The sequence below is a fragment of the Schistocerca gregaria genome, unplaced genomic scaffold (assembly GCF_023897955.1).
Source record: "Schistocerca gregaria isolate iqSchGreg1 unplaced genomic scaffold, iqSchGreg1.2 ptg000049l, whole genome shotgun sequence".
Classification (NCBI taxonomy): domain Eukaryota; kingdom Metazoa; phylum Arthropoda; class Insecta; order Orthoptera; family Acrididae; genus Schistocerca; species Schistocerca gregaria.
The window spans coordinates 1260357-1332445 of record NW_026061705.1 but is presented as its reverse complement, the minus strand read 5'-3'; positions in this window follow the sequence as shown (position 1 = coordinate 1332445).

The window sequence follows — 72089 nt, the reverse complement described above, 5'->3', positions numbered from 1 at the left end:
TTTCGTCATTTGTTATCGAATCGACTTAAAGCCAGATCGTCACATTGGCCGCTCTTCTCTCTGAAACGGTTGTACTTATCGTCTGCAAAGCTATGTCGCGTGCTGCGGTATGCGGAGACACTAAAAGCACCATAGTAGAACACAGATGAAGCTTCTAAGTTGATGTAACAGCCAGTAAGAAGTAGTACAATTCAAGTTGTAGGTATCGATTATTGACTTTTTTGCTGGCTTTGGTGCCTTGGACATGAGCTAGGACCTTAAGATTCTGCATGAAATGAGGACTAGCAGCCGAGTTGCACGGGAGAATGTGAAAAGTGTTCATATGTAGGAAAAACCTGAGAATTCCGTCCGTTTTCGTCATTTGTTATCGAATCGACTTAAAGCCAGATCGTCACATTGGCCCCTCTTCTGTGAAACGGTTGTACTTATCGTCTGCAAAGCTATGTCGCGTGCTGCGTTATGCGGAGACACTAAAAGCACCATAGTAGAACACAGATGAAGCTTCTAAGTTGATGTAATAACCAGTAAGAAGTAGTACAATTCAAGTTTTAATTATAGATTATTGACTTTTTAGCTGGCTTTGGTGCCTTGGACATGAGCTAGGACCTTAAGATTCTGCATGAAAGAAGGACTAGCAGCCGAGTTGCACGGGAGAATGTGACAAGTGTTCAAATGTAGTAAAAACCTGAGAAATCCGTCCGTTTTCGTCATTTGTTATCGAATCGACTTAAAGCCAGATCGTCACATTGGCCGCTCTTCTCTCTGAAACGGTTGTACTTATCGTCTGCACAGCTATGTCGCGTGCTGCGGTATGCGGAGACACTAAAAGAACCATAGTAGAACACAGATGAAGCTTCTACGTTGATGTAATAGCAAGTAAGAAGTAGTACAATTCAAGTTTTAGGTATCGATTATTGACTTTTTAGCCGGCTTTGGTGCCTTGAACATGAGCTAGGACCTTAAGATTCTGCATGAAAGGTGGACTAGCAGCCGAGTTGCACGGGAGAATGTCAAAAGTGTTCATATGTAGTAAAAACCTGAGAAATCCGTCCGTTTTCATAATTTGTTATAGAATCTACTTAAATCAGGATCATCACATTGGCTGCAGTTCTGTCTGAAACGGTTGTACTTATCGTCTGCAAAGCTATGTCGCGTGCTGCGGTATGCGGAGACACTAAAAGCACCATAGTAGAACATAGATGAAGCTTCTAAGTTGATGTAATAGCCAGTAAGAAGTAGTACAATTTACGTTTTAGGTATGGATTTTTGACTTTTTAGCTGGCTTTGGTGCCTTGGACATGAGCTAGGACCTTAAGATTCAGCATGAAAGGAGGACAAGCAGCCGAGTTTCATGGGAGAATGCGAAAAGTGTTCATATGTAATAAAAACCTGAGAAATCCGTCCGTTTTCGTCATTTGTTATCGAATCGACTTAAAGCAAGATCGTCACATTGGCCGCTCTTCTCTCTGAAACGGTTGTACTTATCGTCTGCAAAGCTATGTCGCGTGATGCGGTATGCGGAGACACTAAAAGCACCATAGTAGAACACAGATGAAGCTTCTAAGTTGATGTAATAGCCAGTAAGAAGTAGTAAAATTCAAGTTTTAGGTATCGATTACTGACTATTTTGCTGGCTTTGGTGCCTTGGACATGAGCTAGGACCTTAAGATTCTGCATGAAAGGAGAACTAGCAGCCGCGTTGCACGGGAGTATGTGAAAAGTGTTCATATGTAGTAAAAACCTGAGAAATCCGTCCATTTTCGTCATTTGTTATCGAATCGACTTAAAGCCAGATCGTCACATTGGCCCCTCTTCTCTGAAACGGTTGTACTTATCGTCTGCAAAGCTATGTCGCGTGCTGCGGTATGCGGAGACACTAAAAGCACCATAGTAGAACACAGATGAAGCTTCTAAGTTGATGTAACAGCCAGTAAGAAGTAGTACAATTCAAGTTGTACGTATCGATTATTGACTTTTTTGCTGGCTTTGGTGCCTTGGACATGAGCTAGGACCTTAAGATTCTGCATGAAATGAGGACTAGCAGCCGAGTTGCACGGGAGAATGTGAAAAGTGTTCATATGTAGGAAAAACCTGAGAATTCCGTCCGTTTTCGTCATTTGTTATCGAATCGACTTAAAGCCAGATCGTCACATTGGCCCCTCTTCTGTGAAACGGTTGTACTTATCGTCTGCAAAGCTATGTCGCGTGCTGCGTTATGCGGAGACACTAAAAGCACCATAGTAGAACACAGATGAAGCTTCTAAGTTGATGTAATAACCAGTAAGAAGTAGTACAATTCAAGTTTTAATTATAGATTATTGACTTTTTAGCTGGCTTTGGTGCCTTGGACATGAGCTAGGACCTTAAGATTCTGTATGAAAGGAGGACTAGCAGCCGAGTCGCACGGGAGAATGTGACAAGTGTTCAAATGTAGTAAAAACCTGAGAAATCCGTCCGTTTTCGTAATTTGTTATCGAATCGACTTAAAGACAGATCGTCACATTGGCCGATCTTCTCTCTGAAACGGTAGTACTTATCGTCTGCAAAGCTATGTCGCGTGCTGCGGTATGCGGAGACACTAAAAGCACCATAGTAGAACACAGATGAAGCTTCTAAGTTGATGTAATAACCAGTAAGAAGTAGTACAGTTCAAGTTTTTGGTATCGATTATTGACTATTTTGCTGGCTTTTGTGCCTTGGACATGATCTAGGAGCTTAAGATTCTGCATGAAAGGAGGACTAGCAGCCACGTTGCACGGGAGTATGTGAAAAGTGTTCATATGTAGTAAAAACCTGAGAAATCCGTCCATTTTCGTCATTTGTTATCGAATCGACTTAAAGCCAGATCGTCACATTGGCCCCTCTTCTCTGAAACGGTTGTACTTATCGTCTGCAAAGCTATGTCGCGTGCTGCGGTATACGGAGACACTAAAAGCACCATAGTAGAACACAGGTGAAGCTTCTAAGTTGATGTAATAGCGAGTGAGAAGTAGAACAATTCAAGTCTTAGGTATCGATTATTGACTTTTTAGCTGGCTTTGGTGCCTTGGACATGGGCTAGGACCTTAAGATTCTGCATGAAAGGAGAACTAGCAGCCGCGTTGCACGGCTGTATGTGAAAACTGTTCATATGTAGTAAAAACCTGAGAAATCCGTCAGTTTTCGTCATTTGTTATCGATTCGATTTAAAGCCAGATCGTCACATTGGCCGCCCTTCTCTCTGAAACGGTTGTACGTATCGCCTGCAAAGCTATGTCGCGTGCTGCGGTATGCGGAGACACTAAAAGCACCATAGTAGAACACAGATGAAGCTTGTAAGTTGATGTAATAGCAAGTAAGAAGTAGTACAATTCAAGTTTTAGGTATCGATTATTGACTTTTTAGCCGGCTTTGGTGCCTTGAACATGAGCTAGGACCTTAAGATTCTGCATGAAAGGTGGACTAGCAGCCGAGTTGCACGGGAGAATGTCAAAAGTGTTCATATGTAGTAAAAACCTGAGCAATCCGTCCGTTTTCATAATTTGTTATAGAATCTACTTAAATCAGGATCATCACATGTGCTGCAGTTCTGTCTGAAACGGTTGTACTTATCGTCTGCAAAGCTATGTCGCGTGCTGCGGTATGCGGAGACACTAAAAGCACCATAGTAGAACATAGATGAAGCTTCTAAGTTGATGTAATAGCCAGTAAGAAGTAGTACAATTTACGTTTTAGGTATCGATTTTTGACTTTTTAGCTGGCTTTGGTGCCTTGGACATGAGCTAGGACCTTAAGATTCTGCATTAAAGGAGGACTAGCAGCCGAGTTGCACGGGAGTATTGTGAAAAGTGTTCATATGTAGTAAAAACCTGCGAAATCCGTCCGTTTTCGTCATTTGTTATCGAATCAACTTGAAGCCAGATCGTCACATTGGCCGCTCTTCTCTCTGAATCGGTTGTACTTATCGTCTGCAAAGCTACGTCGCGTGATGCGGTATGCGGAGACACTAAAAGCACTATAGTAGAACACAGATGAAGCTTCTAAGTTGATGTAATAGACAGTAAGAAGTAGTAAAATTCAAGTTTTAGGTATCGATTACTGACTATTTTGCTGGCTTTGGTGCCTTGGACATGAGCTAGGACCTTAAGATTCTGCATGAAAGGAGAACTAGCAGCCGCGTTGCACGGGAGTATGTGAAAAGTTTTCATATGTAGTAAAAACCTGAGAAATCCGTCCATTTTCGTCATTTGTTATCGAATCGACATAAAGCCACATCGTCACATTGGCCCCTCTTCTCTGAAACGGTTGTACTTATCGTCTGCAAAGCTATGTCGCGTGCTGCGGTATACGGAGACACTAAAAGCACCATAGTAGAACACAGGTGAAGCTTCTAAGTTGATGTAATAGCGAGTGAGAAGTAGAACAATTCAAGTCTTAGGTATCGATTATTGACTTTTTAGCTGGCTCTGGTGCCTTGGACATGATCTAGGACCTTAAGATTCTGCATGAAAGGAGAACTAGCAGCCGCGTTGCACGGCTGTATGTGAAAAGTGTTCATATGTAGTAAAAACCTGAGAAATCCGTCCGTTTTCGTCATTTGTTGTCGAATCGACTTAAAGCAAGATCGTCACATTGGCCGCTCTTCTCTCTGAAACGGTTGTACTTATCGTCTGCAAAGCTATGTCGCGTGCTGCGGTATGCGGAGACACTAAAAGCACCATAGTAGAACACAGATGAAGCTTCTAAGTTGATGTAACAGCCAGTAAGAGGTAGTACAATTCAAGTTTTAAATATCGATTATTGACTTTTTTGCTGGCTTTGGTGCCTTGGACATGAGCTAGGACCTTAAGATTCTGCATGAAAGGAGGACTAGCAGCCGAGTTGCACGGGAGAATGTGAAAAGTGTTCATATGTAGGAAAAACCTGAGAAATCCGTCCGTTTTCGTCATTTGTTATCGAATCGACTTAAAGCCAGATCGTCACATTGGTCCCTCTTCTGTGAAACGGTTGTACTTATCGTCTGCAACGCTATGTCGCGTGCTGCGTTATGCGGAGACACTAAAAGCACCATAGTAGAACACAGATGAAGCTTCTAAGTTGATGTAATAACCAGTAAGAAGTAGTACAATTCAAGTTTTAATTATAGATTATTGACTTTTTAGCTGGCTTTGGTGCCTTGGACATGAGCTAGGACCTTAAGATTCTGCCTGAAAGAAGGACTAGCAGCCGAGTTGCACGGGAGAATTTGAAAAGTGTTCAAATGTAGTAAAAACCTGAGAAATACGTCCGTTTTCACAATTTGTTATAGAATCGACTTAAATCAGGATCGTCACATTGGCGGCAGTTCTGTCTGAAACGGTTGTACTTATCGTCTGCACAGCTATGTCGCGTGCTGCGGTATGCGGAGACACTAAAAGCACCATAGTAGAACATAGATGAAGCTTCTATGTTGATGTAATAGCCTGTAAGAAGTAGTACAATTTACGATTTAGGTATCGATTTTTGACTTTTTAGCTGGCTTTGGTGCCTTGGACATGAGCTAGGACCTTAAGATTCTGCATGAAAGGAGGACTAGCAGCCGAGTTTCATGGGAGAATGCGAAAAGTGTTCATATGTAGTAAAAACATGAGAAATCCGTCCGTTTTCGTCATTTGTTATCGATTCGACTTAAAGCAGGATCGTCACATTGGCCGCTCTTCTCTCTGAAACGGTTGTACTAATCGTCTGCAAAGCTATGTCGCGTGCTGCGGTATGCGGAGACACTAAAAGCACCATAGTAGAACACAGATGAAGCTTCTAAGTTTATGTAATAGCCAGTAAGAAGTAGTACAATTCAAGTTTTATGTATCGATTATTGACTTTTTAGCTGGCTTTGGTGCCTTGGACATGAGCTAGGACCTTAAGATTCTGCATGAAAGGAGGACTAGCAGCCGAGTTGCATGGGAGAATGTTAAAAGTGTTCATATGTAGTAAAAATATGAGAAATCCGTCCGTTTTCGTCATTTGTTATCGAATCGACTTAAAGCCAGATCTTCACATTATCCCCTCGTCTCTGAAACGGTTGTACTTATCGTCTGCAAAGCTATGTCGCGTGCTGCGTTATGCGGAGACACTAAAAGCACCATGATTGAACCCAGATGGAGCTTCTAAGTTGATGTAATAGCAAGCAAGAAGTAGTACAATTCAAGTTTTAGGTATCGATTATTGACTTTTTAGCCGGCTTTGGTGCCTTGGACATGAGCTAGGACCTTAAGATTCTGCATGAAAGGAGGATTAGCAGCCGAGTTGTACGGGAGAATGTGAAAAGTCTTCATATGTAGTAAAAACCTGAGAAATCCGTCCGTTTTCGTCATTTGTTATGGAATCGACTTAAAGCCAGATCGTCACATTGCCGCTCTTCTCTCTGAAACGAATGTACTTATCGTCTGCAAAGCTATGTCGCGTGCTGCGGTATGCGGAGACACTAAAAGCACCATAGTAGAACACAGATCAAACTTCTAAGTTAATGTAATAGCCAGTAAGAAGTAGTACAATTCAAGTTTTGGGTACTGATTATTTACTTTTTAGCTGGCTTTGGTGCCTTGGACATGAGCTAGGACCTTAAGATTCTGCATGAAAGGGGGACTAGCGGGCGAGTTGAACGGGAGAATGTGAGAAGTGTTCATATGTAGTAAAAACCTGAGAAATCCGTCCGTTTTCGTCATTTGTTATCGAATCGACTTAAAGCCAGATCGTCACATTTTCCGCTCTTTTCCCTGAAACGGTTGTACTTAACGTCTGCAAAGCTATGTCGCGTGCTGCGGTATGCGGAGACACTAAAAGCACCATAGTAGAACACAGATGAAGCTTCTAAGTTGATGTAATAGCCAGTAAGAAGTAATACAATTCACGTTTTAGGTATCGATTATTGACTTTTTAGCTGGCTTTGGTGCCTTGGACATGAGCTAGGACCTTAAGATTCTGCATGAAAGGAGGACTAGCAGCCGAATTGCACGGGAGAATGTGAAAAGTGTTCAAATGTAGTAAAAACCTGAGAAATCCGTCCGTTTTCGTCATTTGTTATCGAATCTACTTAAAGCCAGATCGTCACATTGCCGCTCTTCTCTCTGAAACGGTTGTACTTATCGTCTGCAAAGCTATGTCGCGTGCTGCGTTATGCGGAGACACTAAAATCACCACAGTGGAACACAGATGAAGCTTCTAAGTTGATGTAATAGCCAGTATAAGTAGTACAATTCAAGTTTTAGGTATCGATTATTGACTTTTTAGGTGGCTTTGATGCCTTGGACATGAGGTAGGACCTTAAGATTTAGTATGAAAGGAGGACTAGCAGCCGAGTTGCATGGGAGAATGTGAAAAGTGTTCATATGTAGTAAAAACCTGAGAAATCCGTCCGTTTTCGTCATTTGTTATGGAATCAACTTAAAGCCAGATCGTCACATTGGCCGCATTTCTCTCTGAAACGGTTGTACTTATCGTCTGCAAAGCTATGTCGCGTGCTGCGTTATGCGGAGACACTAAAATCACCACAGTGGAACACAGATGAAGCTTCTAAGTTGATGTAATAGCCAGTAAGAAGTAGTACAATTCAAGTTTTAGGTATCGATTTTTGACTTTTTAGCTGGCTTTGATGCCTTGGACATGAGCTAGGACCTTAAGATTCTGCATGAAAGGAGGACTAGCAGCCGAGTTGCACGGGAGAATGTGAAAAGTGTTCATATGTAGTAAAAACCTGAGAAATCCGTCCATTTTCGTCATTTGTTATCGAATCGATTTAAAGCCAGATCGTCACATTGGCCGCTCTCCTCTCTGAAACGGTTGTACTTATCGTCTGCAAAGCTATGTCGCGTGCTGCGGTATGCGGAGACTCTAAAAGCACCATAATTGAACACAGATGAAGCTACTAAGTTGATGTAATAGCAAGCAAGATGTAGTACAATTCAAGTTTTAGGTATCGATTATTGACTTTTTAGCCGGCTTTGGTGCCTTGGACATGAGCTAGGACCTTAAGATTCTGCATGAAAGGAGGACTAGCGGGCGAGTTGAACGGGAGAATGTGAGAAGTGTTCATATGTAGTAAAAACCTGAGAAATCCGTCCGTTTTCGTCATTTGTTATCGAATCGACTTAAAGCCAGATCGTCACATTCTTGCTCTTCTCTCTGAAACGGTTGTACTTATCGTCTGCAAAGCTATGTCGCGTGCTGCGGTATGCGGAGACACTAAAAGCACCATAGTAGAAGACAGATGAAGCTTCTAAGGCGATGTAATAGCCAGTAAGAAGTAGTACAATTCAAGTGTTAGGTATCGATTATTGACATTTTAGCTGGCTTTGGTGCCTTGGACATAAGCTAGGACCTTAAGATTTAGTATGAAAGGAGGACTAGCAGCCGAGTTGCATGGGAGAATGTGAAAAGTGTTCATATGTAGTAAAAACCTGAGAAATCCGTCCGTTTTCGTCATTTGTTATGGAATCAACTTAAAGCCAGATCGTCACATTGGCCGCATTTCTCTCTGAAACGGTTGTACTTATCGTCTGCAAAGCTATGTCGCGTGCTGCGTTATGCGGAGACACTAAAATCACCACAGTGGAACACAGATGAAGCTTCTAAGTTGATGTAATAGCCAGTAAGAAGTAGTACAATTCAAGTTTTAGGTATCGATTATTGACTTTTTAGCCGGCTTTGGTGCCTTGAACATGAGCTAGGACCTTAAGATTCTGCATGAAAGGTGGACTAGCAGCCGAGTTGCACGGGAGAATGTCAAAAGTGTTCATATGTAGTAAAAACCTGAGAAATCCGTCCGTTTTCATAATTTGTTATAGAATCTACTTAAATCAGGATCATCACATTGGCTGCAGTTCTGTCTGAAACGGTTGTACTTATCGTCTGCAAAGCTATGTCGCGTGCTGCGGTATGCGGAGACACTAAAAGCACCATAGTAGAACATAGATGAAGCTTCTAAGTTGATGTAATAGCCAGTAAGAAGTAGTACAATTTACGTTTTAGGTATGGATTTTTGACTTTTTAGCTGGCTTTGGTGCCTTGGACATGAGCTAGGACCTTAAGATTCAGCATGAAAGGAGGACAAGCAGCCGAGTTTCATGGGAGAATGCGAAAAGTGTTCATATGTAATAAAAACCTGAGAAATCCGTCCGTTTTCGTCATTTGTTATCGAATCGACTTAAAGCAAGATCATCACATTGGCCGCTCTTCTCTCTGAAACGGTTGTACTTATCGTCTGCAAAGCTATGTCGCGTGATGCGGTATGCGGAGACACTAAAAGCACCATAGTAGAACACAGATGAAGCTTCTAAGTTGATGTAATAGCCAGTAAGAAGTAGTAAAATTCAAGTTTTAGGTATCGATTACTGACTATTTTGCTGGCTTTGGTGCCTTGGACATGAGCTAGGACCTTAAGATTCTGCATGAAAGGAGAACTAGCAGCCGCGTTGCACGGGAGTATGTGAAAAGTGTTCATATGTAGTAAAAACCTGAGAAATCCGTCCATTTTCGTCATTTGTTATCGAATCGACTTAAAGCCAGATCGTCACATTGGCCCCTCTTCTCTGAAACGGTTGTACTTATCGTCTGCAAAGCTATGTCGCGTGCTGCGGTATGCGGAGACACTAAAAGCACCATAGTAGAACACAGATGAAGCTTCTAAGTTGATGTAACAGCCAGTAAGAAGTAGTACAATTCAAGTTGTACGTATCGATTATTGACTTTTTTGCTGGCTTTGGTGCCTTGGACATGAGCTAGGACCTTAAGATTCTGCATGAAATGAGGACTAGCAGCCGAGTTGCACGGGAGAATGTGAAAAGTGTTCATATGTAGGAAAAACCTGAGAATTCCGTCCGTTTTCGTCATTTGTTATCGAATCGACTTAAAGCCAGATCGTCACATTGGCCCCTCTTCTGTGAAACGGTTGTACTTATCGTCTGCAAAGCTATGTCGCGTGCTGCGTTATGCGGAGACACTAAAAGCACCATAGTAGAACACAGATGAAGCTTCTAAGTTGATGTAATAACCAGTAAGAAGTAGTACAATTCAAGTTTTAATTATAGATTATTGACTTTTTAGCTGGCTTTGGTGCCTTGGACATGAGCTAGGACCTTAAGATTCTGCATGAAAGGAGGACTAGCAGCCGAGTCGCACGGGAGAATGTGACAAGTGTTCAAATGTAGTAAAAACCTGAGAAATCCGTCCGTTTTCGTAATTTGTTATCGAATCGACTTAAAGACAGATCGTCACATTGGCCGATCTTCTCTCTGAAACGGTAGTACTTATCGTCTGCAAAGCTATGTCGCGTGCTGCGGTATGCGGAGACACTAAAAGCACCATAGTAGAACACAGATGAAGCTTCTAAGTTGATGTAATAACCAGTAAGAAGTAGTACAGTTCAAGTTTTTGGTATCGATTATTGACTATTTTGCTGGCTTTTGTGCCTTGGACATGATCTAGGAGCTTAAGATTCTGCATGAAAGGAGGACTAGCAGCCACGTTGCACGGGAGTATGTGAAAAGTGTTCATATGTAGTAAAAACCTTAGAAATCCGTCCGTTTTCGTCATTTGTTATCGAATCGACTTAAAGCCAGATCGTCACATTGGCCGCTCTTCTCTCTGAAACGGTTGTACTTATCGTCTGCACAGCTATGTCGCGTGCTGCGGTATGCGGAGACACTAAAAGAACCATAGTAGAACACAGATGAAGCTTCTACGTTGATGTAATAGCAAGTAAGAAGTAGTACAATTCAAGTTTTAGGTATCGATTATTGACTTTTTAGCCGGCTTTGGTGCCTTGAACATGAGCTAGGACCTTAAGATTCTGCATGAAAGGTGGACTAGCAGCCGAGTTGCACGGGAGAATGTCAAAAGTGTTCATATGTAGTAAAAACCTGAGAAATCCGTCCGTTTTCATAATTTGTTATAGAATCTACTTAAATCAGGATCATCACATTGGCTGCAGTTCTGTCTGAAACGGTTGTACTTATCGTCTGCAAAGCTATGTCGCGTGCTGCGGTATGCGGAGACACTAAAAGCACCATAGTAGAACATAGATGAAGCTTCTAAGTTGATGTAATAGCCAGTAAGAAGTAGTACAATTTACGTTTTAGGTATGGATTTTTGACTTTTTGCTGGCTTTGGTGCCTTGGACATGAGCTAGGACCTTAAGATTCTGCATGAAAGGAGGACTAGCAGCCGAGTTTCATGGGAGAATGCGAAAAGTGTTCATATGTAGTAAAAATCTGAGAAATCCGTCCGTTTTCGTCATTTGTTATCGAATCGACTTAAAGCAAGATCGTCACATTGGCCGCTCTTCTCTCTGAAACGGTTGTACTTATCGTCTGCAAAGCTATGTCGCGTGATGCGGTATGCGGAGACACTAAAAGCACCATAGTAGAACACAGATGAAGCTTCTAAGTTGATGTAATAGCCAGTAAGAAGTAGTAAAATTCAAGTTTTAGGTATCGATTACTGACTATTTTGCTGGCTTTGGTGCCTTGGACATGAGCTAGGACCTTAAGATTCTGCATGAAAGGAGAACTAGCAGCCGCGTTGCACGGGAGTATGTGAAAAGTGTTCATATGTAGTAAAAACCTGAGAAATCCGTCCATTTTCGTCATTTGTTATCGAATCGACTTAAAGCCAGATCGTCACATTGGCCCCTCTTCTCTGAAACGGTTGTACTTATCGTCTGCAAAGCTATGTCGCGTGCTGCGGTATACGGAGACACTAAAAGCACCATAGTAGAACACAGGTGAAGCTTCTAAGTTGATGTAATAGCGAGTGAGAAGTAGAACAATTCAAGTCTTAGGTATCGATTATTGACTTTTTAGCTGGCTTTGGTGCCTTGGACATGGGCTAGGACCTTAAGATTCTGCATGAAAGGAGAACTAGCAGCCGCGTTGCACGGCTGTATGTGAAAACTGTTCATATGTAGTAAAAACCTGAGAAATCCGTCAGTTTTCGTCATTTGTTATCGATTCGATTTAAAGCCAGATCGTCACATTGGCCGCCCATCTCTCTGAAACGGTTGTACGTATCGCCTGCAAAGCTATGTCGCGTGCTGCGGTATGCGGAGACACTAAAAGCACCATAGTAGAACACAGATGAAGCTTGTAAGTTGATGTAATAGCAAGTAAGAAGTAGTACAATTCAAGTTTTAGGTATCGATTATTGACTTTTTAGCCGGCTTTGGTGCCTTGAACATGAGCTAGGACCTTAAGATTCTGCATGAAAGGTGGACTAGCAGCCGAGTTGCACGGGAGAATGTCAAAAGTGTTCATATGTAGTAAAAACCTGAGCAATCCGTCCGTTTTCATAATTTGTTATAGAATCTACTTAAATCAGGATCATCACATGTGCTGCAGTTCTGTCTGAAACGGTTGTACTTATCGTCTGCAAAGCTATGTCGCGTGCTGCGGTATGCGGAGACACTAAAAGCACCATAGTATAACATAGATGAAGCTTCTAAGTTGATGTAATAGCCAGTAAGAAGTAGTACAATTTACGTTTTAGGTATCGATTTTTGACTTTTTAGCTGGCTTTGGTGCCTTGGACATGAGCTAGGACCTTAAGATTCTGCATTAAAGGAGGACTAGCAGCCGAGTTGCACGGGAGTATTGTGAAAAGTGTTCATATGTAGTAAAAACCTGCGAAATCCGTCCGTTTTCGTCATTTGTTATCGAATCAACTTGAAGCCAGATCGTCACATTGGCCGCTCTTCTCTCTGAATCGGTTGTACTTATCGTCTGCAAAGCTACGTCGCGTGATGCGGTATGCGGAGACACTAAAAGCACTATAGTAGAACACAGATGAAGCTTCTAAGTTGATGTAATAGACAGTAAGAAGTAGTAAAATTCAAGTTTTAGGTATCGATTACTGACTATTTTGCTGGCTTTGGTGCCTTGGACATGAGCTTGGACCTTAAGATACTGCATGAAAGGAGAACTAGCAGCCGCGTTGCACGGGAGTATGTGAAAAGTTTTCATATGTAGTAAAAACCTGAGAAATCCGTCCATTTTCGTCATTTGTTATCGAATCGACATAAAGCCAGATCGTCACATTGGCCCCTCTTCTCTGAAACGGTTGTACTTATCGTCTGCAAAGCTATGTCGCGTGCTGCGGTATACGGAGACACTAAAAGCACCATAGTAGAACACAGGTGAAGCTTCTAAGTTGATGTAATAGCGAGTGAGAAGTAGAACAATTCAAGTCTTAGGTATCGATTATTGACTTTTTAGCTGGCTCTGGTGCCTTGGACATGATCTAGGACCTTAAGATTCTGCATGAAAGGAGAACTAGCAGCCGCGTTGCACGGCTGTATGTGAAAAGTGTTCATATGTAGTAAAAACCTGAGAAATCCGTCCGTTTTCGTCATTTGTTGTCGAATCGACTTAAAGCAAGATCGTCACATTGGCCGCTCTTCTCTCTGAAACGGTTGTACTTATCGTCTGCAAAGCTATGTCGCGTGCTGCGGTATGCGGAGACACTAAAAGCACCATAGTAGAACACAGATGAAGCTTCTAAGTTGATGTAACAGCCAGTAAGAGGTAGTACAATTCAAGTTTTAAATATCGATTATTGACTTTTTTGCTGGCTTTGGTGCCTTGGACATGAGCTAGGACCTTAAGATTCTGCATGAAAGGAGGACTAGCAGCCGAGTTGCACGGGAGAATGTGAAAAGTGTTCATATGTAGGAAAAACCTGAGAAATCCGTCCGTTTTCGTCATTTGTTATCGAATCGACTTAAAGCCAGATCGTCACATTGGCCCCTCTTCTGTGAAACGGTTGTACTTATCGTCTGCAACGCTATGTCGCGTGCTGCGTTATGCGGAGACACTAAAAGCACCATAGTAGAACACAGATGAAGCTTCTAAGTTGATGTAATAACCAGTAAGAAGTAGTACAATTCAAGTTTTAATTATAGATTATTGACTTTTTAGCTGGCTTTGGTGCCTTGGACATGAGCTAGGACCTTAAGATTCTGCCTGAAAGAAGGACTAGCAGCCGAGTTGCACGGGAGAATTTGAAAAGTGTTCAAATGTAGTAAAAACCTGAGAAATACGTCCGTTTTCACAATTTGTTATAGAATCGACTTAAATCAGGATCGTCACATTGGCGGCAGTTCTGTCTGAAACGGTTGTACTTATCGTCTGCACAGCTATGTCGCGTGCTGCGGTATGCGGAGACACTAAAAGCACCATAGTAGAACATAGATGAAGCTTCTATGTTGATGTAATAGCCTGTAAGAAGTAGTACAATTTACGATTTAGGTATCGATTTTTGACTTTTTAGCTGGCTTTGGTGCCTTGGACATGAGCTAGGACCTTAAGATTCTGCATGAAAGGAGGACTAGCAGCCGAGTTTCATGGGAGAATGCGAAAAGTGTTCATATGTAGTAAAAACATGAGAAATCCGTCCGTTTTCGTCATTTGTTATCGAATCGACTTAAAGCAGGATCGTCACATTGGCCGCTCTTCTCTCTGAAACGGTTGTACTAATCGTCTGCAAAGCTATGTCGCGTGCTGCGGTATGCGGAGACACTAAAAGCACCATAGTAGAACACAGATGAAGCTTCTAAGTTTATGTAATAGCCAGTAAGAAGTAGTACAATTCAAGTTTTATGTATCGATTATTGACTTTTTAGCTGGCTTTGGTGCCTTGGACATGAGCTAGGACCTTAAGATTCTGCATGAAAGGAGGACTAGCAGCCGAGTTGCATGGGAGAATGTTAAAAGTGTTCATATGTAGTAAAAATATGAGAAATCCGTCCGTTTTCGTCATTTGTTATCGAATCGACTTAAAGCCAGATCTTCACATTATCCCCTTGTCTCTGAAACGGTTGTACTTATCGTCTGCAAAGCTATGTCGCGTGCTGCGTTATGCGGAGACACTAAAAGCACCATGATTGAACCCAGATGGAGCTTCTAAGTTGATGTAATAGCAAGCAAGAAGTAGTACAATTCAAGTTTTAGGTATCGATTATTGACTTTTTAGCCGGCTTTGGTGCCTTGGACATGAGCTAGGACCTTAAGATTCTGCATGAAAGGAGGATTAGCAGCCGAGTTGTACGGGAGAATGTGAAAAGTCTTCATATGTAGTAAAAACCTGAGAAATCCGTCCGTTTTCGTCATTTGTTATGGAATGGACTTAAAGCCAGATCGTCACATTGCCGCTCTTCTCTCTGAAACGGTTGTACTTATCGTCTGCAAAGCTATGTCGCGTGCTGCGGTATGCGGAGACACTAAAAGCACCATAGTAGAACACAGATCAAACTTCTAAGTTAATGTAATAGCCAGTAAGAAGTAGTACAATTCAAGTTTTGGGTACTGATTATTTACTTTTTAGCTGGCTTTGGTGCCTTGGACATGAGCTAGGACCTTAAGATTCTGCATGAAAGGGGGACTAGCGGGCGAGTTGAACGGGAGAATGTGAGAAGTGTTCATATGTAGTAAAAACCTGAGAAATCCGTCCGTTTTCGTCATTTGTTATCGAATCGACTTAAAGCCAGATCGTCACATTTTCCGCTCTTTTCCCTGAAACGGTTGTACTTAACGTCTGCAAAGCTATGTCGCGTGCTGCGGTATGCGGAGACACTAAAAGCACCATAGTAGAACACAGATGAAGCTTCTAAGTTGATGTAATAGCCAGTAAGAAGTAATACAATTCACGTTTTAGGTATCGATTATTGACTTTTTAGCTGGCTTTGGTGCCTTGGACATGAGCTAGGACCTTAAGATTCTGCATGAAAGGAGGACTAGCAGCCGAGTTGCACGGGAGAATGTGAAAAGTGTTCAAATGTAGTAAAAACCTGAGAAATCCGTCCGTTTTCGTCATTTGTTATCGAATCTACTTAAAGCCAGATCGTCACATTGCCGCTCTTCTCTCTGAAACGGTTGTACTTATCGTCTGCAAAGCTATGTCGCGTGCTGCGTTATGCGGAGACACTAAAATCACCACAGTGGAACACAGATGAAGCTTCTAAGTTGATGTAATAGCCAGTATAAGTAGTACAATTCAAGTTTTAGGTATCGATTATTGACTTTTTAGGTGGCTTTGATGCCTTGGACATGAGGTAGGACCTTAAGATTTAGTATGAAAGGAGGACTAGCAGCCGAGTTGCATGGGAGAATGTGAAAAGTGTTCATATGTAGTAAAAACCTGAGAAATCCGTCCGTTTTCGTCATTTGTTATGGAATCAACTTAAAGCCAGATCGTCACATTGCCGCTCTTCTCTCTGAAACGGTTGTACTTATCGTCTGCAAAGCTATGTCGCGTGCTGCGTTATGCGGAGACACTAAAATCACCACAGTGGAACACAGATGAAGCTTCTAAGTTGATGTAATAGCCAGTAAGAAGTAGTACAATTCAAGTTTTAGGTATCGATTTTTGACTTTTTAGCTGGCTTTGATGCCTTGGACATGAGCTAGGACCTTAAGATTCTGCATGAAAGGAGGACTAGCAGCCGAGTTGCACGGGAGAATGTGAAAAGTGTTCATATGTAGTAAAAACCTGAGAAATCCGTCCATTTTCGTCATTTGTTATCGAATCGATTTAAAGCCAGATCGTCACATTGGCCGCTCTCCTCTCTGAAACGGTTGTACTTATCGTCTGCAAAGCTATGTCGCGTGCTGCGGTATGCGGAGACTCTAAAAGCACCATAATTGAACACAGATGAAGCTACTAAGTTGATGTAATAGCAAGCAAGATGTAGTACAATTCAAGTTTTAGGTATCGATTATTGACTTTTTAGCCGGCTTTGGTGCCTTGGACATGAGCTAGGACCTTAAGATTCTGCATGAAAGGAGGACTAGCGGGCGAGTTGAACGGGAGAATGTGAGAAGTGTTCATATGTAGTAAAAACCTGAGAAATCCGTCCGTTTTCGTCATTTGTTATCGAATCGACTTAAAGCCAGATCGTCACATTCTTGCTCTTCTCTCTGAAACGGTTGTACTTATCGTCTGCAAAGCTATGTCGCGTGCTGCGGTATGCGGAGACACTAAAAGCACCATAGTAGAAGACAGATGAAGCTTCTAAGGCGATGTAATAGCCAGTAAGAAGTAGTACAATTCAAGTGTTAGGTATCGATTATTGACATTTTAGCTGGCTTTGGTGCCTTGGACATAAGCTAGGACCTTAAGATTCTGCATGAAAGGAGGATTAGCAGCCGAGTTGTACGGGAGAATGTGAAAAGTCTTCATATGTAGTAAAAACCTGAGAAATCCGTCCGTTTTCGTCATTTGTTATGGAATCGACTTAAAGCCAGATCGTCACATTGCCGCTCTTCTCTCTGAAACGGTTGTACTTATCGTCTGCAAAGCTATGTCGCGTGCTGCGGTTTGCGGAGACACTAAAAGCACCATAGTAGAACACAGATCAAACTTCTAAGTTAATGTAATAGCCAGTAAGAAGTAGTACAATTCAAGTTTTGGGTACTGATTATTTACTTTTAAGCTGGCTTTGGTGCCTTGGACATGAGCTAGGACCTTAAGATTCTGCATGAAAGGGGGACTAGCGGGCGAGTTGAACGGGAGAATGTGAAAAGTGTTCATATGTAGTAAAAACCTGAGAAATCCGTCCATTTTCGTCATTTGTTATGGAATCGACTTAAAGCCAGATCGTCACATTCTTGCTCTTCTCTCTGAAACGGTTGTACTTATCGTCTGCAAAGCTATGTCGCGTGCTGCGGTATGCGGAGACTCTAAAAGCACCATAATTGAACACAGATGAAGCTACTAAGTTGATGTAATAGCAAGCAAGATGTAGTACAATTCAAGTTTTAGGTATCGATTATTGACTTTTTAGCCGGCTTTGGTGCCTTGGACATGAGCTAGGACCTTAAGATTCTGCATGAAAGGAGGACTAGCGGGCGAGTTGAACGGGAGAATGTGAGAAGTGTTCATATGTAGTAAAAACCTGAGAAATCCGTCCGTTTTCGTCATTTGTTATCGAATCGACTTAAAGCCAGATCGTCACATTCTTGCTCTTCTCTCTGAAACGGTTGTACTTATCGTCTGCAAAGCTATGTCGCGTGCTGCGGTATGCGGAGACACTAAAATCACCATAGTAGAACACAGATCAAACTTCTAAGTTAATGTAATAGCCAGTAAGAAGTAGTACAATTCAAGTTTTAGGTATCGATTATTGACTTTTTAGGTGGCTTTGATGCCTTGGACATGAGGTAGGACCTTAAGATTTAGTATGAAAGGAGGACTAGCAGCCGAGTTGCATGGGAGAATGTGAAAAGTGTTCATATGTAGTAAAAACCTGAGAAATCCGTCCGTTTTCGTCATTTGTTATGGAATCAACTTAAAGCCAGATCGTCACATTGCCGCTCTTCTCTCTGAAACGGTTGTACTTATCGTCTGCAAAGCTATGTCGCGTGCTGCGTTATGCGGAGACACTAAAATCACCACAGTGGAACACAGATGAAGCTTCTAAGTTGATGTAATAGCCAGTAAGAAGTAGTACAATTCAAGTTTTAGGTATCGATTTTTGACTTTTTAGCTGGCTTTGATGCCTTGGACATGAGCTAGGACCTTAAGATTCTGCATGAAAGGAGGACTAGCAGCCGAGTTGCACGGGAGAATGTGAAAAGTGTTCATATGTAGTAAAAACCTGAGAAATCCGTCCATTTTCGTCATTTGTTATCGAATCGATTTAAAGCCAGATCGTCACATTGGCCGCTCTCCTCTCTGAAACGGTTGTACTTATCGTCTGCAAAGCTATGTCGCGTGCTGCGGTATGCGGAGACTCTAAAAGCACCATAATTGAACACAGATGAAGCTACTAAGTTGATGTAATAGCAAGCAAGATGTAGTACAATTCAAGTTTTAGGTATCGATTATTGACTTTTTAGCCGGCTTTGGTGCCTTGGACATGAGCTAGGACCTTAAGATTCTGCATGAAAGGAGGACTAGCGGGCGAGTTGAACGGGAGAATGTGAGAAGTGTTCATATGTAGTAAAAACCTGAGAAATCCGTCCGTTTTCGTCATTTGTTATCGAATCGACTTAAAGCCAGATCGTCACATTCTTGCTCTTCTCTCTGAAACGGTTGTACTTATCGTCTGCAAAGCTATGTCGCGTGCTGCGGTATGCGGAGACTCTAAAAGCACCATAATTGAACACAGATGAAGCTACTAAGTTGATGTAATAGCAAGCAAGATGTAGTACAATTCAAGTTTTAGGTATCGATTATTGACTTTTTAGCCGGCTTTGGTGCCTTGGACATGAGCTAGGACCTTAAGATTCTGCATGAAAGGAGGACTAGCGGGCGAGTTGAACGGGAGAATGTGAGAAGTGTTCATATGTAGTAAAAACCTGAGAAATCCGTCCGTTTTCGTCATTTGTTATCGAATCGACTTAAAGCCAGATCGTCACATTCTTGCTCTTCTCTCTGAAACGGTTGTACTTATCGTCTGCAAAGCTATGTCGCGTGCTGCGGTATGCGGAGACACTAAAAGCACCATAGTAGAAGACAGATGAAGCTTCTAAGGCGATGTAATAGCCAGTAAGAAGTAGTACAATTCAAGTGTTAGGTATCGATTATTGACATTTTAGCTGGCTTTGGTGCCTTGGACATAAGCTAGGACCTTAAGATTCTGCATGAAAGGAGGATTAGCAGCCGAGTTGTACGGGAGAATGTGAAAAGTCTTCATATGTAGTAAAAACCTGAGAAATCCGTCCGTTTTCGTCATTTGTTATGGAATCGACTTAAAGCCAGATCGTCACATTGCCGCTCTTCTCTCTGAAACGGTTGTACTTATCGTCTGCAAAGCTATGTCGCGTGCTGCGGTTTGCGGAGACACTAAAAGCACCATAGTAGAACACAGATCAAACTTCTAAGTTAATGTAATAGCCAGTAAGAAGTAGTACAATTCAAGTTTTGGGTACTGATTATTTACTTTTAAGCTGGCTTTGATGCCTTGGACATGAGCTAGGACCTTAAGATTCTGCATGAAAGGAGGACTAGCAGCCGAGTTGCACGGGAGAATGTGAAAAGTGTTCATATGTAGTAAAAACCTGAGAAATCCGTCCATTTTCGTCATTTGTTATCGAATCGATTTAAAGCCAGATCGTCACATTGGCCGCTCTCCTCTCTGAAACGGTTGTACTTATCGTCTGCAAAGCTATGTCGCGTGCTGCGGTATGCGGAGACTCTAAAAGCACCATAATTGAACACAGATGAAGCTACTAAGTTGATGTAATAGCAAGCAAGATGTAGTACAATTCAAGTTTTAGGTATCGATTATTGACTTTTTAGCCGGCTTTGGTGCCTTGGACATGAGCTAGGACCTTAAGATTCTGCATGAAAGGAGGACTAGCGGGCGAGTTGAACGGGAGAATGTGAGAAGTGTTCATATGTAGTAAAAACCTGAGAAATCCGTCCGTTTTCGTCATTTGTTATCGAATCGACTTAAAGCCAGATCGTCACATTCTTGCTCTTCTCTCTGAAACGGTTGTACTTATCGTCTGCAAAGCTATGTCGCGTGCTGCGGTATGCGGAGACACTAAAAGCACCATAGTAGAAGACAGATGAAGCTTCTAAGGCGATGTAATAGCCAGTAAGAAGTAGTACAATTCAAGTGTTAGGTATCGATTATTGACATTTTAGCTGGCTTTGGTGCCTTGGACATAAGCTAGGACCTTAAGATTCTGCATGAAAGGAGGATTAGCAGCCGAGTTGTACGGGAGAATGTGAAAAGTCTTCATATGTAGTAAAAACCTGAGAAATCCGTCCGTTTTCGTCATTTGTTATCGAATCGACTTAAAGCCAGATCGTCACATTTTCCGCTCTTTTCCCTGAAACGGTTGTACTTAACGTCTGCAAAGCTATGTCGCGTGCTGCGGTATGCGGAGACACTAAAAGCACCATAGTAGAACACAGATGAAGCTTCTAAGTTGATGTAATAGCCAGTAAGAAGTAATACAATTCACGTTTTAGGTATCGATTATTGACTTTTTAGCTGGCTTTGGTGCCTTGGACATGAGCTAGGACCTTAAGATTCTGCATGAAAGGAGGACTAGCAGCCGAGTTGCACGGGAGAATGTGAAAAGTGTTCAAATGTAGTAAAAACCTGAGAAATACGTCCGTTTTCGTCATTTGTTATCGAATCGACTTAAAGCCAGATCGTCACATTGGCCGCTCTTCTCTCTGAAACGGTTGTACTTATCGTCTGCAAAGCTATGTCGCGTGCTGCGTTACGCGGAGACACTAAAATCACCACAGTGGAACACAGATGAAGCTTCTAAGTTGATGTAATAGCCAGTAAGAAGTAGTACAATTCAAGTTTTAAGTTCTCATTAATAACATTTTAGCTGGCTTTGGTGCCTTGGACATGAGCTGGGACCTTAAGATTCTGCATGAAAGGAGGACTAGCAGGCGAATTGTACGGGAGAAAGTGAGAAGTGTTCATATGTAGTAAAAACCTGAGAAATCCGTCCGTTTTCGTCATTTGTTATCGAATCGACTTAAGGCCAGATAGTCACATTGGCCACTCTTCTCTCTGAAACGGTTGTACTTATCGTCTGCAAAGCTATGTCGCGTGCTGCGGTATGCGGAGACAGTAAAAGCACCATAGTAGAACACAGATGAAGCTTCTAAGTTGATGTAATAGCCAGTAAGAAGTAGTACAATTCAAGTTTTAGGTATCGATTATTGACATTTTAGCTGGCTTTGGTGCCTTGGACATGAGCTAGGACCTTAAGATTCTGCATGAAAGGATGACAAGCAGCCGAGTTGCACGAAAGAATGTGAAAGGTGTTCATATGTAGCAAAAATCTGAGAAATACGTCCGTTTTCGTCATTTGTTAATGAATCGACTTAAAGCCAGATCGTCACATTGGACGCTCTTATCTCTGAAACGGTTGTACTTATCGTCTGCAAAGCTATGTCGCGTGCTGCGTTATGCGGAGACACTAAAAGCACCATAGTAGAACACAGATGAAGCTTCTAAGTTGATGTAATAGCCAGTAAGAAGTAGTACAATTCAAGTTTTAGGTTCTGATTATGTACTTTTTAGCTGGCTTTGGTGCCTTGGACATGAGCTGGGACCTTAAGATTCTGCATGAAAGGATGACTAGCAGGCGAGTTGTACGGAAGAAAGTGAGAAGTGTTCATATGTAGTAAAAACCTGAGAAATCCGTCCGTTCTCGTCATTTGTTATCGAATCGACTTAAGGCCAGATCGTCACATTGGCCACTCTTCCCTCTGAAACGGTTGTACTTATCGTCTGCAAAGCTATGTCGCGTGCTGCGGTATGCGGAGACACTAAAAGCACCATAGTAGAACACAGATGAAGCTTCTAAGTTGATGTAATAGCCAGTAAGAAGTAGTACAATTCAAGTTTTACGTATCGATTATTGACATTTTAGCTGGCTTTGGTGCCTTGGACATGAGCTAGGACCTTAAGATTCTGCATGAAAGGATGACTAGCAGCCGAGTTGCACGAAAGAATGTGAAAGGTGTTCATATGTAGTAAAAATCTGAGAAATACGTCCGTTTTCGTCATTTGTTATCGAATCGACTTAAAGCCAGATCGTCACATTGGCCGCTCTTCTCTCTGAAACGGTTGTACTTATCGTCTGCAAAGCTATGCCGCGTGCTGCGTTATGCGGAGACACTAAAGTCACCATAGTGGAACACAGATGAAGCTTCTAAGTTGTGTAATAGCCAGTAAGAAGTTGTACAATTAAAGTTTTAGGTATCGATTATTGACTTTTTAGCTGGCTTTGGTGCCTTGGACGTGAGCTAGAACCTTAAGATTCTGCATGAAAGGAGGACTAGCAGCCGAGTTGCACGGGAGAATGTGAAAAGTGTTCATATGTAGTAAAAACCTTAGAAATTCGTCCGTTTTCGTCAATTTGTTATCGAATCGACTTAAAGCCAGATCGTCACATTGGCCGCTCTTCTCTCTGAAACGGTTGTACTTATCGTCTGCAAAGCTTAGTCGCGTGCTGCGGTATGCGGAGACAATAAAATCACCATAGTAGAACACAGATGAAGCTTCTAAGTTGATGTAATAGCCAGTAAGAATTAGTACGACTCAAGTTTTAGGTATCGATTATTGACTTTTTAGCTGGCTTTGGTGCCTTGGACATGAGCTAGGACCATAAGATTCTGTATGAAAGGAGGACCAGCAGCGGAGTTCCACGGGAGAATGTGAAAAGTGTTCATATGTAGTAAAAACCTGAGAAATCCGTTCGTTTTCGTCATTTGTTATCGAATCGACTTAAAGCCAGATCGTCACATTGGCCGCTCTTCCCTCTGAAACGGTTGTACTTATCGTCTGCAAAGCTATGTCGCGTGCTGCGGTATGTGGAGACACTAAAAGCACCATAGTAGAACACAGATGAAGCTTCTAAGTTGATGTAATAGCCAGTAAGAAGTAGTACAATTCAAGTTTTAGGTATCGATTATTGACATTTTAGCTGGCTTTGGTGCCTTGGACATGAGCTGGGACCTTAAGATTCTGCATGAAAGGATGACTAGCAGGCGAGTTGTACGGAAGAAAGTGAGAAGTGTTCATATGTAGTAAAAACCTGAGAAATCCGTTCGTTTTCGTCATTTGTTATCGAATCGACTTAAAGCCAGATCGTCACATTGGCCGCTCTTCTCTCTGAAACGGTTGTACTTATCGTCTGCAAAGCTATGCCGCGTGCTGCGTTATGCGGAGACACTAAAGTCACCATAGCGGAACACAGATGAAGCTTCTAAGTTGTGTAATAGCCAGTAAGAAGTCGTACAATTTACGTTTTAGGTATCGATTATTGACTTTTTAGCTGGCTTTGGTGCCTTGGACATGAGCTAGGACCTTAAGATTCTGCATGAAACGAGGACCAGCAGCGGAGTTCCACGGTAGAATGTGAAAAGTGTTCATATGTAGGAAAAACCTGAGAAATCCGTTCGTTTTCGACATTTGTTATCGAATCGACTTAAAGCCAGATCGTCACATTGGCCGCTCTTCTCTCTGAAACGGTTGTACTTATCGTTTGCAAAGCTATGTCGCGTGCTGCGGTATGCGGCGACACTAAAAGCACCATAGTAGAACACAGATCAAGCTTCTAAGTTGATGTAATAGCCAGTAAGAAGTAGTACAATTCAAGTTTTAGGTATCGATTATTGACATTTTAGCTGGCTTTGGCGCCTTGGACATGAGCTAGGACCTTAAGATTCTGCATGAAAGGAGGATTAGCAGCCGAGTTGCACGGGAGAATGTGAAAAGTGTTCATATGTAGTAAAAACCTGAGAAATCCGTCCGTTTTCGTCATTTGTTATGGAATCGACTTCAAGCCAGATCGTCACATTGCCGCTCTTCTCTCTGAAACGGTTGTACTTATCGTCTGCAAAGCTATGTCGCGTGTTGCGTTATGCGGAGTCATTAAAATCACCATAGAATAACACACATGAAGCTTCTAAGTTGATGTAATAGCCAGTAAGAAGTAGTACAATTCAAGTTTTAGGTATCAATTATTGCCTTTTTGCTGGCTTTGATGCCTTGGACGTGAGCTAGAACCTTAAGATTCTGCATGAAAGGAGGACTAGCAGCCGAGTTGCACGGGAGAATGTGAAAAGTGTTCATATGTAGTAAAAACCTTAGAAATTCGTCCGTTTTCGTCAATTTGTTATCGAATCGACTTAAAGCCAGATCGTCACATTGGCCGCTCTTCTCTCTGAAACGGTTGTACTTATCGCCTGCAAAACTATGTCGCGTGCTGCGTTATGCGGAGACACTAAAATCAGCACACTGGAACACAGATGAGGCTTCTAAGTTGATGTAATAGCCAGTAAGAAGTAGTAGCTTTCAAATTTTAGGTATCGATTATTGACTTTTTGCTGGCTTTCATGCCTTGGACATGAGCTAGGATCTTAAGATTCAGTATGAAAGGAAGACTAGCAGCCGAGTTGCATGGGAGAATGTGAAAAGTGTTCAAATGTAGTAAAAACCTGAGGAATCCGTCCGTTTTCGTCATTTGTTATGGAATCAACTTATAGCCAGATCGTCACATTGGCCGCTCTTCTCTCTGAAACGGTTGTACTTATCGTCTGCAAAGCTATGTCGCGTGCTGCGTTACGCGGAGACACTAAAATCACCACAGTGGAACACAGATGAAGCTTCTAAGTTGATGTAATAGCCAGTAAGAAGTAGTACAATTCAAGTTTTAGGTATCGACTATTGACTTTTTAGCTGGCTTTGATGCCTTGGACATGAGCTAGGACCTTAAGATTCAGTATGAAAGGAGGACTAGCAGCCGCGTTGCATGGGAGAATGTGAAAAGTGTTCATATGTAGTAAAAACCTGAGAAATCCGTCCGTTTTCGTCATTTGGTATGGAATCAACTTAAAGCCAGATCGTCATATTGGCCGCTCTTCTCTCTGAAACGGTTGTACTTATCGTCTGCAAACCTATGTCGCGTGCTGCGGTATGTGGAGACACTAGAAGCACCATAGTAGAACACAGATGAAGCTTCTAAGTTGATGTAATAGCCAATAAGAATTAGTACGATTCAAGTTTTAGGTATCGATTATTGACATTTTAGCTGGCTTTGGTGCCTTGGACATAAGCTAGGACCTTAAGATTCTGCATGAAAGGAGGATTAGCAGCCGAGTTGTACGGGAGAATGTGAAAAGTCTTCATATGTAGTAAAAACCTGAGAAATCCGTACGTTTTCGTCATTTGTTATGGAATCGACTTAAAGCCAGATCGTCACATTGCCGCTCTTATCTCTGAAACGGTTGTACTTATCGTCTGCAAAGATATGTCGCGTGCTGCGTTATGCGGAGACACTAAAAGCACCATAGTAGAACACAGATGAAGCTTCTAAGTTGATGTAATAGCCAGTAAGAAGTAGTACAATTCAAGTTTTAGGTTCTGATTATTTACTTTTTAGCTGGCTTTGGTGCCTTGGACATGAGCTGGGACCTTAAGATTCTGCATGAAAGGAGGACTAGCAGCCGCGTTGCACGGGAGAATGTGAAATGTGTTCATATGTAGTAGAAACCAGAGAAATCCGTCCGTTTTCGTCACTTGTTATCGAATCGACTTAAAGCCCGATCGTCACATTGGCCGCTCTTCTCTCTGAAACGGTTGTACTTATCGTCTGCAAAGCTTAGTCGCGTGCTGCGGTATGCGGAGACAATAAAATCACCATAGTAGAACACAGATGAAGCTTCTAAGTCGATGTAATAGCCAGTAAGAAGTAGTACAATTCAAGTTTTAGGTATCGATTATTGACTTCTTAGATGGATTTGGTGCCTTGACATGAGCTAGGACCTTAAGATTCTGCATGAAAGGAGGACTAGCAGCCGAGTTGCACGGGACAATATGAAAAGTGTTCATATGTAGTAAAAACCTGAGAAATCCGTCCGTTTTCGTCATTTGTTATCGAATCGCCTTAAAGCCAGATCGTCACTTGGCCGCTCTTCTCTCTGAAACAGCTGTACTTATCGTCTGCAAAGCTATGTGGCGTGCTGTGGTATGCGGAGACACTAAAAGCACCGTAGTAGAACACAGATTAAGCTTCTAAGTTGATGTAATGGAAAGTAGGAAGTAGTACAATTCAAGTTTTAGGTACTGATTATTGACTTTTTAGCTGGCTTTGGTGCCTTGGACATGAGCTAGGACCTTAAGATTCTGCATGAAAGGAGGACTAGCAGCCGAGTTGCACGGGAGAATGTGAAAAGTGTTCATATGTAGTAAAAACCTGAGAAATCCGTCCGTTTTCGTCATTTGTTATCGAATCGACTTAAGCCAGATCGTCACATTGGCCGCTCTTCTCTCTGAAACGGTTGTACTTATCGTCTGCAAAGCTATGTCGCGTGCTGCGGTATGCGGAGACACTAAAAGCACCATAATAGAACACAGATGAAGCTTCTATGATGATGTAATAGCCAGTAAGTAGTAGTACAATTAAAGTTTTAGGTATCGATTATTGACTTTTTAGCTGGCTTTGGTGCCTTGGACATGAGCTAGGACCTTAAGATTCTGCATGAAAGGAGGACTAGCAGCCGCGTTGGATGGGAGAATGTGAAAAGTGTTCATATGTAGTTAAAACCTGAGAAATCCGTCCGTTTTCGTCATTTGTTATCGAATCGACTTAAAGCCAGATCGTCACATTGGCCGCCCTTCTCTCTGAAACGGTTGTACTTATCGCCTGCAAAGCTATGTCGCGTGATGCGGTATGCGGAGACACTAAAAGCACCATAGCAGAACACAGATGAAGCTTCTAAGTTGATGTAATAGCCAGTAAGATGTAGTACAATTCAAGTTTTAGGTATCGATTATTGACTTTTTAGCTGGCTTTGGTGCCTTGGACATGAGCTAGGACCTTAAGATTCTGCATGAAAGGAGGACTAGCAGCCGAGTTGCACGGGAGAATGTGAAAAGTGTTCATATGTAGTAAAAACCTGAGAAGTCCGTCCGTTTTCGTCATTTGTTAAGGAATCGACTTAAAGCCAGATCGTCACATTGCCGCTCTTCTCTCTGAAACGGTTGTACTTATCGTCTGCAAAGCTATGTGGCGTGCTGCGTTATGCCGAGACACTAAAAGCACCATAGTAGATCACAGATGAAGCTTCTAAGTTGATGTATTAGCCGGTAAGAAGAAGCACAATTCAAGTTTTAGGTATGGATTATTGACATTTTAGCTGGCTTTGGTGCCTTGGACATGTGCTAGGACCTTAAGATTCTGCATGAAAGGATGACTAGCAGCCGATTTGCACGAAAGAATGTGAAAGGTGTTCATATGTAGCAAAAATCTGAGAAATACGTCCGTTTTCGTCATTTGTTAAGGAATCGACTTAAAGCCAGATCGTCACATTGGCCGCTCTTCTCTCTGAAATGGTTGTACTTATCGTCTGCAAAGCTATGCCGCGTGCTGCGTTATGCGGAGACACTAAAGTCACCATAGCGGAACACAGATGAAGCTTCTAAGTTGTGTAATAGCCAGTAAGAAGTTGTACAATTTACGTTTTAGGTATCGATTATTGACTTTTTAGCTGGCTTTGGTGCCTTGGACATGAGCTAGGACCTTAAGATTCTGCATGAAACGAGGACCAGCAGCGGAGTTCCACGGTAGAATGTGAAAAGTGTTCATATGTAGAAAAACCTGAGAAATCCGTTCGTTTTCGACATTTGTTATCGAATCGACTTAAAGCCAGATCGTCACATTGGCCGCTCTTCTCTCTGAAACGGTTGTACTTATCGTCTGCAAAGCTATGTCGCGTGCTGCGGTATGCGGCGACACTAAAAGCACCATAGTAGAACACAGATCAAGCTTCTAAGTTGATGTAATAGCCAGTAAGAAGTAGTACAATTCAAGTTTTAGGTATCGATTATTGACATTTTAGCTGGCTTTGGCGCCTTGGACATGAGCTAGGACCTTAAGATTCTGCATGAAAGGAGGATTAGCAGCCGAGTTGCACGGGAGAATGTGAAAAGTGTTCATATGTAGTAAAAACCTGAGAAATCCGTCCGTTTTCGACATTTGTTATGGAATCGACTTCAAGCCAGATCGTCACATTGCCGCTCTTCTCTCTGAAACGGTTGTACTTATCGTCTGCAAAGCTATGTCGCGTGTTGCGTTATGCGGAGTCACTAAAATCACCATAGTATAACACACATGAAGCTTCTAAGTTGATGTAATAGCCAGTAAGAAGTAGTACAATTCAAGTTTTAGGTATCAATTATTGCCTTTTTGCTGGCTTTGATGCCTTGGACGTGAGCTAGAACCTTAAGATTCTGCATGAAAGGAGGACTAGCAGCCGAGTTGCACGGGAGAATGTGAAAAGTGTTCATATGTAGTAAAAACCTTAGAAATTCGTCCGTTTTCGTCAATTTGTTATCGAATCGACTTAAAGCCAGATCGTCACATTGGCCGCTCTTCTCTCTGAAACGGTTGTACTTATCGCCTGCAAAACTATGTCGCGTGCTGCGTTATGCGGAGACACTAAAATCAGCACACTGGAACACAGATGAGGCTTCTAAGTTGATGTAATAGCCAGTAAGAAGTAGTAGCATTCAAATTTTAGGTATCGATTATTGACTTTTTAGCTGGCTTTCATGCCTTGGACATGAGCTAGGATCTTAAGATTCAGTATGAAAGGAGGACTAGCAGCCGAGTTGCATGGGAGAATGTTAAAAGTGTTCAAATGTAGTAAAAACCTGAGGAATCCGTCCGTTTTCGTCATTTGTTATGGAATCAACTTAAAGCCAGATCGTCACATTGGCCGCTCTTCTCTCTGAAACCGTTGTACTTATCGTCTGCAAAGCTATGTCGCGTGCTGCATTACGCGGAGACACTAATATCACCACAGTGGAACACAGATGAAGCTTCTAAGTTGATGTAATAGCCAGTAAGAAGTAGTACAATTCAAGTTTTAGGTATCGACTATTGACTTTTTAGCTGGCTTTGATGCCTTGGACATGAGCTAGGACCTTAAGATTCAGTATGAAAGCAGGACTAGCAGCCGCGTTGCATGGGAGAATGTGAAAAGTGTTCATATGTAGTAAAAACCTGAGAAATCCGTCCGTTTTCGTCATTTGGTATGGAATCAACTTAAAGCCAGATCGTCATATTGGCCGCTCTTCTCTCTGAAACGGTTGTACTTATCGTCTGCAAACCTATGTCGCGTGCTGCGGTATGTGGAGACACTAGACGCACCATAGTAGAACACAGATGAAGCTTCTAAGTTGATGTAATAGCCAATAAGAATTAGTACGATTCAAGTTTTAGGTATCGATTATTGACATTTTAGCTGGCTTTGGTGCCTTGGACATAAGCTAGGACCTTAAGATTCTGCATGAAAGGAGGATTAGCAGCCGAGTTGTACGGGAGAATGTGAAAAGTCTTCATATGTAGTAAAAACCTGAGAAATCCGTACGTTTTCGTCATTTGTTATGGAATCGACTTAAAGCCAGATCGTCACATTGCCGCTCTTCTCTCTGAAACGGTTGTACTTATCGTCTGCAAAGCTATGTCGCGTGCTGCGTTATGCGGAGACACTAAAAGCACCATAGTAGAACACAGATGAAGCTTCTAAGTTGATGTAATAGCCAGTAAGAAGTAGTACAATTCAAGTTTTAGGTTCTGATTATTTACTTTTTAGCTGGCTTTGGTGCCTTGGACATGAGCTGGGACCTTAAGATTCTGCATGAAAGGAGGACTAGCAGCCGCGTTGCACGGGAGAATGTGAAATGTGTTCATATGTAGTAGAAAGCAGAGAAATCCGTCCGTTTTCGTCATTTGTTATCGAATCGACTTAAAGCCCGATCGTCACATTGGCCGCTCTTCTCCTGAAACGGTTGTACTTATCGTCTGCAAAGCTTAGTCGCGTGCTGCGTTATGCGGAGACAATAAAATCACCATAGTAGAACACAGATGAAGCTTCTAAGTCGATGTAATAGCCAGTAAGAAGTAGTACAATTCAAGTTTTAGGTATCGATTATTGACTTCTTAGATGGATTTGGTGCCTTGACATGAGCTAGGACCTTAAGATTCTGCAGGAAAGAGGACTAGCAGCCGAGTTGCACGGGACAATATGAAAAGTGTTCATATGTAGTAAAAACCTGAGAAATCCGTCCGTTTTCGTCATTTGTTATCGAATCGCCTTAAAGCCAGATCGTCACTTGGCCGCTCTTCTCTCTGAAACGGCTGTACTTATCGTCTGCAAAGCTATGTGGCGTGCTGCGGTATGCGGAGACACTAAAAGCACCGTAGTAGAACACAGATTAAGCTTCTAAGTTGATGTAATAGAAAGTAAGAAGTAGTACAATTCAAGTTTTTGGTACTGATTATTGACTTTTTAGCTGGCTTTGGTGCCTTGGACATGAGCTAGGACCTTAAGATTCTGTATGAAAGGAGGACTAGCAGCCGAGTTGCACGGGAGAATGTGAAAAGTGTTCATATGTAGTAAAAACCTGAGAAATCCGTCCGTTTTCGTCATTTGTAATCGAATCGACTTAAGCCAGATCGTCACATTGGCCGCTCTTCTCTCTGAAACGGTTGTACTTATCGTCTGCAAAGCTATGTCGCGTGCTGCGGTATGCGGAGACACTAAAAGCACCATAGTAGAACACAGATGAAGCTTCTATTATGATGTAATAGCCAGTAAGTAGTAGTACAATTAAAGTTTTAGGTATCGATTATTGACTTTTTAGCTGGCTTTGGTGCCTTGGACATGAGCTAGGACCTTAAGATTCTGCATGAAAGGAGGACTAGCAGCCGAGTTGGATGGGAGAATGTGAAAAGTGTTCATATGTAGTTAAAACCTGAGAAATCCGTCCGTTTTCGTCATTTGTTATCGAATCGACTTAAAGTCAGATCGTCACATTGGCCGCTCTTCTCTCTGAAACGGTTGTACTTATCGCCTGCAAAGCTATGTCGCGTGATGCGGTATGCGGAGACACTAAAAGCACCATAGTAGAACACAGATGAAGCTTCTAAGTTGATGTAATAGCCAGTAAGAAGTAGTACAATTCAAGTTTTAGGTATCGATTATTGACTTTTTAGCTGGCTTTGGTGCCTTGGACATGAGCTAGGACCTTAAGATTCTGCATGAAAGGAGGACTAGTAGCCGAGTTGCACGGGAGAATGTGAAAAGTGTTCATATGTAGTAAAAACCTGAGAAATCCGTCCGTTTTCGTCATTTGTTATCGAATCGACTTAAAGCCAGATCGTAACATTGGCCGCTCTTCTCTCTGAAACGGTTGTACTTATCGTCTGCAAAGCCATGTCGTATGCTGCGGTAGGCGGAGACACTGAAACCACCACAGTGGAACACAGATGAAGCTTCTAATTTGATGTAATAGCCAGTAAGAAATTGTACAATTAAAGTTTTAGGTAACGATTATTGACTTTTTAGCTGGCTTTGACGCCTTGGACATGAGCTAGGACCTTACGAATCTGCATGAAAGGAGGACTAGCAGCCGAGTTGCAGGGAAGAATGTGAAAAGTGTTCATATGTAGTAAAAACCTGAGAAATCCGTCCGTTTTCGTCATTTGTTATGGAATCGACTTAAAGCCAGATCGTCACATTGCCGCTCTTCTCTCTGAAACGGTTGTACTTATCGTCTGCAAAGCTATGTCGCGTGCTGCGGTATGCGGAGACACAAAAACCACCAGAGTAGAACACAGATTAAACTTCTAAGTTGATGTAATAACCAGTAAGAAGTAGTACAATTCAAGTTATAGGTATCGATTATTGAATTTTTAGCTGGCTTTGGTGCCTTGGACATGAGCTAGGACCTTAAGATTCTGCATGAAAGGAGGACTAGCAGCCGAGTTGCATGTTAGAATATGAAAAGTGTTCATATGTAGTAAAAACCTGAGAAATCCGTCCGTTTTCGTCATTTGTTATCGAATCGACTTAAAGCCAGATCGTCACATTGGCCGCTCTTCTCTCTGAAACGGTTGTACTTATCGTCTGCAAACCTATGTCGCGTGCTGCGGTATGTGAAGACTCTAAAAGCACCATAGTAGAACACAGAAGAAGCTTCTAAGTTGATGTAATAGCCAGTAAGAAGTAGTACAACTCAAGTTTTAGGTATCGATTATTGACTTTTTAGCTGGCTTTGGTGCCTTTTACATGAGCTAGGACCTTAAGATTCAGCATGAAAGGAGGACTAGCACCCGAATTGCACGGGAGATTGTGAAAAGTGTTCATATGTAGTAAAAACCTGAGAAATCCGTCCGTTTTCGTCATTTGTTATGGAATCGACGTAAAGCCAGAACGTCACATCGGCCGCTCTTCTCTCTGAAACGGTTGTACATATCGTCTGCAAAGCTATGTCGCGTGCTGCGGTATGCGGAGACACTAAAAGCACCATAGTAGAACACAGATGAAGCTTCTAAATTGATGTAATAGCCAGTAAGAAGTAGTACAATTCAAGTTTTACGTATCGATTATTGACTTTTTAGCTGGCTTTGGTGCCTTGGACATGAGCTAGGACCTTAAGATTCTGCATGAAAGGAGGACTAGCAGCCGAGTTGCACGGGAGAATGTGAAAAGTGTTCATATGTAGTAAAAACCTGAGAAATCCGTTCGTTATCGTCATTTGTCTTCGAATCGACTTCAAGCCAGATCGTCACATTGGCTGCTCTTCTCTCTGAAACGGTTGTACTTATCGTCTGCAAAGCTATGTCGCGTGTTGCGATATGCGGAGACACTAAAATCACCATAGTAGAACACAGATGAAGCTTCTAAGTTGATGTAATAGCCAGTAAGAAGTAGTACAATTCAAGTTCTTGGTATCGATTATTGACTTTTAGCTGGATTTGGTGCCTTGGGCATGAGCTAGGACCTTAAGATTCTGCATTAAAGGAGGACTAGCAGCCGAATTGCATGGGATAATGTGAAAAGTGTTCATATGTAGTAAAAACCTGAGAAATCCTTCCGTTTTCGTCATTTGTTATCGAATCGACTTAAAGCCAGATCGTCACATTGGCCGCTCTTCTCTCTAAAACGGTTGTACTTATCGTCTGCAAAGCTATGTCGCGAGCTGCGGTATGTGGAGACACTAAAAATACCATAGTAGAACACAGATGAAGCTTCTAAGTTGATGTAATAGCCAGTAAGAAGTAGTACAACACAAGTTTTAGGTATCGATTATTGAATTTTTAGCTGGCTTTGTTGCCTTTTACATGAGCTAGGACCTTAAGATTCTGCATGAAAGGAGGACTAGCATCCGAATTGCACGGGAGATTGTGAAAAGTGTTCATATGTAGTAAAAACCTGAGAAATCCGTCCGTATTCGTCATTTGTTATGGAATCGACTTAAAGACAGATCGTCACATTGGCCACTCTTCTCTCTCAAACGGTTGTACTTATCGTCTGCAAAGCTATGTTGTGTGCTGCGGTATGTGGAGACACTAAAAGCACCATAGTAGAACACAGATGAAGCTTCTAAGTTGATGTAATAAATAGTAAGAAGTAGTACAATTCAAGTTTTAGGTATCGATTATTGAATTTTTACCTGGCTTAGGTGCCTTAGACATGAGCTAGGACCTTAAGATTCTGCATGAAAATAGGACTAGCAGCCGAATTGCATGGGATAATGTGAAAAGTGTTCATATGTAGTAAAAACCTGAGAAATCCGTCCGTTTTCGTCATTTGTTATCGAATCGACTTAAGCCAGATCGTCACATTGGCCGCTCTTCTCTCTGAAACGGTTGTACTTATCGTCTGCAAAGCTATGTCGCGTGCTGCGGTATGCGGAGACACTAAAAGCACCATAGTAGAACACAGATGAAGCTTCTAAATTGATGTAATAGCCAGTAAGAAGTAGTACAATTCAAGTTATAGGTATCGATTATTGACATTTTAGCTGGCTTTGGTGCCTTGGACATGAGCTAGGACCCTAACAATCTGCATGAGAGGCAGACTAGCAGAAAAGTTCCACGGGAGAATGTAAAATGTGCTCATATGTAGTATTAACCTGAGAAATCCGTCCGTTTTCGTTTTTTGTTATCGAGTCGACTAAAGGCCAGATCGTAACATTGTCCGCCCTTCTCTCTGAAACGGCTGTACTTATCGTCTGAAAGCTATGTCGCGTGCTGCGGTATGCGGAGACACTAAAAGCACCATAGTAGAACACAGATGAAGCTTCTAAGTTGATGTAATAGCCAGTAAGAAGTAGTACATTTCAAGTTTTAGGTATCGATTATTGACGTTTTAGCTGGCTTTCGTGACTTGGACATGAGCTTGGACCTTAAGATTCTGCATGAAAGGAGGACTAGCAGCTGACTTGCCTGGGAGAATTTGAAAAGTGTTCATATGTAGTAAAAACCTGAGAAATCCTTCCGTTTTCGTCATTTGCTATCGAATCGACCTAAAGCCAGATCGTGACATTGGCCGCTCTTCTCTCTGAAACGGTTGCACTTATCGTCTGCAAAGCTATGTCGCGTGTTGCAGTATGCGGAGACACTAAAAGCAGCATAGTAGAACACACATGAAGCTTCTAAGTTGATGTAATAGCTAGTAAGAAGTAGTACAATTGAAATTTTAGATATCGATTATTGACTTTTTAGCTGGCTTTGGTGCTTTGGACATGAGCTATGACCTTAAGATTCTGCATGAAAGGAGGACTAGCAGCCGAGCTGCACGTTAGGATATGAAAAGTTTTCATATGTAGTAAAAACCTGAGAAATCCGTCCATTTTCGTCATTTGTTATCGAATCGACTTAAAGCCAGATCGTCACATTGGCCACTCTTCTCTCTGAAACGGTTGTACTTCTCGTCTGCAAAGCTATGTCGCGTGCTGCGGTATGCGGAGACACCAAAATAACCATAGTAGAACACAGATGAAGCTTCTAAGTTGATGTAATAGCCAGTAAGAAGTAGTACAATTCAAGTTTTAATCATCGATTATTGACTTTTAGCTGGCTTTGGTGCCTTGGACATGAGCTAGGACCTTATGATTCGGCATGAAAGGAGGAATAGCAGCCGAGTTGCACGGGAGAATGTGAAAAGTGTTCATATGTAGTAAAAACCTGAGAAATCCGTCCGTTTTCGTCATTTGTTATCGAATCGACTTAAAGCCAGATGGTCACATTGGCCGCTCTTCTCTCTGAAACGGTTGTACTTATCGTCTGCAAAGGTATGTCGCATGCTGCGGTATGCGCAGACACTAAAGGCACCATAGTAGAACACAGATGAAGCTTCTAAGATGATGTAATAGCCAGTAAGAAGTAGTACAATTCAAGTTTTAGGTATCGATTATTCACGTTTTAGCTGGCTTTGGTGCCTTGGACATGAGCTAGGACCTTAAGATTCTGCATGAAAGGAGGACTAGCAGACGAGTTGCACGGGAGAATTTGAAAAGTGTACATATGTAGTAAAAACCTAAGAAATCCTTCCGTTTTCGTCATTTGTTAACGAATCGACTTAAAGCCAGATCGTCACATTGGCCGCTCTTCACTCTGAAACGGTTGTACTTATCGTCTGCAAAGCTATGTCGCGTGCTGCGGTATGCGGAGACACTAAAAGCACCATAGTAGAACACAGATGAAGCTTCTAATATGATGTAATAGAGAGTAAGAAGTAGTACAATTCAAGTTTTAGGTATCGATTATTGACTTTTTAGCTGGCTTTGGTGCCTTGGACATGAGCTAGGACCTTACGAATCTGCATGAAAGGAGGACTAGCAGCCGAGTTGCACGGGAGATTGTGAAAAGTGTTCATATGTAGTAAAAACATTAGAGATCCGTTCGCCATCGTCATTTGTTAACGAATCGACTTAAAGCCAGATCGTCACATTGGCCGCTCTCCTCTCTGAAACGGTTGTACTTATCGTCTGCAAAGCTATGTCGCGTGCTGCGGTATGTAGAGACACTAAATGCACCATAGTAGAACACAGATGAAGCTTCTAAGTTGATGTAATAGCCAGTAAGAAGTAGTACAATTCAAGTTTTAGGTATCGATTATTGACTTTGTAGCTGGCTTTGGTGCCTTGGACATGAGCTAGGACCTTAAGATTCTGCATGAAAGAAGGACTAGCAGCCGGGTTGTACGGGAGAATGTGAAAAGTGTTCATATGTAGTAAAAACCTGAGAAGTCCGTCCGTTTTGTCATTTGTTATCGAATCGACTTAAAGCCAGATCGTCACATTGGCCGCTCTTCTCTCCGAAACGGTTGTACTTATCGTCTGAAAGCTATGTCGCGTGCTGCGGTATGCGGAGACACTAAATGCACCATAGTAGAACACAGATGAAGCTTCTAAGTTGATGTAATAGCTAGTAAGAAGTAGTACAATTGAAATTTTAGATATCGATTATTGACTTTTTAGCTGGCTTTGGTGCCTTGGACATGAGCTAGGACCTTAAGATTCTGCATGAAAGGGGGACTAGCAGCCGAGCTGCACGTTAGGATATGAAAAGTTTTCATATGTAGTAAAAACCTGAGAAATCCGTCCATTTTCGTCATTTGTTATCGAATCAACTTAAAGCCGGATCGTCACATTGGCCACTCTTCTCTCTGAAACGGTTGTACTTATCGTCTGCAAAGCTATGTCGCGTGCTGCGGTATGCGGAGACACCAAAATAACCATAGTAGAACACAGATGAAGCTTCTAAGTTGATGTAAAAGCCAGTAAGATGTAGTACAATTCAAGTTTTAATCATCGATTATTGACTTTTAGCTGGCTTTGGTGCCTTGGACATGAGCTAGGACCTTATGATTCGGCATGAAAGGAGGACTAGCAGCCGAGTTGCACGGGAGAATGTGAAAAGTGTTCATATGTAGTAAAAACCTGAGAAATCCGTCCGTTTTCGTCATTAGTTATCGAATCGACTTAAAGCCAGATCGTCACATTGGCCGCTCTTCTCTCTGAAACGGTTGTACTTATCGTCTGCAAAGCTATGTCGCATGCTGCGGTATGCGGAGACACTAAAAGCACCATAGTAGAACACAGATGAAGCTTCTAAGATGATGTAATAGCCAGTAAGAAGAAGTAAAATTCAAGTTTTAGGTATCGATTATTCACGTTTTATCTGGCTTTGGTGCCTTGGACATGAGCTAGGACCTTAAGATTCTGCATGAAAGGAGGACTAGCAGCCGAGTTGCACGGGAGAATGTGAAAAGTGTACATATGTAGTAAAAACCTGAGAAATCCTTCCGTTGTCGTCATTTGTTAACGAATCGACTTAAAGCCAGATCGTCACATTGTCCGCCCTTCTCTCTGAAACGGTTGTACTTACCGTCTGCAAAGCTATGTCGCGTGCTGCTTCATGTGGAGACACTAAAAGCACCGTAGTAGAACACAGATGAAGCTTCCTAATTGATGTAATAGCTAGTAAGAGGTAGTACAATTCAAGTTTTAGGTATCGATTATTGACTTTTTAGCTGGCTTTGGTGCCTTGGACATGAGCTAGGACCTTAAGATTGTGCATGAAAGGAGGACTAGCAGCCGAGTTGCACGGGAGGATGTGAAAAGTTTTCATATGTAGTAAAAACCTGAGAAATCCGTCCATTTACGTAATATATAATCGAATCGACTTAAATCGGATCGTGACATTGGCCGCTCATCTCTCTGAAACGGTTGTACTTATCGTCTGCAAAGCTATGTCGCGTGCTGCGGTATGCGGAGACACTAAAATCACCATAGTAGAACACAGATGAAGCTTCTAAGTTGATGTAATAGCTAGTAAGAAGTAGTACAATTGGAATTTTAGATATCGATTATTGACTTTTCAGCTGGCTTTGGTGATTTGGACATGAGCTAGGACCTTAAGATTCTGCATGAAAGGGGGACTAGCAGCCGAGTTGCACGGGAGAATGTGAAAAGTGTTCATATGTAGTAAAAACCTGAGAAGTCCGTCCGTTTTGTCATTTGTTATCGAATCGACTTAAAGCCAGATCGTCACATTGGCCGCTCTTCTCTCCGAATCGGTTGTACTTATCGTCTGAAAGCTATGTCGCGTGCTGCGGTATGCGGAGACACTAAAAGCACCATAGTAGAACACAGATGAAGCTTCTAAGATGATGTAATAGCCAGTAAGAATTAGTACAATACCAGTTTTGGGTATCGATTATTGACTTATAGCTGGCTTTGGTGACTTGGACATGAGCTAGGACCTTAAGATTCTGCATGAAAGGAGGGTTAGCAGCCGAGTTGCACGGGAGAATGTGAAAAGTGTTCATATGTAGTAAAAACCTGAGAAATCCGTCCGTTTTCGTCATTTGTTATGGAATCGACTTAAAGCCAGATCGTCACATTGGCCGCTCTTCCCTCTCTGCAACGGTTGTACTTATCGTCTGCAAAGCTATGTCGCGTGCTGCGGTATGTGGAGACACTAAAAGCACCATAGTAGAACACAGATGAAGATTCTAAGTTGATGTAATAGCCAGTAAGAAGTAGTACAAGTCAAGTTTTAGGTATCGATTATAGACTTTTTAGCTGGCTTTGCTGCCTTGGACATGAGCTATGACCTTACGAATCTGCATGAGAGGAGGACTAGCAGAAAAGTTGCGCGGGAGAATGTGAAATGTGTTAATATGTAGTTTTAACCTGAGAAATCCGTCCGTTTTCGTCTTTTGTTATCGAATCGACTTAAAGCCAGATCGTCACATTGTCCGCCCTTCTCTCTGAAACGGTTGTACTTACCGTCTGCAAAGCTATGTCGTGTGCTACGGTATGCGGAGACACTAAAAATACCATAGTAAAACACGGATGAAGCTTCTAAGTTGATGTAATAGCCAGTAAGAAATAGTACAATTCAAGTTTTACTTATCGATTATTGACTTTCAGCTGGCTTTGGTGCCTTGGACATGAGCTAGGACCTTAAGATTCTGCATGAAAGGAGGACTAGCAGCCGAGTTGCACGGGAGATTGTGAAAAGTGTTCATATGTAGTAAAAACCTGAGAGATCCGTTCGCCATCGACATTTGTTAACGAATCGACTTAAAGCCAGATCGTCACATTGGCCGCTCTCCTCTCTGAAACGGTTGTACTTATCGTCTGCAAAGCTATGTCGCGTGCTGCGGTATGTAGAGACACTAAATGCACCATAGTAGAACACAGATGAAGCTTCTAAGTTGATGTAATAGCCAGTAAGAAGTAGTACAATTCAAGTTTTAGGTATCGATTATTGACTTTGTAGCTGGCTTTGGTGCCTTGGACATGAGCTAGGACCTTAAGACTCTGCATGAAAGAAGGACTAGCAGCCGAGTTGTACGGGAGAATGTGAAAAGTGTTCATATGTAGTAAAAAACTGAGAAATCCATACGTTTTCGTCATTGGTTATCGATTCGTCTTAAAGCCAGATCGCCACATTGGCTGCTCTTCTCTCTGAAACGGTTGTACTTATCGTCTGCAAAGCTATGTCGCGTGCTGCTTCATGTGGAGACACTAAAAGCACCATAGTAGAACACAGATGAAGCTTCTAAGTTGATGTAATAGCTAGTAAGAGGTAGTACAATTCAAGTTTTAGGTATCGATTATTGACTTTGTAGCTGGCTTTGGTGCCTTGGACATGAGCTAGGACCTTAAGATTCTGCATGAAAGGAGGAATAGCAGCCGAGTTGCACGGGAGGATGTGAAATGTTTTCATATGTAGTAAAAACCTGAGAAATCCGTCCATTTACGTAATATGTAATCGAATCGACTTAAATCGGATCGTGACATTGGCAGCTCTTCTCTCTGAAACGGTTGTACTTATCGTCTGCAAAGCTATGTTGCGTGCTGCGGTATGCGGAGACACTAAAATCACCATAGTAGAACACAGATGAAGCTTCTAAGTTGATGTAATAGCTAGTAAGAAGTAGTACAACTGGAATTTTAGATATCGATTATTGACTTTTTAGCTGGCTTTGGTGCCTTGGACATGAGCTAGGACCTTAAGATTCTGCATGAAAGGAGGACTAGCAGCCGAGTTGCACGGGAGAATGTGAAAAGTGTTCATATGTAGTAAAAACCTGAGAAGTCCGTCCGTTTTCGTCTTTTGTTATCGAATCGACTTAAAGCCAGATCGTCACATTGTCCGCCCTTCTCTCTGAAACGGTTGTACTTACCGTCTGCAAAGCTATGTCGTGTGCTACGGTATGCGGAGACACTAAAAATACCATAGTAAAACACGGATGGAGCTTCTATGTTGATGTAATAGCCAGTAAGAAATAGTACAATTCAAGTTTTACTTATCGATTATTGACTTTCAGCTGGCTTTGGTGCCTTGGACATGAGCTAGGACCTTAAGATTCTGCATGAAAGGAGGACTAGCAGCCGAGTTGCACAGGAGATTGTGAAAAGTGTTCATTTGTAGTAAAAACCTGAGAGATCCGTTCGCCATCGTCATTTGTTAACGAATCGACTTAAAGCCAGATCGTCACATTGGCCGCTCTCCTCTCTGAAACGGTTGTACTTATCGTCTGCAAAGCTATGTCGCGTGCTGCGGTATGTAGAGACACTAAATGCACCATAGTAGAACACAGATGAAGCTTCTAAGTTGATGTAATAGCCAGTAAGAAGTAGTACAATTCAAGTTTTAGGTATCGATTATTGACTTTGTAGCTGGCTTTGGTGCCTTGGACATGAGCTACGACCTTAAGATTCTGCATGAAAGAAGGACTAGCAGCCGAGTTGTACGGGAGAATGTGAAAAGTGTTCATATGTAGTAAAAACCTGAGAAATCCATACGTTTTCGTCATTGGTTATCGATTCGTCTTAAAGCCAGATCGTCACATTGGCTGCTCTTCTCTCTGAAACGGTTGTACTTATCGTCTGCAAAGCTATGTCGCGTGCTGCTTCATGTGGAGACACTAAAAGCACCATAGTAGAACACAGATGAAGCTTCTAAGTTGATGTAATAGCTAGTAAGAGGTAGTACAATTCAAGTTTTAGGTATCGATTATTGACTTTTTAGCGGGCTTTGGTGCCTTGGACATGAGCTAGGACCTTAAGATTCTGCATGAAAGGAGGACTAGCAGCCGAGTTGCACGGGAGGATGTGAAAAGTTTTCATATGTAGTAAAAACCTGAGAAATCCGTCCATTTACGTAATATGTAATCGAATCGACTTAAATCGGATCGTGACATTGGCCGCTCTTCTCTCTGAAACGGTTGTACTTATCGTCTGCAAAGCTATGTTGCGTGCTGCGGAATGCGGAGACACTAAAATCACCATAGTAGAACACAGATGAAGCTTCTAAGTTGATGTAATAGCTAGTAAGAAGTAGTACAATTGGAATTTTAGATATCGATTATTGACTTTTTAGCTGGCTTTGGTGCCTTGGACATGAGCTAGGACCTTAAGATTCTGCATGAAAGGAGGACTAGCAGCCGAGTTGCACGGGAGAATGTGAAAAGTGTTCATATGTAGTAAAAACCTGAGAAGTCCGTCCGTTTTGTCATTTGTTATCGAATCGACTTAAAGCCAGATCGTCACATTGGCCGCTCTCCTCTCTGAAACGGTTGTACTTATCGTCTGAAAGCTATGTCGCGTGCTGCGGTATGCGGAGACACTAAAAGCACCATAGTAGAACACAGATGAAGCTTCTAAGATGATGTAATAGCCAGTAAGAATTAGTACAATACCAGTTTTGGGTATCGATTATTGACTTATAGCTGGCTTTGGTGACTTGGACATGAGCTAGGACCTTAAGATTCTGCATGAAAGGAGGGTTAGCAGCCGAGTTGCACGGGAGAATGTGAAAAGTGATCATATGTAGTAAAAACCTGAGAAATCCGTCCATTTTCGTCATTTGATATCGAATCGACTTAAAGCCGGATCGTCATATTGGCCACTCTTCTCTCTGAAACTGTTGTACTTATCGTCTGCAAAGCTATGTCGCGTGCTGCGGTATGCGGAGACACCAAAATAACCATAGTAGAACACAGATGAAGCTTCTAAGTTGATGTAATAGCCAGTAAGAAGTAGTACAATTCAAGTTTTAATCATCGATTATTGACTTTTAGCTGGCTTTGGTGCCTTGGACATGAGCTAGGACCTTATGATTCGGCATGAAAGGAGGACTAGCAGCCGAGTTGCACGGGAGAATGTGAAAAGTGTTCATATGTAGTAAAAACCTGAGAAATCCGTCCGTTTTCGTCATTTGTTATCGAATCGACTTAAAGCCAGATCGACACATTGGCCGCTCTTCTCTCTGAAACGGTTGTACTTATCGTCTGCAAAGCTATGTCGCATGCTGCGGTATGCGGAGACACTAAAAGCACCATAGTAGAACACAGATGAAGCTTCTAAGATGATGTAATAGCCAGTAAGAAGTAGTACAATTCAAGTTTTAGGTATCGATTATTCACGTTTTAGCTGGCTTTGGTGCCTTGGACATGAGCTAGGACCTTAAGATTCTGCATGAAAGGAGGACTAGCAGCCGAGTTGCACGGGAGAATGTGAAAAGTGTACATATGTAGTAGAAACCTGAGAAATCCTTCCGTTTTCGTCATTTGTTAACGAATCGACTTAAAGCCAGATCGTCACATTGGCCGCTCTTCTCTCTGAAACGGTTGTACTTATCGTCTGCAAAGCTATGTCGCGTGCTGCGGTATGCGGAGACACTAAAAGCACCATAGTAGAACACAGATGAAGCTTCTAATATGATGTAATAGAGAGTAAGAAGTAGTACAATTCAAGTTTTAGGTATCGATTATTGACTTTTTAGCTGGCTTTGGTGCCTTGGACATGAGCTATGACCTTACGAATCTGCATGAGCGGAGGACTAGCAGAAAAGTTGCACGGGAGAATGTGAAATGTGTTAATATGTAGTTTTAACCTGAGAAATCCGTCCGTTTTCGTCTTTTGTTATCGAATCGACTTAAAGCCAGATCGTCACATTGTCCGCCCTTCTCTCTGAAACGGTTGTACTTACCGTCTGCAAAGCTATGTCGTGTGCTACGGTATGCGGAGACACTAAAAATACCATAGTAAAACACGGATGAAGCTTCTAAGTTGATGTAATAGCCAGTAAGAAATAGTACAATTCAAGTTTTACTTATCGATTATTGACTTTCAGCTGGCTTTGGTGCCTTGGACATGAGCTAGGACCTTAAGATTCTGCATGAAAGGAGGACTAGCAGCCGAGTTGCACGGGAGATTGTGAAAAGTGTTCATATGTAGTAAAAACCTGAGAGATCCGTTCGCCATCGTCATTTGTTAACGAATCGACTTAAAGCCAGATCGTCACATTGGACGCTCTCCTCTCTGAAACGGTTGTACTTATCGTCTGCAAAGCTATGTCGGGTGCTGCGGTATGTAGAGACACTAAATGCACCGTAGTAGAACACAGATGAAGCTTCTAAGTTGATGTAATAGCTAGTAAGAGGTAGTACAATTCAAGTTTTAGGTATCGATTATTGACTTTTTAGCGGGCTTTGGTGCCTTGGACATGAGCTAGGACCTTAAGATTCTGCATGAAAGGAGGACTAGCAGCCGAGTTGCACGGGAGGATGTGAAAAGTTTTCATATGTAGTAAAAACCTGAGAAATCCGTCCATTTACGTAATATGTAATCGAATCGACTTAAATCGGATCGTGACATTGGCTGCTCTTCTCTCTGAAACGGTTGTACTTATCGTCTGCAAAGCTATGTCGCGTGCTGCGGTATGCGGAGACACTAAAAGCACCATAGTAGAACACAGATGAAGCTTCTAAGTTGATGTAATAGCCAGTAAGGAGTAGTACAATTCAAGTGTTAGGTATAGAATATTGAATTTTTAGCTGGCTTTGGTGCCTTGGACATGAGCTAGGACCTTATGATTCTGCATGAAAGGAGGACTAGCAGCCGAGTTGCATGGGAGAATGTGAAAAGTGTTCATATGTAGTAAAAACCTGAGAAGTCCGTCCGTTTTGTCATTTGTTATCGAATCGACTTAAAGCCAGATCGTCACATTGGCCGCTCTCCTCTCTGAAACGGTTGTACTTATCGTCTGCAAAGCTATGTCGCGTGCTGCGGTATGTAGAGACACTAAATGCACCATAGTAGAACACAGATGAAGCTTCTAAGTTGATGTAATAGCCAGTAAGAAGTAGTACAATTCAAGTTTTAGGTATCGATTATTGACTTTGTAGCTGGCTTTGGTGCCTTGGACATGAGCTAGGACCTTAAGATTCTGCATGAAAGAAGGACTAGCAGCCGAGTTGTACGGGAGAATGTGAAAACTGTTCATATGTAGTAAAAACCTGAGAAATCCATACGTTTTCGTCATTGGTTATCGATTCGTCTTAAAGCCAGATCGTCACATTGGCTGCTCTTCTCTCTGAAACGGTTGTACTTATCGTCTGCAAAGCTATGTCGCGTGCTGCTTCATGTGGAGACACTAAAAGCACCATAGTAGAACACAGATGAAGCTTCTAAGTTGATGTAATAGCTAGTAAGAGGTAGTACAATTCAAGTTTTAGGTATCGATTATTGACTTTTTAGCGGGCTTTGGTGCCTTGGACATGAGCTAGGACCTTAAGATTCTGCATGAAAGGAGGACTAGCAGCCGAGTTGCACGGGAGGATGTGAAAAGTTTTCATATGTAGTAAAAACCTGAGAAATCCGTCCATTTACGTAATATGTAATCGAATCGACTTAAATCGGATCGTGACATTGGCCGCTCTTCTCTCTGAAACGGTTGTACTTATCGTCTGCAAAGCTATGTTGCGTGCTGCGGTATGCGGAGACACTAAAATCACCATAGTAGAACACAGATGAAGCTTCTAAGTTGATGTAATAGCTAGTAAGAAGTAGTACAATTGGAATTTTAGATATCGATTATTGACTTTTTAGCTGGCTTTGGTGCCTTGGACATGAGCTAGGACCTTAAGATTCTGCATGAAAGGAGGACTAGCAGCCGAGTTGCACGGGAGAATGTGAAAAGTGTTCATATGTAGTAAAAACCTGAGAAGTCCGTCCGTTTTGTCGTTTGTTATCGAATCGACTTAAAGCCAGATCGTCACATTGGCCGCTCTTCTCTCCGAAACAGTTGTACTTATCGTCTGAATGCTATGTCGCGTGCTGCGGTATGCGGAGACACTAAAAGCACCATAGTAGAACACAGATGAAGCTTCTAAGATGATGTAATAGCCAGTAAGAATTAGTACAATACCAGTTTTGGGTATCGATTATTGACTTATAGCTGGCTTTGGTGACTTTGACATGAGCTAGGACCTTAAGATTCTGCATGAAAGGAGGGTTAGCAGCCGAGTTGCACGGGAGAATGTGAAAAGTGATCATATGTAGTAAAAACCTGAGAAATCCGTCCATTTTCGTCATTTGATATCGAATCGACTTAAAGCCGGATCGTCATATTGGCCACTCTTCTCTCTGAAACTGTTGTACTTATCGTCTGCAAAGCTATGTCGCGTGCTGCGGTATGCGGAGACACCAAAATAACCATAGTAGAACACAGATGAAGCTTCTAAGTTGATGTAATAGCCAGTAAGAAGTAGTACAATTCAAGTTTTAATCATCGATTATTGACTTTTAGCTGGCTTTGGTGCCTTGGGCATGAGCTAGGACCTTATGATTCGGCATGAAAGGAGGACTAGCAGCCGAGTTGCACGGGAGAATGTGAAAAGTGTTCATATGTAGTAAAAACCTGAGAAATCCGTCCGTTTTCGTCATTTGTTATCGAATCGACTTAAAGCCAGATCGACACATTGGCCGCTCTTCTCTCTGAAACGGTTGTACTTATCGTCTGCAAAGCTATGTCGCATGCTGCGGTATGCGGAGACACTAAAAGCACCATAGTAGAACACAGATGAAGCTTCTAAGATGATGTAATAGCCAGTAAGAAGTAGTACAATTCAAGTTTTAGGTATCGATTATTGACTTTTTAGCTGGCTTTGGTGCCTTGGACATGAGCTAGGACCTTAAGATTCTGCATGAAAGGAGGACTAGCAGCCGAGTTGCACGGGAGAATGTGAAAAGTGTACATATGTAGTAGAAACCTGAGAAATCCTTCCGTTTTCGTCATTTGTTAACGAATCGACTTAAAGCCAGATCGTCACATTGGCCGCTCTTCTCTCTGAAACGGTTGTACTTATCGTCTGCAAAGCTATGTCGCGTGCTGCGGTATGCGGAGACACTAAAAGCACCATAGTAGAACACAGATGAAGCTTCTAATATGATGTAATAGAGAGTAAGAAGTAGTACAATTCAAGTTTAAGGTATCGATTATTGACTTTTTAGCTGGCTTTGGTGCCTTGGACATGAGCTATGACCTTACGAATCTGCATGAGCGGAGGACTAGCAGAAAAGTTGCACGGGAGAATGTGAAATGTGTTAATATGTAGTTTTAACCTGAGAAATCCGTCCGTTTTCGTCTTTTGTTATCGAATCGACTTAAAGCCAGATCGTCACATTGTCCGCCCTTCTCTCTGAAACGGTTGTACTTACCGTCTGCAAAGCTATGTCGTGTGCTACGGTATGCGGAGACACTAAAAATACCATAGTAAAACACGGATGAAGCTTCTAAGTTGATGTAATAGCCAGTAAGAAATAGTACAATTCAAGTTTTACTTATCGATTATTGACTTTCAGCTGGCTTTGGTGCCTTGGACATGAGCTAGGACCTTAAGATTCTGCATGAAAGGAGGACTAGCAGCCGAGTTGCACGGGAGATTGTGAAAAGTGTTCATATGTAGTAAAAACCTGAGAGATCCGTTCGCCATCGTCATTTGTTAACGAATCGACTTAAAGCCAGATCGTCACATTGGACGCTCTCCTCTCTGAAACGGTTGTACTTATCGTCTGCAAAGCTATGTCGGGTGCTGCGGTATGTAGAGACACTAAATGCACCGTAGTAGAACACAGATGAAGCTTCTAAGTTGATGTAATAGCCAGTAAGAAGTAGTACAATTCAAGTTTTAGGTATCGATTATTGACTTTGTAGCTGGCTTTGGTGCCTTGGACATGAGCTACGACCTTAAGATTCTGCATGAAAGAAGGACTAGCAGCCGAGTTGTACGGGAGAATGTGAAAAGTGTTCATATGTAGTAAAAACCTGAGAATTCCATACGTTTTCGTCATTGGTTATCGATTCGTCTTAAAGCCAGATCGTCACATTGGCTGCTCTTCTCTCTGAAACGGTTGTACTTATCGTCTGCAAAGCTATGTCGCGTGCTGCTTCATGTGGAGACACTAAAAGCACCATAGTAGAACACAGATGAAGCTTCTAAGTTGATGTAATAGCTAGTAAGAGGTAGTACAATTCAAGTTTTAGGTATCGATTATTGACTTTTTAGCTGGCTTTGGTGCCTTGGACATGAGCTAGGACCTTAAGATTCTGCATGAAAGGAGGACTAGCAGCCGAGTTGCACGGGAGGATGTGAAAAGTTTTCATATGTAGTAAAAACCTGAGAAATCCGTCCATTTACGTAATATGTAATCGAATCGACTTAAATCGGATCGTGACATTGGCCGCTCTTCTCTCTGAAACGGTTGTACTTATCGTCTGCAAAGCTATGTCGCGTGCTGCGGTATGCGGAGACACTAAAAGCACCATAGTAGAACACAGATGAAGCTTCTAAGTTGATGTAATAGCCAGTAAGGAGTAGTACAATTCAAGTGTTAGGTATCGAATATTGAATTTTTAGCTGGCTTTGGTGCCTTGGACATGAGCTAGGACCTTAAGATACTGCATGAAAGGAGGACTAGCAGCCGAGTTGCATGGGAGAATGTGAAAAGTGTTCATATGTAGTAAAAACCTGAGAAGTCCGTCCGTTTTGTCATTTGTTATCGAATCGACTTAAAGCCAGATCGTCACATTGGCCGCTCTTCTCTCCGAAACGGTTGTACTTATCGTCTGAAAGCTATGTCGCGTGCTGCGGTATGCGGAGACACTAAAAGCACCATAGTAGAACACAGATGAAGCTTCTAAGATGATGTAATAGCCAGTAAGAATTAGTACAATACCAGTTTTGGGTATCGATTATTGACTTATAGCTGGCTTTGGTGACTTGGACATGAGCTAGGACCTTAAGATTCTGCATGAAAGTAGAGTTAGCAGCCGAGTTGCACGGGAGAATGTGAAAAGTGTTCATATGTAGTAAAAACCTGAGAAATCCGTCCGTTTTCGTCATTTGTTATCGAATCGACTTAATGCCAGATCGTCACATTGGCCGCTCTTCTCTCAGAAACGGTTGTACTTATCGTCTGCAAAGCTATGTCGAGTGCTGCGGTATATGGAGATACTAAAAGCACCATAGTAGAACACAGATGAAGCTTATAAGTTGATGTAATAGCCAGTAAGAGGTAGTACAATTCAAGTTTAAGGTATCGATTATTAAATTTTTAGCTGGCTTTGGTGCCTTGGACATGAGCTAGGACCTTAAGATTCTGCATGAAAGGTGGACTAGCAGCCGAGATGCATGGGAGAATGTGAAAAGTGTTCATATGTAGTAAAAACCTGAGAAATCCGTTCGTTATCGTCATATGTTACCGAATCGACTTAAAGCCGGATCGTCACAATGGCCGGTCTTCTTTCTGAAATGGTTGTACTTATCGTCTGCAAAGCTATGTCGCGTGCTGCGGTATGTGGAGACACTAAAATCACCTTAGTAGGACACAGATGAAGCTTCTAAGTTGATGTAATAGCCAGTAAGAAGTAGTACAATTCAAGTTTTAGGTATCGATTATTGACTTTTTAGCTGGCTTTGGTGCCTTGGACATGAGCTAGGACCCTAAGAATCTGCATGAGAGGGAGACTAGCAGAAAAGTTGCACGGGAGAATGTGAAATGTGCTCATATGTAGTATTAACCTGAGAAATCCGTCCGTTTTCGTCTTTTGTTATCGAGTCGACTAAAGGCCAGATCGTAACATTGTCCGCCCTTCTCTCTGAAACGGCTGTACTTATCGTCTGAAAGCTATGTCGCGTGCTGCGGTATGTGGAGACACCAAAAGCACCATAGTAGAACACAGATGAAGCTTCTACGTTGATGTAATAGCCAGTAAGAATTAGTACAATTCCAGTTTTAGGTATCGATTATTGACTTTTTAGCTGGCTTTGGTGCCTTGGACATGAGCTAGGACCTTAAGATTCTGCATGAAAGCAGGACTAGCAGACGAGTTGCACTGGAGAATGAGAAAAGTGTTCATATGTAGTAAAAACCTGAGAAATCCGTCCGTTTTCGTCGTTTGTTATCGAATCGACTTAAAGCCTGATCGTCACATTGGGCGCTCTTCTCTCTGAAACGGTTGCACTTATCGTCTGCAAAGCTATGTCGCGTGCTGCAGTATGCGGAGACACTAAAAGCAGCATAGTAGAACACAGATGAAGCTTCTAAGTTGATGTAATAGCTAGTAAGAAGTAGTAAAATTGAAATTTTAGATATCGATTATTGACTTTTTAGCTGGCTTTGGTGCCTTGGACATGAGCTAGGACCTTAAGATTCTGCATGAAAGGAGGACTAGCAGCCGAGTTGCACGGGAGAATGTGAAAAGTGTACATATGTAGTAAAAACCTGAAAAATCCTTCCGTTTTCGTCATTTGTTAACGAATCGACTTAAAGCCAGATCGTCACATTGGCCGCTCTTCTCTCTGAAACGGTTGTACTTATCGTCTGCAAAGCTATGTCGCGTGCTGCGGTATGCGGAGACACTAAAAGCACCATAGTAGAACACAGATGAAGCTTCTAATATGATGTAATAGAGAGTAAGAAGTAGTACAATTCAAGTTTTAGGTATCGATTATTGACTTTTTAGCTGGCTTTGGTGCCTTGGACATGAGCTATGACCTTACGAATCTGCATGAGAGGAGGACTAGCAGAAAAGTTGCACGGGAGAATGTGAAATGTGTTAATATGTAGTTTTAACCTGAGAAATCCGTCTGTTTTCGTCTTTTGTTATCGAATCGACTTAAAGCCAGATCGTCACATTGTCCGCCATTCTCTCTGAAACGGTTGTACTTACCGTCTGCAAAGCTATGTCGTGTGCTACGGTATGCGGAGACACTAAAAATACCATAGTAAAACACGGATGAAGCTTCTAAGTTGATTTAATAGCCAGTAAGAAGTAGTACAATTCAAGTTTTACTTATCGATTATTGACTTTTTAGCTGGCTTTGGTGCCTTGGACATGAGCTAGGACCTTAAGATTCTGCATGAATGGAGGACTAGCAGTTGCGTTGCACTGGAGAAAGTGAAATGTGTTCATATGTAGTAAAAACCTGAGAAATCCGTACGTTTACGTCATTGGTTATCGAATCGTCTTAAAGCCAGATCGTCACATTGGCCGCTCTTCTCTCTGAAACGGTTGTACTTATCGTCTGCAAAGCTATGTCGAGTGCTGCGGTATGTGGAGACACTAAAATCACCATAGTAGAACACAGATGAAGCTTCTAAGTTGATGTAATAGCCAGTAAGAGGTAGTACAATTCAAGTTTTAGGTATCGATCATTGACGTTTTAGCTGGCTTTCGTGACTTGGACATGGGCTAGGACCTTAAGATTCTGCATGAAAGGAGGACTAGCAGCTGACTTGCCTGGGAGAATATGAAAAGTGTTCATATGTAGTAAAAACCTGAGAAATCCTTCCGTTTTCGTCATTTGTTATCGAATCGACCTAAAGCCAGATCGTGACATTGGCCGCCCTTCTCTCTGAAACGGTTGCACTTATCGTCTGCAAAGCTATGTCGCGTGCTGCAGTATGCGGAGGCACTAAAAGCAGCATAGTAGAAAACAGATGAAGCTTCTAAGTTGATGTAATAGCTAGTAAGAAGTAGTACAATTGAAATTTTAGATATCGATTATTGACTTTTAAGCTGGCTTTGGTGCCTTGGACATGAGCTAGGACCTTAAGAATCTGCATGAAAGGAGGACTAGCAGCCGAGTTGCAGGGAAGAATGTGAAAAGTGTTCATATGTAGTAAAAACCTGAGAAATCCGTCCGTTTTCGTAATTTGTTATCGAATCGACTTAAAGCCAGATCGTCACATTGGCCGCTCTTCTCTCTGAAACGGTTGTACTTATCGTCTGAAAGCTATGTCACATGCTGTGGTATGCGGAGACACTAAAATCACCATAGTAGGACACAGATGAAGCTTCTAAGTTGATGTAATAGCCAGTAAGAAGTGGTACAATTCAAGTTTTAGGTATCGATTATTGACTTTTAGCTGGCTTTGGTGCCTTGGACATGTGCTATGTCCTTACGAATCTGCATGAGAGGAGGACTAGCAGAAAAGTTGCACGGGAGAATGTGAAAAGTGTTAATATGTAGTATTAACCTGAGAAATCCGTCCGTTTTCGTCTTTTGTTTTCGAATCGACTTAAAGCCAGATCGTCACATTGGCCGCTCTTCTCTCCGAAACGGTTGTACTTATCGTCTGAAAGGTATGTCGCGTGCTGCGGTATGCAGAGACACTAAAAGGACCATAGTAGAACACAGATGAAGCTTCTAAGATGATGTAATAGCCAGTAAGAATTAGTACAATACCAGTTTTAGGTATCGATTATTGACTTTTTAGCTGGCTTTGGTGCCTTGGACATGAGCTAGGACCTTAAGATTCTGCATGAAAGGAGGACTAGCAGCCGAATTGCACGGGAGAATGTGAAAAGTGTTCATATGTAATAAAAACCTGAGAAATCCGTACGTTTTCGTCATTTGTTATCGAATCGACTTAAAGCCAGATCGTCACATTTGCCGCTATTCTCTCTGAAACGGTTGTACTTATCGTCTGCAAAGCTATGTCGCGTGCTGCGGTATGCGGAGACACTAAAAGCACCATAGTAGAACACAGATGAAGCTTCTAAGATGATGTAATAGCCAGTAAGAATTAGTACAATACCAGTTTTAGGTATCGATTATTAAGTGTTTACCTGGCTTTGGTGCCTTGCACATGAGCTAGGACCTTAAGATTCTGCATGAAAGGAGGACTAGCAGCCGAATTGCACGGGAGATTGTGAAAAGTGTTCATATGTTGTAAAAACCTGAGAAATCCGTCCGTTTTCGTCATTTTTTATGGAATCGACTTAAAGCCAGGTCGTCACATTGGCATCTCTTCTCTCTGAAACGGTTGTACATATCGTCTGCAAAGCTATGTCGCGTGCTGCGGTATGTGGAGACACTAAAAGCACCATACTAGAACACAGATGAAGCTTCTATGTTGATGTCATAGCTACTATTAAGTAGTACAATTGAAATTTTAGATATCGATTATTGACTTTTTAGCTGGCTTTGGTGCCTTGGACATGAGCTAAGACCATAAGATTCGGCATGAAAGGAGGACTAGCAGCCGAGTTGCACGGGAGAATGTGAAAAGTGTTCATATGCAGTAAAAACCTAAGAAATCCGTCCGTTTTCGTCATTTGTTATCGAATCGACTTAAAGCCAGATCGTCACATTGGCCGCTCTTCTCTCCGAAACGGTTGTACTTATCGTCTGAAAGGTATGTCGCGTGCTGCGGTATGCAGAGACACTAAAAGGACCATAGTAGAACACAGATGAAGCTTCTAAGATGATGTAATAGCCAGTAAGAATTAGTACAATACCAGTTTTAGGTATCGATTATTGACTTTTTAGCTTGCTTTGGTGCCTTGGACATGAGCTAGTACCTTAAGATTCTGCATGAAAGCAGGACTAGCAGCCGAATTGCACGGGAGAATGTGAAAAGTGTTCATATGTAGTAAAAACCTGAGAAATCCGTCCGTTTTCGTCACTTGTTATCGAATCGACTTAAAGCCAGATCGTCACATTGGCCGCTCTTCTCTCCGAAACGGTTGTACTTATCGTCTGAAAGCTATGTCGCGTGCTGCGGTATGCGGAGACACTAAACGCACCATAGTAGAACACAGATGAAGCTTCTAAGATGATGTAATAGCCAGTAAGAATTAGTACAATACCAGTTTTGGGTATCGATTATTGACTTATAGCTGGCTTTGGTGACTTGGACATGAGCTAGGACCTTAAGATTCTGCATGAAAGGAGGGTTAGCAGCCGAGTTGCACGGGAGAATGTGAAAAGTGTTCATATGTAGTAAAAACCTGAGAAATCCGTCCGTTTTCGTCATTTGTTATCGAATCGACTTAAAGCCAGATCATCACATTGGCCGCTCTTCTCTCTGAAATGGTTGTACTTATCGTCTGAAAGCTATGTCGCGTGCTGCGGTATGCGGAGACACTAAAAGCACCATAGTAGAACACAGATGAAGCTTCTAAGATGATGTAATAGCCAGTAAGAATTAGTACAATACCAGTTTTAGGTATCGATTATTGACTTTTTAGCTGGCTTTAGTGCCTTGGACATGACCTAGGACCATAAGATTCTGCATGAAAGGAGGACTAGCAGCGGAGTTGCACGGGAGAATGTGAAAAGTGTTCATATGTAGTAAAAACCTGAGAAATCCGTCCGTTTTCGTCATTTGTTATCGAATCGACTTAAAGCCAGATCGTCACATTGGCATCTCTTCTCTCTGAAACGGTTGTACATATCGTCTGCAAAGCTATGTCGCGTGCTGCGGTATGTGGAGACACTAAAAGCACCATACTAGAACACAGATGAAGCTTCTATGTTGATGTCATAGCTAGTAAGAGGTAGTACAATTGAAATTTTAGATATCGATTATTGAATTTTTAGCTGACTTTGCTGCCTTGGACATGAGCTAGGACCTTAAGATTCTGCATGAAAGGAGGACTAGCAGCCGAGTTGCATGGGAGAATGTGAAAAGTGTTCATATGTAGTAAAAACCTGTGAAATTCGTCCGTTTTCGTCATTTGTTATCGAATCGACTTAAAGCCAGATCGTCACATTTGCCGGTCTTCTCTCTGAAACGGTTGTACTTATCGTCTGCAAAGCTATGTCGCAGTGCTGCGGTATGTGGAGTCTCTAAAAGCACCATAGCAGAACACAGATGAAGCTTCTAAGTTGATGTAATAGCCAGTAAGAAGGAGTACAACTCAAGTTTTAGGTATCGATTATTGACTTTTTAGCTGGCTTTGGTGCCTTGGACATGAGCTAGGACCATAAGACTCTGCATGAAAGGAGGACTAGCTGCCGAGTTGCACGGGAGAATGTGAAAAGTGTTCATATGTAGTAAAAGCCTGAGAAATCCGTCCGTTTTCGTCATTTGTTATCGAATCGACTTAAAGCCAGATCGTCACATTGGCCGCTCTTCTCTCCGAAACGGTTGTACTTATCGTCAGAAAGGTATGTCGCGTGCTGCGGTATGCAGAGACACTAAAAGGACCATAGTAGAACACAGATGAAGCTTCTAAGATGATGTAATAGCCAGTAAGAATTAGTGCAATACCAGTTTTAGGTATCGATTATCGACTTTTTAGCTGGCTTTGGTGCCTTGGACATGAGCTAGGACCTTAAGGTTCTGCATGAAAGGAGGACTAGCAGCCGAATTGCACGGGAGATTGTGAAAAGTGTTCATATGTAGTAAAAACCTCAGAAATCCGTCCGTTTTCGTCATTTTTTATGGAATCGACTTAAAGCCAGGTCGTCACATTGGCATCTCTCCTCTCTGAAACGGTTGTACATATCGTATGCAAAGCTATGTCGCGTGCTGCGGTATGTGGAGACACTAAAAGCACCATACTAGAACACAGATGAAGCTTCTATGTTGATGTCATAGCTAGTAAGAAGTAGTACAATTGAAATTTTAGATATCGATTATTGACTTTTTAGCTGACTTTGGTGCCTTGGACATGAGCTAGGACCTTAAGATTCTGCATGAAAGGAGGACTAGCAGCCGAGTTGCACAGGAGAATGTGAAAAGTGTTCATATGTAGTAAAAACCTGTGAAATTCGTCCGTTTTCGTCATTTGTTATCGAATCGACTTAAAGCCAGATCGTCACATTAGCCGCTCTTCTCTCTGAAACGGTTGTACTTATCGTCTGCAAAGCTATGTCGCAGTGCTGCGGTATGTGGAGACTCTAAAAGCACCATAGCAGAACACAGATGAAGCTTCTAAGATGATGTAATAGCCAGTAAGAATTAGTACAACTCAAGTTTTAGGTATCGATTATTGACTTTTTAGCTGGCTTTGGTGCCTTGGACATGAGCTAGGACCTTAAGATTCTGCATCAACGGAGGACTAGCAGCCGAGTTGCACGGGAGAATGTGAAAAGTGTTCATATGTAGCAAAAACCTGAGATATCCGTCCGTTTTCGTCATTTGTTATCGAATCGACGTAAAGCGAGATCGTCACATTGGCCGCTCTTCTCTCTGAAACGGTTGTACTTATCGTCTGAAAGCTATGTCGCGTGCTGCGGTATGCGGAGACACTAAAAGCACCATAGTAGAACACAGATGAAGCTTCTAAGATGATGTAATAGCCAGTAAGAATTAGTACAATACCAGTTTTAGGTATCGATTATTGACTTTTTAGCTGGCTTTGGTGCCTTGGACATGACCTAGGACCATAAGATTCTGCATGAAAGGAGGACTAGCAGCCGAGTTGCACGGGAGAATGTGAAAAGTGTTCATATGTAGTAAAAACCTGAGAAATCCGTCCGTTTTCGTCATTTGTTATCGAATCGACTTAAAGCCAGATCATCACATTGGCCGCTCTTCTATATGAAACGGTAGTACTTATCGTCTGAAAGCTATGTCGCGTGCTGCGGTATGCGGAGACACTAAAAGCACCATAGTAGAACACAGATGAAGCTTCTAAGATGATGTAATAGCCAGTAAGACTTAGTACAACTCAAGTTTTAGGTATCGATTATTGACTTTTTAGCTAGCTTTGGTGCCTTAGACATGAGCTAGGACCTTAAGATTCTGCATGAAAGGAGGACTAGCAGCCGAGTTGCACGGGAGAATGTGAAAAGTGTTCATATGTAGTAAAAACCTGAGAAATCCGTCCGTTTTCGTCATTTGTTATTGAATCGACGTAAGGCCAGATCGTCACATTGGCCGCTCTTCTCTCTGAAACGGTTGTACTTATCGTCTGAAAGCTATGTCGCGTGCTGCGGTATGCGGAGACACTAAAAGCACCATAGTAGAACACAGGTGAAGCTTCTAAGATGATGTAATAGCCAGTAAGAATTAGTACAATACCAGTTTTAGGTATCGATTATTCACTTTTTAGCTGGCTTTGGTGCCTTGGACGTGACCTAGGACCATAAGATTCTGCATGAAAGGAGGACTAGCAGCCGAGTTGCACGGGAGAATGTGAAAAGTGTTCATATGTAGTAAAAACCTGAGAAATCCGTCCGTTTTCGTCATTTGTTATCGAATCGACTTAAAGCCAGATCATCACATTGGCCGCTCTTTTATATGAAACGGTTGTACTTATCATCTGAAAGCTATGTCGCGTGCTGCGGTATGCGGAGACACTAAGAGCACCATAGTAGAACACAGATGAAGCATCTAAGATGATGTAATAGCCAGTAAGAATTAGTACAACTCAAGTTTTAGGTATCGATTATTGACTTTTTAGCTGGCTTTGGTGCCTTAGACATGAGCTAGGACCTTAAGATTCTGCATGAAAGGAGGACTAGCAGCCGAGTTGCACGGGAGAATGTGAAAAGTGTTCATATGTAGTAAAAACCTGAGAAATCCGTCCGTTTTCGTCATTTGTTATCGAATCGACTTAATGCCAGATCGTCACATTGGCCGCTCTTCTCTCTGAAACGGTTGTACTTATCGTCTGCAAAGCTATGTCGCGTGCTGCGGTATGCGGAGACACTAAAAGCACCATAGTAGAACACAGATGAAACTTCTAAGATGATGTAATAGACAGTAAGAAGTAGTACAATTCAAATTTTAGGTATCGATTACTGACTTTTTAGCTGGCTTTGGTGCATTGGACGTGAGCTAGGACCTTAAGATTCTGCATGAAAGGAGGACTAGCAGCCGAGTTGTACGGGAGAATGTGAAAAGTGTTCATATGTAGTAAAAACCTGAGAAATCCATACGTTTTCGACATTGGTTATCGATTTGTCTTAAAGCCAGATCGTCACATTGGCCGCTCTTCTCTCTGAAACGGTTGTACTTATCGTCTGCAAAGCTATGTCGCGTGCCCCGGTATGTGGAGACACTAAAAGCACCATAGTAGAACACAGATGAAGCTTCTAAGTTGATGTAATAGCTAGTAAGAGGTAGAACAATTCAAGTTTTAGGTATGGATTATTGACTTTTTAACTGGATTTGGTGCCTTGGACATGAGCTAGGACCTTAAGATTCTGCATGAAAGGAGGACTAGCAGCCGAGTTGCACGGGAGGATGTGAAAAGTTTTCATATGTAGTAAAACCCTGAGAAATCCGTCCATTTTCGTAATTTTTAATCGAATCGACTTAAAACCGGATCGTGACATTGGCCGCTCTTCTCTCTGAAACGGTTGTACTTATCGTCTGCAAAGCTATGTCGCGTACTGCGGTATGCGGAGACACTAAAAGCACCATAGTAGAACACAGATGAAGTTTCTAAGTTGATGTAATAGCTAGTAAGAAGTAGTACAATTGGAATTTTAGATACCGATTATTGACTTGTTAGCTGGCTATGGTGCCTTGGACATGAGCTAGGACCTTAAGATTCTGCATGAAAGGAGGACTAGCAGCCGAGTTGCACGGGAGAATGTGAAAAGTGTTCATATGTAGTAAAAACCTGAGAAGTCCGTCGGTTTTGTCATTTGTTATCGAATCGACTTAAAGCCAGATCGTCACATTGGCCGCTCTTCTCTCCGAAACGGTAGTACTTATCGTCTGAAAGCTATGTCGCGTGCTGCGGTATACGTAGACACTAAAAGCACCATAGTAGAACACAGATGAAGCTTCTAAGATGATGTAATAGCCAGTAACAATTAGTACAATTCAAGTTTTACGTATCGATTATTGACTTTTTAGCTGGCTTTTGTGCCTTGGACATGAGCTAGGACCCTAAGAATCTGCATGAAAGGGAGACTAGCAGAAAATTGCACGGGAGAATGTGAAATGTGCTCATATGTAGTATTAACCTGAGAAATCCGTCCATTTTCGTCTTTTGTTATCGAGTCGACTAAAGGCCAGATCGTAACATTGTCCGCCCTTCTCTCTGAAACTGCTGTACTTATCGTCTGAAAGCTATGTCGCGTGCTGCGGTATGCGGAGACATTAAAATCACCATAGTAGAACACAGATGAAAATTCTAAGTTGACGTAATAGCCACTAAGAGGTAGTACAATTCAAGTTTTAGGTATCGATTATTGACTTTTTAGCTGACTTTGGTGCCTTGGACATGAGCTAGGACCTTAAGAATCAGCATGAAAGGAGGACTAGCAGCCGAGTTGCACGGGAGAATGTGAAAAGTGTTCATATGTAGTAAAAACCTGAGAAATCCGACCGTTTTCGTCATTTGTTATCGAATCGACTTAAAGCCATATCGTGACATTGGCCGCTCTTCTCTCTGAAACGGCTGTACTTATCGTCTGGAAGCTATGTCGCGTGCTGCGGTATGCGGAGACACTAAAAGCACCATAGTAGAACACAGATGAAGCTTCTAAGTTGATGTAATAGCTAGTAAGAAGTAGTACAATTAAAATTTTAGATATCGATTATTGAATTTTTAGCTGGCTTTGGTGCCTTGGACATGAGCTAGGACCTTAAGATTCTGCATGAAAGCAGGACTAGCAGCCGAGTTGCACGGGAGAATGTGAAAAGTGTTCATATGTAGTAAAAACCTGAGAAATCCGTCCGTTTTCGTCGTTTGTTATCAAATCGACTTAAAGCCTGATCGTCACATTGGCCGCTCTTCTCTCTGAAACGGTTGCACTTATCGTCTGCAAAGCTATGTCGCCTGCTGCAGTATGCGGAGACACTAAAAGCAGCATAGTAGAACACAGATGAAGCTTCTAAGTTGATGTAATAGCTAGTAAGAAGTAGTAGAATTGAAATTTTAGATATCGATTATTGACTTTTTAGCTGGCTTTGGTGCCTTGGACATGAGCTAGGACCTTAAGATTCTGCATGAAAGGAGGACTAGCAGCCGAGTTGCACGGGAGAATGTGAAAAGTGTTCATATGTAGTAAAAACCTGAGAAATCCGTCCGTTTTCGTCATTTGTTATTGAATCGACGTAAAGCCAGATCGTCACATTGGCCGCTCTTCTCTCTGAAACGGTTGTACTTATCGTCTGAAAGCTATGTCGCGTGCTGCGGTATGCGGAGACACTAAAAGCACCATAGTAGAACACAGGTGAAGCTTCTAAGATGATGTAATAGCCAGTAAGAATTAGTACAATACCAGTTTTAGGTATCGATTATTCACTTTTTAGCTGACTTTGGTGCCTTGGACATGAGCTAGGACCTTAAGATTCTGCATGAAAGGAGGACTAGCAGCCGAATTGCACGGGAGAATGTGAAAAGTGTTCATATGTAGTAAAAACCTGAGAAATTCGTCCGTTTTCGTCATTTGTTATCGAATCGACTTAATGCCAGATCGTCACATTGGCCGCTCTTCTCTCTGAAACGGTTGTACTTATCGTCTGCAAAGCTATGTCGCGTGCTGCGGTATGCGGAGACACTAAAAGCACCATAGTAGAACACAGATGAAACTTCTAAGATGATGTAATAGACAGTAAGAAGTAGTACAATTCAAAATTTAGGTATCGATTACTGACTTTTTAGCTGGCTTTGGTGCATTGGACGTGAGCTAGGACCTTAAGATTCTGCATGAAAGGAGGACTATCAGCCGAGTTGTACGGGAGAATGTGAAAAGTGTTCATATGTAGTAAAAACCTGAGAAATCCGTCCATTTTCGTAATTTTTAATCGAATCGACTTAAAACCGGATCGTGACATTGGCCGCTCTTCTCTCTGAAACGGTTGTACTTATCGTCTGCAAAGCTATAACTCGTGCTGCGGTACGTGGAGACACTAAAAGCACCATAGTAGAACACAGATGAAGCTTCTATGTTGATGTAATAGCCAGTAAGAAGTAGTACAACTCAAGTTTTAGGTATCGATTATTGACTTTTTAGCTGGCTTTGGTGCCTTGGACATGAGCTAGGACCTTAAGATTCTGCATGAAAGGAGGACTAGCAGCCGAGCTGCACGGGAGGATGTGAAAAGTGTTCATATGTAGTAAAAACCTGAGAAATCCGTCCGTTTTCGTCATTTGTTATCGAACCGACTTAAAGCCAGATTGTCACATTGGCCGCTCTTCTCTCTGAAACGGTTGTACTTATCGTCTGCAAAGCTATGTCTTGTGCTGCGGTATGTGGAGACATTAAAAGCACCATAGTGGAACACAGATGAAGCTTCTAAGTTGATGTAATAGCCAGTAAGAAGTAGTACAACTCAAGTTTTAGGTATCGATTATTGACTTTTTAGCTGGCTTTGGTGCCTTGGACATGAGCTAGGACCTTAAGATTCTGCATGAAAGGAGGACTAGCAGCCGAGCTGCACGGGAGGATGTGAAATGTTTTCATATGTAGTAAAAACCTGTGAAATCCGTCCATTTTCGTCATTTGTTATCGAATCGACTTAAAGCCAGATCGTCACATTGGCCGCTCTTCGCTCTGAAACGGTTGTACTTATTGTCTGCAAAGCTATGTCGCGTGCTGCTGTATGCGGAGACACTAAAATAACCATAGTAGAACACAGATGAAGCTTCTAAGTTGATGTAATGGCCAGTAAGAATTAGTACAATTCAAGATGTGGGCATCGATTATTGACTTTTTAGCTGGCTTTGGTGCCTTGGACATGAGCTAGGACCTTAAGATTCTGCATGAAAGCAGGACTAGCAGCCGAGTTGCACGGGAGAATGTGAAAAGTGTTCATATGTAGTACAAACCTGAGAAATCCGTCCGTTTTCGTACATTGTTATCGAATCGACTTAAAGCCAGATCGTCACATTGGCCGCTCTTCTCTCTGAAACGGTTGTACTTATCGTCTGCAAAGCTATGTCGCGTGCTGCGGTATGTGGAGACACTAAAAGCACCATAGCAGAACACAGATGAAGCTTCTAAGTTGATGTAATAGCTAGTAAGAAGTAGTACAATTTAAATTTTATATAACGATTATTGACTTTTTAGCTGGCTTTGGTGCCTTGGACATGAGCTAGGACCTTAAGAATCTGCATGAAAGGAGGACTTGCAGCCGAGTTGCACGGGAGAATGTGAAAAGTGTTCCTATGTATTAAAAACCTGAGAAACCCGTCCGTTTTCGTCATTTGTTATCGAATCGACTTAAAGCCAGATCGTCACATTGGCAGCTCTTCTCTCTGAAACGGTTGTACTTATCGTCTGAAAGCTATGTCGCGTGCTGCGGTTTGTGGAGACACTAAAAGCACCATTGCAGAACACAGATGAAGCTTCTAATTTGATGTAATAGCCAGTAAGATGTAGTACAATTCAAGTTTTAGGTATCGTTTATTGACTTTGTAGCTGGCTTTGGTGCCTTGGACATGAGCTAGGACCTTAAGATTCTGCATGAAAGAAGGACTAGCAGCCGAGTTGTACGGGAGAATGTAAAAAGTGTTCGTATGTAGTAAAAACCTGAGAAATCCGTACGTTTTCGTCATTGGTTATCGATTCGTCTTGATGCCAGATCGTCACATTGGCTGCTCTTCTCTCTGAAACGGTTGTACTTATCGTCTGCAAAGCTATGTCGCGTGCTGCGGTATGCGGAGACACTAAAAGCACCATAGTAGAACACAGATGAAGCTTCTAATTTGATGTAATAGCCAGTAAGAAGTAGTACAATTCTAGTTTTAGGTATCGATTATTGACTTTTTAGCTGGCTGTGGTGCCTTGGATATGAGCTACGACCTTAAGATTCTGCATGAAAGGAGGACTAGCAGCCGAGTTGCACGGGAGAATGTGAAAAGTGTTCATAAGTAGTAAAAACCTGAGAAATACGTCTGTTTTCGTCAGTTGTTATCGAATCGACTTAAAGACAGATCGTCACATTTGCCGCTCTTCTCTCTGAAACGGTTGTACTTATAGTCTGCAAAGCTATGTCGCGTGCTGCGGTATGCAGAGCCAGTAAAAGCACCATAGTAGAACACAGATGAAGCTTCTAAGTTGATGTAATAGCCAGTAAGATGTAGTACAATTCAAGTTTTAGGTATCGATTATTGACTTTGTAGCTGGCTTTGGTGCCTTGGACATGAGCTAGGACCTTAAGATTCTGCATGAAAGAAGGACTAGCAGCCGAGTTGTACGGGAGAATGTGAAAAGTGTTCGATTGTAGTAAAAACGTGAGAAATCCGTACGTTTTCGTCATTGGTTATCGATTCGACTTAAAGCCAGATCGTCACATGGGCCGTTCTTCTCTCTGAAACGGTAGTACTTATAGTCTGCAAAGCTATGTCGCGTGTTGCGGTATGCGGAGACACTAAAAGCACCACAGTAGAACACAGATGAAGCTTCTAAGTTGATGTAATTGCCAGTAAGAAGTAGTAAAATTCAAGTTTTAGGTATCGATTATTGACTTTTTAGCTGGCTTTGGTGCCTTGCACATGAGCTAGGACCTTAAGATTCTGCACGAAAAGAGGACTAGCAGCCGAGTTGCACGGGAGAATGTGAAAAGTGTTCATATGTAGTAAAAACCTGAGAAATCCGTTCGTTATCGTCATTTGTTATCGAATCGACTTAAAGCCAGATCGTGACATTGGCCACTCTCCTCTCTGAAACGGTTGTACTTATCGTCTGCTAAGCTATGTCGCGTGCTGCGGATGTGGAGACACTAAAAGCACCATAGTAGAACACAGATGAAAATCTAAATTGATTTAATAGCCAGTAAGAAGTAGTACAATTCCAGTTTTAGGTATCGACTATTGACTTTGTAGCTGGCTTTGGTGCCTTGGACATGAGCTAGGACCTTATGATTCTGCATGAAAGCAGTACTAGCAGCCGAGTTGCACGGGAGAATGTGAAAAGTGTTCATATGTAGTAAAAACCTGAGAATCCGTCCGTTTTCGTCGTTTGTTATCGAATCGACTTAAAGCCTGATCGTCACATTGGGCGCTTTTCTCTCTGAAACGGTTGCACTTATCGTCTGCAAAGCTATGTCGCGTGCTGCAGTATGCGGAGACACTAAAAGCAGCATAGTAGAACACAGATGAAGCTTCTAAGTTGATGTAATAGCTAGTAAGAAGTAGTACAATTGAAATTTTAGATATCGATTATTGACATTTTAGCTGGCTTTGGTGCCTAGGACATGAGCTAGGACTTTAAGATTCTGCATGAAAGGAGGACTAGCAGCCGAATTGCACGGGAGAATGTGAAAAGTGTTCATATGTAGTAAAAACCCGAGAAATCCGTACGTTTTCGTCATTGGTTATCGAATCGTCTTAAAGCCAGATCGTCACATTGGCCGCTCTTCTCTCTGAAACGGTTGTACTTATCGTCTGCAAAGCTATGTCGCGTGCTGCGGTATGCGGAGACACCAAAATAACCATAGTAGAACACAGATGAAGCTTCTAAGTTGATGTAAAAGCCAGTAAGAAGTAGTACAATTCAAGTTTTAGGTATCGATTATTGAATTTTTAGCTGGCTTCGGTGCCTTGGACATGAGCTAGGACCTTAAGATTCTGCATGAAAGGAGGACTAGCAGCCGAGCTGCACGCCAGGATGTGAAAAGTTTTCATATGTAGTAAAAACCTGAGAAATCCGTTCGTTATCGTCATTTGTTATCGAATCGACTTCAAGCCATATCGTCACATTGGCCGCTCTTCTCTCTGAAACGGTTGTACTGATCGTCTGGAAAGCTATGTCGCGTGCTGCGGTATGTGGAGACACTAAAATCACCATAGTAGGACACAGATGAAGCTTCTTAGTTGATGTAATAGCCAGTAAGAAGTAGTACAATTCAAGTTTTAGGTATCGATTATTGACTTTTTAGCTGGCTTTGGTACCTTGGACATGAGCTAGGACCTTAAGATTCTGCATGAAAGGAGGACTAGCAGCCGAATTGCAGGGGAGAATGTGAAAAGTGTTAATGTGTAGTATTAAACTGAGAAATCCGTACGTTTTCGTCATTTGTTATGGAATTGATTTAAAGCCAGATCGTCACATTGGCCGCTCTTCTCTCTGAATCGGTTGTACTTATCGTCTGCAAAGCTATGTCGCGTGCTGCGGTATTCGGAGACACTAAAAGCACCATAGTAGAACACAGATGAAGCTTCTAAGTTAAAGTAATAGCCAGTAAGAGGTAGTACAATTCAAGCTTTAGGTATCGATTATTGACTTTTTAGCTGGCTTTGGTGCCTTGGACATGAGCTAGGACCTTAACATTCTGCATTAAAGGAGGAGTAGCAGCCGAGTTGCACGGGAGAAAGTGAAAAGTGTTCATATGTAGTAAAACCCTGAGAAATACTTCCGTTTTCGTCATTTGTTATCGAATCGACTTAAAGCCAGATCGTGACATTGGCCATTCTTCTCTCTGAAACGGTTGTACTTATCGTCTGCAAAGCTATGTCGCGTGCTGCGGTATGCGGAGACACCAAAATAACCATAGTAGAACACAGATGAAGCTTCTAAGTTGATGTAATAGCTAGTACGAAGTAGTACAATTGAAATTTTAGATATCGATTATTGACTTTTTAGCTGGCTTTGGTGCCTTGGACATGAGCTAGGACCTTAAGATTCTGCATGAAAGGAGGACTAGTAGCCGAGTTGCACGGGAGAATGTGAAAAGTGTTCATATGTAGTAAAAACCCGAGAAATCAGTACGTTTTCGTCACTGGTTATCGTATGGTCTTAAAGCCGGTCGTCACATTGGCCGCTCTTCTCCCTGAAACGGTTGTACTTATCGTCTGCAAAGCTATGTCGCGTGCTGCGGTATGTGGAGACACTAAAATCACCATAGTAGGACACAGATGAAGCTTCTTAGTTGAGGTAATAGCCAGTAAGAAGTAGTACAATTCAAGTTTTAGCTATCGATTATTGACTTTTTAGCTGGCTTTGGTGCCTTGTACATGAGCTAGGACCTTAAGATTCTGCATGAAAGGTGGACTAGCAGCCGAATTGCAGGGGAGAATGTGAAAAGTGTTCATATGTAGTAAAAACCTGAGAAATCCGTCCGTTTTCGTCATTTGTTATGGAATTGACTTAAAGCCACATCGTCACATTTGCCGCTCTTCTCTCTGAAACGGTTGTACTTATCGTCTGCAAAGCTATGTCGCGTGCTGCGGTATGCGGAGACACTAAAATAACCATATTAGAACACAGATGAAGCTTCTAAGTTGATGTAATAGCCAGTAAGAAGTAGCACAATTCAAGATTTGGGCATCGATTATTGACTTTTTAGCTGTCTTTGGTGCCTTGGACATGAGCTAGGACCTTAAGATTCCGCATGAATGGAGGACTAGCAGCCGAGTTGAACGGGAGAATGTGAAAAGTGTTCATATGCAGTATAAACCTGAGAAATCCGCCCGTTTTCGTCATTTGTTATCGAATCGACTTAAAGCCAGATCGTCACATTGGCCGCTCTTCTCTCTGAAACGGTTGTACTTATCGTCTGCAAAGCTATGTCGTGTGCTGCGGTATGCGGAGACACTAAAATCACCATAGTTGGACACAGATGAAGCTTCTAAGTTGATGTAATAGCCAGTAAGAAGTAGTACAATTCAAGTTTTAGGTATCGATTATTGACTTTTTAGCTTGCTTGGGCGCCTTGGACATGAGCTAGGACCTTACGACTCTGCATGAGAGGAGGACTAGCAGAAAAGTTGCATGGGAGAATGTGAATTGTGTTAATATGTAGTATTAACCTGAGAAATCCGTCCGTTTTCGTCATTTGTTATCGAATCGACTTAAAGCCAGATCGTCACATTGGCCGCTCTTCTCTCTGAATCGGTTGTACTTATCGTCTGCAAAGCTATGTCGCGTGCTGCGGTATTCGGAGACACTAAAAGCACCATAGTAGAACACAGATGAAGCTTCTAAGATGATGTAATAGCCAGTAAGAAGTAGTACAACTCAAGTTTTAGGTATCGATTATTGACTTTTTAGCTGGCTTTGGTACCTTGGACATGAGCTAGGACCTAAAGATTGTGCATGAATGGAGGACTAGCAGCCGAGTTGAACGGGAGAATGTGAAAAGTGTTCATGTGTAGTAAAAACCTGAGAAATCCGTCCGTTTTCGTCATTTGTTATCGAATCGACTTAAAGCCAGATCGTCACATTGGCCGCTCTTCTCTCTGAATCGGTTGTACTTATCGTCTGCAAAGCTATGTCGCGTGCTGCGGTATGCGGAGACACTAAAATCACCATAGTAGGACACAGATGAAGCTTCTAAGTTGATGTAATAGCCAGTAAGAAGTAGTACAATTCAAGTTTTAATCATCGATTATTAACTTTTAGCTGGCTTTGGTGCCTTGGACATGAGCTAGGACCTTAAGATCCTGCATGAAAGGAGGACTAGCAGCCGAGTTGCACGGGAGAATGTGAAAAGTGTTCATTTGCAGTAAAAACCTAAGAAATCCGTCCGTTTTTGTCATTTGTTATTGAATCGACTTAAAGCCAGATCGTCACATTGGCCGCTCTTCTCTCTGAAACGGTTGTACTTATCGTCTGAAAGCTATGTCGCGTGCTGCGGTATGCCGAGACACTAAAAATACCATAGTAGAACACGGATGAAGCTTCTACGTTGATGTAATAGCCAGTAAGAATTAGTACAATACCAGTTTTAATTATCGATTATTGACTTATAGCTGGCTTTGGTGCCTTGGACATGAGCTAGGACCTTAAGATTCTGCATGAAAGGAGGGTTAGCAGCTGAGTTGCACGGGAGAATGTGAAAAGTGTTCATATGTAGTAAAAACCTGAGAAATCCGTCCGTTTTCGTCATTTGTTATGGAATCGACTTAAAGCCAGATCATCACATTTGCCGCTCTTCTTTCTGAAACGGTTGTACTTATAGTCTGCAAAGCTATGTCGCGTGCTGCGGTATGCGGTGACACTTAAAGCACCATAGTAGAACCCAGATGAAGCTTCTAAGTTGATTTAATAGCCAGTAAGAAGTAGCAAATTTCAAGTTTTAGGTATCGATTATTGACTTTTTAGCTGGCTTTGGTGCCTTGGACAAGAGCTAGGACCTTAAGATTCTGCGTGAAAGGAGGACTAGCTGCCGAGTTGCACGGGAGAATGTGAAAAGTGTTCATATGTAGTAAAAACCTAAAAAATCCGTTCGTTATCGTCATTTGTTATCGAATCGACTTAAAGCCAGATCGTGACATTGGTCACTCTTCTCTCTGAAACGGTTGTACTTATCGTCTGCAAAGCTATGTCGCGTGCTGCGGTATGTGGAGACACTAAAAGCACCATAGTAGAACACATACAAAGCTTCTAAGTTGATGTAATAGCCAGTAAGAAGTAGTACAATTCCAGTTTTAGGTATCGATTATTGACTTTTTAGCTGGCTTTGGTGCCTTGGACATGAGCTAGGACCTCTAGATTCTGCATGAAAGGAGGACTAGCAGCCGAGTTGCACGGGAGAATGTGAAAAGTGTTCATATGTAGTAAAAACCCGAAATATCCGTCCGTTTTCGTCATTTGTTATCCAATCGACTTAAAGCCAGATCGTCACATTGTTCGCCCATCTCTCTGAAACGGTTGTACTTATCGTCTGCAAAGCTATGTCGCGTGCTGCGGTATGCCGAGACACTAAAAATACCATAGTAGAACACGGATGAAGCTTCTAAGTTGATGTAATAGCCAGTAAGAAGTAGTACAATTCAAGTTTTAATCATCGATTATTGCCTTTTAGCTGGCTTTGGTGCCTTGGACATGAGCTAGGACCTTAAGATTCTGCATGAAAGGAGGACTAGCAGCTGAGTTGCACGGGAGAATGTGAAAAGTGTTCATATGTACTAAAAACCCGAGAAATCCGTCCGTTTTCGCCCTAACCGCCGTCTGCTTCACGTCTGCTGTGCAGCGAGCTACCTTAATTTAAGTATTATCTGTATTTTTCTTACTTGTCACTTCTTCTTCTGCGTGTTTTTGCTTTTAGGAAGCTTTAATAGTAGAGTGCTATTAAGTGTTCCATAGATCTCGTGTTTGTTTTGAATACAGTCAGAGAGAGTCCCTTTAGTCAGCCATAGTGCCAGTAGTGTCAGTGTCGCCCTAACCGCCGTCTGCTTCACGTCTGCTGTGCAGCGAGCTACCTTAATTTAAGTATTATCTGTATTTTTCTTACTTGTCACTTCTTCTTCTGCGTGTTTTTGCTTTTAGGAAGCTTTAATAGTAGAGTGCTATTAAGTGTTCCATAGATCTCGTGTGTGTTTCGAATACAGTCAGAGAGTCCCTTTAGTCAGCCATAGTGCTCGTAGTGCTAGTGTTTGTTTTCAATACCGTCCAGAGACAGGTAGTGCTATTTTCCTTGTTTCTACAAGTAGTGGTTAGCAATCACAGTTTAGTCAATAATCAACCGCCTTTAGTGAATTAGCAGTCTAGTTAAAAGCTGATTAACACTCTATAGTAAATTGATTTCTTAGGATGGCTAGGATGTGTGGCTGCTGTGTACGGACGCAGGAGGAGCTGGCCACTCTTCGCGAACAGCTGAGCGTGTTGATGGCCGCGGTCAGCCGTCTTCAGGCTGCTGCCTCGGAGTTTAGCGGCAGTGGGGAGTCTGGTGCGTCGCATGGTGCACCCCAGGTGTTAGATGCTTCACCCACTGTCCCTGCTGTCGAGACATCTTCGCGGGTACCGGGCGCGGTTGGGCCACCCTCTCCCCAAGGGGAGTGGCGGGTTCAGCGGCGTTCGCGGCGCACGAGGCGGAGGGTCAATGTGGAGGCTGGCCGTGTGGCATCGCCCGCTCTGCCTGTGAGTGGACATGTGGCTGCTCCTTCAGCAAGGTCCGAGCAGGCACACGGGGGGAGGGGTTTATTAGTTATTGGGAGCTCCAACGTTAGGCGGGTGATGGAGCCCCTTAGGGAAATAGCGGAAAGGTCGGGGAAGAAGGCAAGTGTTCACTCTGTCTGCTTGCCGGGGGGTCTCATCCGAGATGTGGAGGAGGCCCTACCGGCGGCGATAGAGAGCACTGGGTGCACCCGACTGCAAATTGTTGCTCATGTCGGCACCAATGACTCTTGCCGTCTGGGTTCAGAGGTCATCCACAGTTCGTACAGGTGGTTGGCGGAGTTGGTGAAGGTGGAAAGCCTCGCTCGCGGGGTGGAATCAGAGCTAACTATTTGTAGTATCGTTCCGAGAACCGATCGCGGTCCTCTGGTTTGGAGCCGAGTGGAAGGCTTAAACCAGAGGCTCAGACGATTCTGCGGAGAGCTGGGGTGCAAATTTCTCGACCTCCGCTATCGGGTGGAGAAATGTAGGGTCCCCCTGAATAGGTCAGGCGTGCACTACACGCCGGAAGCGGCTACGAGGGTAGCGGAGTACGTGTGGAGTGCACATGGGGTTTTTTTAGGTTAGAGAATTCCCTCCCTAGGCCCGACAAGACGCCTCCTGAGACGCGGCAAGGCAGGAGTAGGCAAAATGCAACAAGGAATAACAATATTAATGTGCTAATAGTAAACTGCAGAAGCGTCTATAGAAAGGTCCCAGAACTGCTCTCATTAATAAACGGTCACAACGCCCATATAGTACTAGGAACAGAAAGTTGGCTGAAACCAGACGTAAACAGTAATGAAATCCTAAACTCTGATTGGAATGTATACCGCAGAGATAGGCTGGACAGTGAAGGGGGAGGCGTGTTTATAGCGATAAGAAGTGCAATAGTATCGAAGGAAATTGACGGAGATTCGAATTGTGAAATGATTTGGGTGAAGGTCACGGTTAAAGCAGGCTCAGACATGGTAATTGGATGTCTCTATAGGCCCCCGGGCTCAGCAGCTGTTGTGGCTCAGCACCTGAAGAATAATTTGGAAAATATTTCGAGTAGATTTCCCCACCATGTTATAGTTCTGGGTGGAGATTTTAATTTGCCGGATATAGACTGGGAGACTCAAACGTTCATAACGGGTGGCAGGGACAAAGAATCCAGTGAAATATTTTTAAGTGCTTTATCTGAAAACTACCTTGAGCAGTTAAACAGAAAACCGACTCGTGGCGATAATATATTAGACCTTCTGGTGACAAACAGACCCGAACTATTTGAATCAGTTAATGCAGAACAGGGAATCAGCGATCATAAAGCGGTTACTGCGTCGATGATTTCAGCCGTAAATAGAAATATTAAAAAAGGTAGGAAGATTTTTCTGTTTAGCAAAAGTGACAAAAAGCAGATTACAGAGTACCTGACGGCTCAACACAAAAGTTTTGTCTCAAGTGCAGATAGTGTTGAGGATCAGTGGACAAAGTTCAAAACCATGGTACAATATGCGTTGGATGAGTATGTGCCAAGCAAGATCGTAAGAGATGGAAAAGAGCCACCGTGGTACAACAACCGAGTTAGAAAACTGCTGCGGAAGCAAAGGGAACTTCACAGCAAACATAAACATAGCCAAAGCCTTGCAGACAAACAAAAATTACGCGAAGCGAAATGTAGTGTGAGGAGGGCTATGCGAGAGGCTTTCAATGAATTCGAAAGTAACGTTCTATGTACTGACTTGGCAGAAAATCCTAAGAAATTTTGGTCCTATGTCAAAGCGGTAGGTGGATCAAAACAAAATGTCCAGACACTCTGTGACCAAAATGGTACTGAAACAGAGGATGACAGACTAAAGGCCGAATTACTAAATGTCTTCTTCCAAAGCTGTTTCACAGAGGAAGACTGCACTGTGCTTCCTTCTCTAGATTGTCGCACAGTTGACAAAATGGTAGATATCGAAGTAGACGACAGAGGGATAGAGAAACAATTAAAATCGCTCAAAAGAGGAAAGGCCGCTGGTCCTGATGGGATACCAGTTCGATTTTACACAGAGTACGCGAAGGAACTTGCCCCCCTTCTTGCAGCGGTGTACCGTAGGTCTCTAGAAGAGCGAAGCGTTCCAAAGGATTGGAAAAGGGCACAGGTCATCCCCGTTCTCAAGAAGGGACGTCCACGAGACTCAGAGGGCCTTAGACACGGGTTCACAAGTAGATGCCGTGTTTCTTGACTTCCGCAAGGCGTTTGACACAGTTCCCCACAGTCGTTTAATGAACAAAGTAAGAGCATACGGACTATCAGATCAATTGTGTGATTGGATTGAGGAGTTCCTAGATAACAGAACGCAGCACGTCATTCTCAATGGAGAGAAGTCTTCCGAAGTAAGAGTGATTTCAGGTGTGCCGCAGGGGAGTGTCATAGGACCGTTGCTATTCACAATATACATAAATGACCTGGTGGATGACATCGGAAGTTCACTGAGGCTTTTTGCAGATGATGCTGTGGTGTATCGAGAGGTTGCAACAATGGAAAATTGTACTGAAATGCAGGAGGATCTGCAGCGAATTGACGCATGGTGCACGGAATGGCAATTGAATCTCAATGTAGCGAAGTGTAATGTGATGCGAATACATAGAAAGATAGGTCCCTTATCATTTAGCTACAAAATAGCAGGTCAGCAACTGGAAGCAGTTAATTCCATAAATTATCTGGGAGTACGCATTAGGAGTGATTTAAAATGGAATGATCATATAAAGTTGATCGTCGGTAAAGCAGATGCCAGACTGAGATTCATTGGAAGAATCCTAAGGAAATGCAATCCGACAACAAAGGAAGTAGGTTACAGTACGCTTGTTCGCCCATTGCTTGAATACTGCTCAGCAGTGTGGGATCCGCACCAGGTAGGGTTGATAGAAGAGATAGAGAAGATCCAACGGAGAGCAGCGCGCTTCGTTACAGGATCATTTAGTAATTGCGAAAGCGTTACGGAGAT